Raw genomic sequence first — 72,089 nt, 5'->3', positions numbered from 1 at the left:
AGCTACCAAAGGGAAAAAAAGCACTTCACAACAAATGGATCTTCAGGATTAAAGAAGAACATGATAAAACCATGAGGTACAAGGCAAGGTTGGTTGTGAAGGATTTCAACAGAAAGAAGGTATTGACTACAATGAAATCTTCTCTCCAGTAGTTAAATTGATGACAATCAGAACTATTTTGAGTTTGGTTGTGAAAGAAGACCTTCATCTTCAACAAATGGATGTCAAAACTGCTTTTCTTCATGGTGATTTAGATGAAGAGATTTATATGCGACAACCAGAAGGATTTGAAATCAAAGGAAAAGATGAGCTTATGTGTAAGCTTCAGAAGAGTCTGTATGGTTTGAAACAGGCTCCAAGGCAATGGTACAAGAAGTTCGATAGCTTCATGAAAAGTAACAATTTTCTAAGGTGTGAAGCTGATCATTGTTGTTATATCAAGAGATTTGATAAATCATACATTATTCCGCTCCTCTACGTTGATGACATGTTGATTGCTGGAGCAAGCTTGTATGAGATTAACAAGCTCAAGAAAGAGTTGTCTGAAAAGTTTGCAATGAAGGATTTGGGTGCTGCTAAACAAATCCCTGGGATAAGAATTTTCAGGGATGAATAAGTTCTCAACCTTTCACAAGAAGAATATGTGAAGAAAGTTCTTAGCAGGTTTAACTTGTATGATGCAAAACCAGTTACTACCCCCTTAGCTAGTCACTTCAGACTATCTAAAGATCAGTTGCCTTCAACAGAGGAAGAGAAAAATTACATGGCCACTGTTTCGTATGCCTCTACCATTGGTTCTATTATGTATGCGATGGTTTGCACAAGACCAGACATAACACATGCAATGGGAGTTGTTAGCAGATTCATGAGCAACCCGGGTAGACAACATTGGGAAGAAGTAAAGTGGATACTATGATACTTAAGAGGAAGTACGGGTCTCACTTTGTGTTTTCGAAAGTCTAATATGGGTTTGGAAGGATATGTTGATGCTGACAATGGTGGTGATGTTGATAGTAGGAAGAGCACAACAAGGTACATTTATACTCTGGGAGGTACTGCAATCAGTTGGGTTTCAAAATTACAAGAGATTGTTTCTCTTTCTAGTTATGAGGCAGAGTATGTTGTTGTGACAGAAGCTGCTAAGGAAATGATGTGGTTACAACCCTTTTTGCGAGAATTGGGTCATGACTGCGAGGGAAGTGTGTTGCGATGCGACAGTTAGAGTGCCATTCATTTGGCAAAGAATCTTGTTTATCATGGCAGGACAAAGCATATAGAGGTTCGTTATCATTTCATCCGGTCAACTTTAGAAGATGGAGTATTAGCTCTTAAGAAGATTCCTGAGAGTGAGAATCCAACTGATATGTTGACGAAATCTGTGACAAATGAGAAACTAAAGTTGTGTGCAACTTCAGTTGGTCTTCTTCGTTAAGACATTGGATGGAAAGCCGCCACCGATCGAGAGATGATGAAGTTAGTCTCCAAGTGGGAGATTGTTGCGTTATGGAGCCTACACTTATAATAAACTCTACATTGTTAATTAGAGTTTATTGGGTTTTCTTTTTGATTTTTGGGTTTGGGCCTGACCAAAGTTATTTAGGTTTATTACTTGAATGTTTACCCTATAAATATGTGATTATTAAGGGTTTACATTGTTAAGACTGAATTCTAGAGAGATAAAGTGTGAGGCAAAAAACTCTGTATTCCTTCTTCTTCTTCATAGTAAATCTGGTGGTGGCTGAAGTGGATGTAGCTCAATTTGAGTGAACCACTATAAATCTGTGTGTTCTTGTGTTCTTCTTTCTTGTGTTTTTACAGATTGTTTTTAAGCAGGTCGAATTTGGGAGATACAAATCCCAACAGCGTCTACTCGCGCTTTTTCAGACTGCTGTTGAAACAATGCGTCTGCTCGCACTTCTTCATACTGCTGTTGAAGAGAGACGTTTGATCGCGCTTTTTGAGCTATACCTGTGCATTAGACATTTGCACAATTTAGTTTTATTCACTTATTAACACATAATTAAAACATTAAAACTATATCGTACTGATTAAACTTATTTTTATTCACCTAAGTTCATTTTAATCGATTAAAACATTTTTCTTATATAACTTAATTAATTAATTTTTCTTTTAATTATTTATTTTTATTTTTTTATATTTAACTTAATCTAACCAAGATCATATTATTGCATTATTGGATATCAAATTTTGCCTTGTACAATATTTATATATTACCAATATAATATTTGTATGAAATAAGTTAAATTCTAATATCAATATATTTATTTAACAATAATTTGTGATGAATTTTTAAAACATTTTTATGATAAATTTATTTAATATAAAATATGAAAAACAAAAAAATAAGATAAAATAAAATTTTCATGGGTCATCCATCATATGAGTTGAACTTGGAATAAAGGAAGATTGATTTGACATTAATTTTTGTTTTAGTTACATTTTAATGTGAAAATCATAATCTTATTTTAACACAAATCATGGTTATATATATATATATATATATATATATATATATATATAAAATGTATGATAAATGAGCAATTATACTACTACCATATATATATAAAAGTGTCGTACTATCATTATAATGATATGTATTGATAATTTTAATAAAATTAAAGAAGATGGTGTCTATATTTTTCATATTCATATAAATAAAAAATTTGAGTTATTTGATAACAATAATTCTAAAATTTATTTGAGTAAGTATCATATTCATCTTTATTTAATTTAACTGTGTTCCTCTAACCACTTTAAATATTTTACATTGGTTCATTAAGAGTTTATTTTGACAAAAGTTGGTGCATCATCACTTTTATAACTAACTTTATTTTCTACATCACATTCGTAGTTGGGGAAGAATTGGATTTCTAGAATCTACATCTATCTAGGCTATAATTCAAATTTTCTTTAAGAGAAATTTAAGAAATATAAACAATACATCATAAAATCCGTCAAACTCCTTCAACCACTTTAGATATCTTTTTTTCCATATATTTCCTCGATTTATTAAGAATTTCTTTAAAAAAAATCATGTATGATCATCTCTTCACTACAGACTCAATATCGTAAATGACAATCACAAAATATATTTATTTATTTTCAACAAAGTTCTTGATGTTCTTTCATCAATCCAAGAATTAAATTTCCTCTACACTCTCCTCTATCATTTTCTACATCACAATCACAACTACCAAAATATCCAATTTGTATAAAAAAAACTACATCTAACTAATGTTACAATCCAAAATTTTCTTCAAGGAGAAATTTTAGGAAACAAAAACAATACTTTATAAGAACTCAAACTCCTCCAACTATTTGGATATCTTTCTCTCACTTTCATCAGTTCATAGTTCATGAATAATTTCTTAAAAAAAAAATATTGCTTCAACACCTTCACAACATATTCAATATACTACATCACAATTACATTATATTTCAGCAATTTTAACTTCCTTCTTGATTTTTTTCGAACTATCCAATAATAAGATTTATTGAAAATTTTTAGTTAAATTCGCATCTAGTTAGTGCTACAAATCTTCTTCAATACCTTAGATCCAAAAACTCCTCCAACTTTTTTACACACTCTTCCATCATTTCATCCTCCCCAATATCATCTCCACCAAAAGGTTGTGTACTAGTTGTCAATCGCTAACTCGAGCTCCTTCCCGATAACTTTTGTCTGCTCTTTTAGCTTATTACGTGCCTCAACAATATGATAATCTGTTAAAATCTTTTTGCTTAGTTAATTCATTAACTTCTCCAAAAGTCACATGTACTAAGGGCTTTCGATCTCTTTATTTCCTCTCGTGCAACAAATATTTACTTAACTCATTAATAGCAAAAACAAAATTTGGAACTAGTTTAATATATATCATAGGATAAAGACTATTTGAACGACTCATATCATTAGCAAAGACCTGAACTAACTCCGAGAAAGCGATGTGCATAGATTAGCCGAGTAGGAATGCAACTCAAGACATGATAGTTTGCAATGACCTTCCAAATTTTCAACTACTATTACATAATAATAATAATACTCCGAAGTCACGAAGATAAGCAATTTTAAAATGAGATAAATTTAATTTGTTAAACTTGTTAATTCATTTTGTTGTAATTAATTAGACTTGCATGTTTGTATTATTTTTGATTTTCCGAATATTTGCTTATTCTATATGGTAGAATAAAGCAAAGAAACTGTTAAGAATTGAGAAAAAAATTAAAATAATATTTAAAAACTTTTGAACATTGTGCTGAAAGATGTCGTTTAAACAGAAAAACGTTAAACCAACAAGATAAGCAATGATTTAAACTATGCATTCAATCTAATCACACTTTTATTTTATTTTATTTTTAATATTCATATTTTTTTTTTAAAATCAGTTTAATATAGTTTAAAAGATTGATTATAAAAATAAATTTTATTTTTAGTTAACCATTTGATATATTTGATCTAGATACTTGGCTAATAGGTAATTTTTTATTATTTATATTCTAACTAAAAAAAATTCAAATGGGTGAATTTATCATGTCGTCAGTCAAGCTCTAATGATCAATTACAAAACATGAGTATAATATATAAACATAAGAATGTTTAATTTTTAAAATTTTAAAGTGTCTGGATTGTCAGGTCGAAAGTATTGGTTAATTTAGATATATATATATATATATATATATATATATATATATATATAAAAGTAAATGAATACTTTGATCAGAATGTAGATTGACCCGCTCATAAACTTACAACAGTTATGTATATTTCGAACTTGCAAACTAACAAAAACAAGTACAACCATTTAACTAAGTGTGATTGAGATGTGATTTGCCGATAGATAATAGGCCGGTAACAATTGAAAGTGGTTAAAAAATATAAATCAAATATTTGATTGACCAAAGTATGAGGTCACGATGCTATATATTAAAAAAATATGAATAAGATATTTGATAGACTAAAATGAAAGTGTAAGATCACGAGATAAGATATTAATTAGAAAAAAAAAATATGATGAGATATGCGAGAAAAATGAGTTGTTTTACCGAAGTGAATAAAATGTTAAATGAAAGTGTTCTATTATTTATTTTAATATATTATTCGTGATTTATTAAGATTTAAACATTGAATACATATTATTAAAATTTCTTTTTAAATTTTTTTTGTTTATATTTTTATTCGTGTAGATCGTAAATTTTCCTAATAATTCGATAATATATCCCATGGTCAAGATTTTCTTGTTTTATAATGTGGATCACTGGTGTTACAAAATATTATGTTCACTCAATTATTAAGTAGGTATTTGTTTAAATAATATCAACTAGTGTTTCTCTCTAAAGACTTGTCAGATTAATAATTTATATGATTTTCCTTTATAAAAAAAAAAAAGTATTCTCATTAATGTATAGACGGTTAATTAGGCAAGATATATTAGATTATTACATATTATTATAAATATTAATCTGGTAACAAATTAATTAACATAATTTAGGTGAAAGAGGTCTTAATTAGTGGGAGTGAAAGTCATAATTTCGATGAATTATATTAACTTTTAGCCGAAGAACACTATATTAATACATTTTGTTATTCTAATTTTCTAGAAATTGTTCCAAATGTTATTACACATATAGTTAATGATATTTTGATGAAGTACCTTTTGTTTTATCATCTCACAATGTATTAATCTCAATCAATGAGAAATATCAACATATTTGACAAGTGTGAAAAATAATGTGCAAAACATGGATGAAATAGTTAACTAATTAACTCATCCATCAAATCATATAACCAATTCAATTATAAAAAATTATTAGTCGTTATCACGACGCATTCGGTGGTGGGTGAGCTAAAAAAAATTAGGGTGGGATTAAATAAATAACGAGAAAGTTTTAAATAAAACGAGTGAATCAATGTAAGTTTTATAATTTTTTTAATAATTAAATAAATAAAATAGTGAATTCTATTGAAAAACTATGAGAAATGTAAAATTTTCACCGTAAAAAAAAAATTCGGAGTGGTTTCAGCCCATCCGAACCCTTACATAGATCCATCCCTGAACGCATCTCAAAGTTTTCACAAAAGAAATGAGTCGATTCAAATTTGTTTTATCTCGCAACTAAAATAATTGCACTAAACAATTTCTTAAGATTTTTTAATTCAACCTAATTTATTTGGTCTAATATAAATATTCGAATACATACAAATATGCTAGCCGTCAACCTGAGTTTAGACTAATATAAGAATTTAAACAATATTTTGAAAGAAAATTTAGTGGCTAGGAAATTAAATGTTTAAGTTGACTATGAATTGACTAAATGACAAATATTGACTAATTGAAAGAACCTAAAATATTTTTTTTATTATTAATCTTAAAATTGCTTTAAGAAAATTTAAACATTTAAAAATATATAGACGTGTAGCGTTTGGTAAGCGATATTAGTTATATAAGTATAAGTTGTAAGGGGTATAAATTGTAAGGAGGTATTAAGATGTCTAAATTATATAGGTTATTAGTGTTTGGTTGAGAAAATAAAATATGTATAAATTAAATAGGTTTTATTATTTTGTGTTTGGTTGGTGGTATAAAAAAATAGTAAAAAATGTAAAAGACTATTTTACCCTTATTTATATAAATTATTTTTATTTATTATTTCAATATTTATCTTATAGATAGTTTTAATGATTAACTATATTAAAATTAATAAAAATAATATTTAATTATCATATAAATTCATTGTAAAAATAAATAATACTATTATACAGTATATATTATTTTATATATAATTTCATATAATTTAATTTATATAGTTATATAAATAAAATTTATATATTATTTAATATTTAATAATTATATTTAAAAATTTTGTATCATTATAGATATTTGTATATTTAAATAATATTGAAATTATAATGGTATAATTGTTTATTTATTAATATTATTATTTAAATTAGATAATTAAATATAGTTAAATATAAATTAATTTAGTTATAGTTTATTATTATTATTATATTTTAAATATAATACCACAAAAAATCTGAATAGTTTTATAAAATTAAAGAATAAAAGAGTAATATAAATTTTTATACCTTCTTGTACATGGTGATAGTAGGTATTATTTTATACCCATTTCAAAGTATAAATTATACTTAAATAATACTATTCATATAAATATTAATTCACCAAACAACTCCTATAATTTACTATAGGGTGTTATACCCCATAACAAACATAGCCGTATAGTATAATGTAAGATCTAATGTTATTTAATCTTTTAATATATTCATAATTAAATTATATTTTAAAATATTATTTCATAAAATTAACACTTTAATAAAATATTAAATAATATAATTTTAAAATAAATAAATAAAAAATTCTAAAACTTTCGAATAGGACCCATGACCCTATTTGAAAGTTTCAGGATTACTTAAAATTACTCCAAATTTTTATGTATAACTAAACAAAAAATAATAAAATAATCAATTATTTAATTTGTAACTCTTATGTCCTAATATAAATATAAATATTAATTTATTTTATAATTATATATATATATATTTAAGAGTAATGATAAATAGTAAAAATTTGGTTTCATTAAGTTGAGAGGATGTGTTAACATTATTGCTTGTGTTGACTTTGACTAAGTTCGAATCGAGCTCGAGTGGATTCGTTTAATATTCGAGTCGAGCTGCAGCTAATATAATAATTGCTCGATAACTTTTCGAGTTTTTTCAAGCCTAATAATAAATTTTTATTATTATAATATTAAAACCTAAAACTTAAAATAAATATTTTTTCTTCACAAATATTTAAAAATTTTAATTTTAGTTCAAAATTTTCGAATCAAGCCGAACTTGTAGGTAAATAGTCGAGTCGAGCTCAAATTTACAAACTTGTTCGAGATTTAGTTCGAGTCAAGTTAAAATATACTTAATCGAGTCGAGCTCAAGCTGTGACTTGAGTTCGACATTCCTGGTTAGCAATATATCTCTACTATTAGATTTCAAGTCCACTAACGTGTTTTTACGTCTTCACGACACTTCTAACATAAAATCTCGTTTTATAATTACTCTTAAATATATATAATTATAAAAAAAAACCAATTGGAAAAATGAAAAAGCACGTGCAAAAAAACAAAATTGTTAAAGAAGAAAGGTAAAAAGTAATAAATTATTTAATTACTAATAGTTAGAATATTGCATAAATATGGACGAATAGTCAAATGAGGTATAAACTCACGCCGTCGTCTTCACCTTCATTATTTCTCTCTCTTCTGAACTCAAAATCTCGAATTCAGACTTGAGAAACAATCTTCTATAATCTACTTAGATGATTGATTAATGGCGATATCAAGAGGAATTTCAGGTCCTTCTTTGAGCAGAAACGTTCCTGCCACTAGATTGAATCTTGAAGGCCAGATCTACGAAGATGCAGATGATGACGATGCTGCTGCTGCTGCTGCTAACGGTTCCTCTTTCTCAGAAGACTGCGATGCAACTCTCAGGTTTATTACTCAGATGCTTATGGATGAAGAGGATTTGGTAAACAAACCTTGTATGTTCACCGATATTCTCGCTCTTCAAGCCACCGAGAAATCTTTCTACAAAGCGCTTGTTTCATCTCATGAAGACAATACTTCCAGTGATTCTGGCTCTGCTTCCACGGTTACGAATCAATCCAAACCATCCGATTTGGTTCTGGATGAGAAGAATTTGCATGATTATGTCTTGCAAACGGTTTTTAGGAATTTCTCATCTGCTAACACTATTTCTCCCGCTCGCGACGATGATTCGCCAACTGGATCGTGGAACAGGAGGAGGAGGAGAAGAAAATCGCATGAAGTAGACGACGATGATGATGATGATGGTAATGATAGTGAAATCGCTGGCCCGAGTAACAAGCAATTGGCGATGTATCTAGATGAATCGGATGACGAATTGCAGGAGGCATACGATAAGGCTTTGTTATGTCCGATCTTAAACCCTCACCTCCATCAAAACTGTGATAAGACTGTTCAGATTTGTCGGTCTGGGATCAAATCGTTGAACAGGTCAAAGTCACGCGGGAAGAAGACTGGTGGAAAAGGAGAAACGGTAGACCTGAGTACTCTTCTTGTTAATTGTGCTCAATCAGCTGCTAGCTTCGATCTACGTAACGCGTATGAGATCCTAAAACAGATAAGAAATCATTCATCTCCTTATGGTAACGGTACACAAAGAATGGCTCATTTCTTCGCGAATGCTCTTGAAGCTCGTTTGGCCGGCACAGGAACTACTTCATACGCAGCTTTCATCAGGAAAAGGATTTCCGCCGCAGATGTATTGAGAGGTTATCAGCTTTATGTAACCGCATCCCCTTTCAACAAGGCATCGAATTCGTACGCGAATAAATCGATAATGAAGTTAGTAGGTAATGCGGATAGCCTTCACATAATCGATTTCGGTATCCTCTATGGTTTCCAATGGCCTTGTCTGATTCAAAACCTCTCTTTCAGACCCGGAGGTCCACCCAAGATACACATCACCGGAATTGACTTCCCTCAGCCGGGTCTCAGGCCAGCGGAGAGGATCGAAGAGACTGGACGTAGACTGGCAACTTACTGTAAGAGATTCAAAGTCCCATTCAAATTCACTTCTATAGCTAAGAAATGGGACGAGATTGAAGCTGGAGATCTCCTCCACGTCAAGAAGAAGCCAGGGGAGTTGTTGATAGTGAACTCGATGAATCGTCTGAGGAATCTTCTCGACGAGACTGTAATCCTTGACAGCCCTCGAGACGCGTTGCTGAAAGTGATAAGGAAGTTAAACCCTGATCTGTTTATCCATGGAGAGATGATAGGAATGTACAGTGCTCCCTTCTTTGTGACTAGATTCAGGGAGGCGATTTTCCATTTCTCGTCGTGGTTTGACATGTTCGATACAGTTGTTGTTGGAAGAGAGAACAGGGGAAGAATGTTGTTCGAAGAGGAGATTATGGGGAGAGACATCATGAATGTAGTGGCTTGTGAGGGTTTTGAGAGAATTGAGAGGCCAGAGACATATAAACAATGGCAAGTCAGGATTCATAGGGCTGGATTCAGGCAGCAGGATTTGAACTGGGATGTCGTGGAGGAGACTGCGGCTAATGTTAAACGGAATTATCATAAGGAATTCACAGTGGATACAGATGGGAAGTGGATGATTCAGGGATGGAAAGGAAGAATCATCTATTGTGTCTCTTGTTGGAAGCCAGCAGAAGAAGAAGATGCTCATCAACAACTTCGATACAACTAGTACTATCGCATCGTGGAGACTCATAATTCAGTGATAAAGGACACAAAAACGCGTATCTTGACGTCGGTCATGGGTAAAATAAATACTACCTACTTGTTATTTGTCTACTGTGTTTATATTTTATTATAAATACTTATTAGTCCAAACACTCCGTAGTGTTTGAGGGCATAATTTATGTTATTAAGATTATGAGTTCGAGTTTTCACAACCGGATCACTTAGAGAAAAAAGGTTCAAAAACCGAACCAATAACATGAGCCTGTGTTCAATTGCTTCTCCTAATAGCTGTTCAAGTTTTCATTGCTTGTGGCTTTGTTAGGGTTGGCAATTAAATAGTGTAAATAAATGTGTTTTGGTGCCAAAGTTAATTGGCTAATTGTTTAATGGAATTTCCATTATAGTATAAACCTAATTATAATTCAATGTTTATCACTTTCCACTGTAGTTCTATGTTGAAAGTCATTGATTTCATGTGCCCATTTATTGGAGCCATTATTTGTGTTTTACAAAACAGTATTAATTACTGCTGTTATTGTAAATAAAGTAAGCCCATAAATGTATGGATACGAATTAATAACTTACCAACTAATTATAAATAAAGTAAGCCCACAAATGTAGCGGTTAGGGTTTACAAATAAGAAGGATCGAGATAATACATTCCAACTAATTATGGTACCATGCTTTTATACTTTCTCTACTAATAATATTTTAATCTAACTATAACCATCATATGTCCCTCCATTTATTATTCTTGGACAGATTGTCAGCTTCTTCCACTTTGATTTATATATATATAGATATAACATTTCATATATAATTTAAATATCTCTTATCATAATTTAAAAAATCTCTTTATCTATTTTTAATATATAATAATATATTAAGTTTCTGGGTTCGAACCCGTCGGCCGACAAATTCTGCGTCTGGTTAAATGATTAAGTGTGTTTGCGGGCTACATACTTAATCCGTTGTCCCATTTTAGCGGCAAAAAGAGGTGGATATCAACCCTAAGTTCTGGGTTCGAGCCCGTCAGGCGGCAAGTTCTGCGCCTGGTTAAATGATTAAGTGTGTTTGCGGGCTACAAACTTAATCCTTTGTCCCATTTTTTATCCCCTCTTCTAGCCTAGTGGCAACAAGAGGTGGATATCCCCAGGCCTCCATGAGGTCCTGGGTTCAAGCCCGTCAGGCGCAAGTTCTGCGCCTGGTTAATTGGTTAAGTATGTTTGCGGGCTATGTACTTAACCCGCGGGGATTAGTTGCACTCCATAGGAGTAGCGGAACCCAGCGTTCTAAAAAAAAAAATAAAATTATATAATATAAATTTATTAAAAAAATAATTTATCTCCTCATTTTTTCCAATATATATTTAAAAAATATTCTAATTCCTCTTAACTATATATATATATATATATATATATGGAATTCTCTCACCAAATTCTCTCATCTAATCATTTATATATATATAAAATCTCTCACAATAATTAAAAAAGATTCTGCTCTCATTTATTTCTGAATAGGTAATATTTATATATTATAAATATATATATATATATTTATATTTAAATTTACTCTCTTCGTATTTATATACGTATAAAAAATCCATATATAATAAAATATATATTTTTATTAGTAGTTATATATAAAAAATTAATTCGATAATATATAAAATCAAAATTAAATAATATAAATATCAATTTGCATAAATAATTTAAAAAATTAAAAAATAAAAAGATTAAAAGTCAACTCATTCAATAAAGTTATATATATATATAAAAGGAATGATAAAGGGATGATGTGTCAACAAAAAAGTAAAAGTAAGGAGAGAAAAGAGAAAAAAAAGTTATTATATTTTCAACTAATTAGATTACGTCCATTTTCACATTAATTTTCTCTCTCAAATTCCTCTCCAAAATTATTTCTTTTATATATATATATATGACATCATAATGATAAAGAATATTTTTTGAATTTTTTTAATATGTAATATAAATATATATTTTTTATTTTCTCATAATTATATATATATAATAAAATTATATATATATATGACATCATAATGATAAAGAATATTTTTTGAATTTTTTTTTAATATGTAATATAAATATATATTTTTTATTTTCTCATAATTATATATATATAATAAAATTATACTATAAATATAAATATATATTTCTTCTCAATATTTTAATGAACTGGTTTGAAAACACTTAGATAAAGAGCTTATAAATTTCTTTCACCACTTGAACTAACTTCGTAAGTTATAATAATTAAAATTTTAATAAAAAATATCCAACAATCTTGTAATTTTTTGATGTTGATTCCAAAGATTCGTAACAATAGGTGATTAAATAAAAATGTCGAACAAAACAATGATCATATGGTGTCAGATTTTTTTTACCAAATACTATGAGCTGCACTAAAAATTGTTTTTCACCAGGGTTGGTAAACAACGTCGAAAAATGTTAAGCCGAGTGATACATCTGCATATATATATATATGGTAAAAAAGTGAAAATTCATATAAATAATAGGGGAATATGTAAGAGAGTTTTTAACCGAAAGATATGTTTCAATAGATCTTTATTGAAAAAAGAAAAAATAACTTGAGATTTAGTAACTTTATCTCTTTTGTTGTTAGGAATGGGATGAATATAGACTCGATAAATTATCACCAAGACAATCAGAATGTATGAGTAACAAATGACTCACCAACACTAAAAATATTATTTAGATGATAAAATTTCAGGATGAAAAATTTTATATGACTAAACAAAATATTGTATCAAACTAACACAATACCAGCTCAATTGTAAATTGTAAAAAAAAAACACATTGTAGAGGTTAATAAGAAAATGATTTTTCAACTTTCTCTTAAGAGATTTTTTTAGAAAGAGAAGAGCATGAATTAAATAAAATTACTATTTTTGGATAAATTATAGAAATTCATATTTGGATGGTTATATATCAGTCCGGATTTTCTGTGGCGAAATACCCATGTGCCCTTATTGCGTCTTTCAATAAGACACCATTTTGCTAAATTTTAATTGAGTTAGTTTTTATTTTTAAATTCGAAATAAAATTTGACCCGTTCTGTTTGTAACCTAAATGTTTTATTGCTCTATCACTTCATTTTTTATAATCGTTTCACATCAGTATCAATTATGATCTTTTTAAATTTCTGTATTTTATTACGATTACGATTCCTCTATAGACGATTCACAATTCTTTGTCGGAAACTTATTACACGAATTTTTGCTAGAAACAAGCTCTGTAGCTCGTGAAAATGGCACGTTTTGAAAATTATTTGCACGAAACGAAATGTTATATTTTGTTTGAGAACTAACAAGGTTCTATTTTATTAATATTCAGGTAACAAACAGCGATAACAAAAACGATAATGATGAGAAATAATGTATTTCATTAATATTGTGTTTCTAGTATATCAAGTTGACAATGATGACGGTTGTAAATTGGTTCTATTTCTAGTGTATTTCATGTGAAGCGCTTCACATGAGAGTGTTACATCAGTTCTCGTATGAAAACATGCTTCACCTGAGAGCGTACACCATCCATTATCCGTTCCTTCACAAAATACAAGATCCGTAATTAGCTGTTCTTTAGTTAAAACTTATCAAGTTTGGTGAAGAGGGCTTTGTCAAATACGGGGATCGAAGGACTACCAGAAGTTTGTTAATGCAAATATTCGTTTTATGAAAAACGATTTACTGTGTATTTTGCGATGTTCAAAGAAAATTTGAGACAACATAGATAACAAAGTCAATTTTGAAATTATTGTCTGCACTTTTGTTGTCTATTATTGTATGTGGCATCGCATTTATTTTAGGACCTCCCTTGTTTTGATGGAGAACTCATCTTCCCCTTCAAATCATCAAGAAATCATTATATACAGGGTCTTTTAAGTCGTTCACTATGGACTCAACTATTTCGGTTTCCCTTCTAAGGATGTTCAGCACATACTGAACAAGCTCTTCCTTTTCAACGAAAGTTGATGTACGCTATCAAGTGAAGTGCACCTCTAATGAAAAACTAGAAATATAATATATTAATGAAATACATTGCCTCCCATCATTATTGTTATTGTTGTTGTTTGTTTCATGTATATTAACAAAATAAAACATTACTAGTTCTCCAAACAAAACATGACAATTTATTTCGTGCAAATAATGTTAGCGTACCATTTTCGTGAGCTACGGAGCTCGTTTCCGACAAAGATTCGTAAAATTTCGCAAACTACAGAGCTTGTTTCCGATAGAGATTTGTGAAATAAGTTTCTGACAAAGATTCGTGAAATAAGTTTCCGACAAAGAATTGTGAATTGTCTAGAGAGAAATCATAATTGTAATAAAATAATAAATTTGGAAAGATCAGAACTAATGTGAAACAATTATGGCAGACAAAGTGATAGTGGGAAAACATTTGGGACTAAAACAGGATGGGTCGGACTTTATTTCGAATTTCTTTTTATTTTTAACCTGACTTAATTTATTTAATAAAAAATTCATAAGCATTTTTTATTGGTTGCAACAAAGATACATGAGTCTAATTTTAATAAATTTTATGTTTTTTTTAATATTATATATATATATATATATATATATATATATATATATATATATATATATATATATATATATATATATAAATGTTCTAATTTAAAACTAGGTCTATTAAATAATAATTATATTGGCATAATATTTGTTTAATTATTTTTATTATATTATTAATTTATCTTATTATTTAAACTCAATTGTAAAAATAATATATATATATATAATAAGATAAATTAATAATATAATAAAAATAATTAAACAAATATATATATATATATATATGAGATAATTGTTAATTTATATAAACGAATATAATTTTTAATATAGTTTGACATAATTTTTGTTATGAGAAATGATTTGAGCAACGAAGTTATAACGAAAGCAATACCACGAACTCGACGTGGCCTGTGCCTGCCACGTTGCCCATTTAATTTATTTTTTCTCCCGTCCATTTTTATTCTTTTTTTTTCTTGCCTCTACTTCAACTTCTTCTTTAGCTTTTTCTTCGGCTACTTCGGTGATTTCAGTGATTTTCATATTCTTCGGCAATTTCTTCCTTCTTTCGCGTCTCTTCTTCAACTTACAAGTTTGAAAATGGTAAGTTTTCAAGTTTTTTGAGCATGATTTGAGTAACCCTAACATGACACTAACCTTATGTTTCTATTGTCTTTTCGTTTTCTTTTATTTTTCAAGAGAATGAAAATTTTTCAACTGTATCCAAGTCTGTCGAAAATACTTAAAGGTAAGTTCTCGAACATGGTCTGCTTTAGTTAGATTTATCTCAAACATGGTCTGCTACTAATTTAGATTTATCCTGAACATTGTCAGCTTTTAGTTAGATTTAGTACAAAAAATAAAAATTTTCAGTTCGGTTGCATTCCATAATAAAAATGTCCAAATGGCCATGTTCGAGACATTTTGTAGTTCAAATAAAACTTGAATTCCAGTTTTGTTGCATTCGAACATTAAAAATATTCTGAATATGGTCATTTTCAGGATATTTTAATGTTTAAATAAAACTTGAATTTTCAGCACTTTTGTATTTGTTAAGCGCGGTTCATTTATCTGTTTTTTTTGTAAACTATATAAAAGGAACTACCGGCCCTCGACAACAGAATTGTCACTACTGGCCACAACATATACAACTGAAAATCAAGGGTGTGTAGCTCCCTTTCCAAAAAGACCAAAATTTTGTCACAACATATTTTTGACTAAGACTCGTCAATGAGACTTTACAATCTAGTTCAACAATTATCGTATGAACAAAAAGAGGTCGTGAAGGTCATAGGCTTCTAATGACTTTTGTCACTTGACCTTTCAAAATGTTTGGATGAACTCTCTCGACACCTTGTTAGGTCATTCAAATGTATTAGGTATGCAATCATTCTACGGAATGGCGAGAAAGTCAAAATAGATGAAGAGGATGTTCAGTGTGTACTGAACATCCTTAGAGGGGAGATTGAAATTATCGAGTCAATTGGAAACGAGACAATGTATCCTGAATATGATGATAAGTTGAGGGAGTGGAGGAGACGATGGAGAATCATACAAAATAACGGTGATCCTAAAACAAACGAAATGGCATAGAAGATTTTAAAGAAATGTGCAGCTAACAATAATTTTAAGATAGACTTTGTAGTCTATGTTGTCAACAGTTTTCTCTAGACCTCACAGAATCAACAATGCATGTATATAGTTAATCTCAAAACTTACCTTCCAAAGCATCATTAATTTTTATAGACTTCTCTTACCTAATTTTTATACATGCAGGTTTAAAATCTTAAAATCTATAATTGATGTTAACAATATCCGAAAGTTGAATTTGTACCAATTCACAATTAATGGATTTGTGATGCCTGCAAGAAGTGAAAGATAAATGAAAAAAGTCATTTCCATGGACTGCAAACATTTCTCATGATAAGTAATCTTTGTCAAATATCAGTATTTTAATTCGGTGGTTTATTCAAATGTAAATGTAAATACTCTAATATATTGAATATATATATGGTTTCAGTTGTGCTACATGGATAGGGTTGCAGATCATGAACTCCAACTATCATATGAACAACTATTTCCGATATTGTCATGTTGAAATGATAGTAAGCTGAAGAGTATGATGAAAAATAAATTGAGACGAGGAGGATTCAAATTTGGAAGGATCTTGGACGCCTTCCACTTCCAAGCACCCACCAGGATAAGCCTAAGACAGTGGTATATGAGGTGACATATTAGGTGGTTGATGAGGTGGCACCTCAGATTGCAGAGTATGAGCCTCAATTATTATAGCATGATGTGGATGGTCAAGGACAGTGGGAGCCTGAGAAAGAGTAGCCCACGCTAGTGTTAACCTCCTCTATTGTTATAGCTGTATTAATGACTATTAATATATCTACACAGAATATGACAAAAGCCACAAGAATATTGGCAGATGTAGCAACATCAACATAACAACAGAAAATGAACACATGTGTATATTTGATACCTCGATCCATGTGTTATACGAGGCAATGGACACAAATGAATTTCCCAAGGATTCCCTCCACAAAGACACCCCTTACAAAAATCACAAAGCTTCGAGTTGAAACACCAGCCGAAGTGCTGGTTGGTATACAATCTTAACCCGTAGAGGAGGTTTGAGTTGAAACACCACCTAAAGTGGTGGTTAACATACAATCTCAACCCAAAGAGGAGGTTCAAGTTGAAACGCCACCCGAAGTGTGGTTGGCATACAATCTCAACCCGTAGAGGAGGTTCGTGTTGAAACACTACCCAAAATTATGGTTGACATACAATCTCAACCCGTCGAGGAGGTTCGAGTAGAAAAACCTCTACAAATGGTATTTAGTGAAGTGGAGAATATAGATGAATTTGAAAGAGGCCCAGTCAAAATACATCCTAAGAGGAAGATTAAAAATCTTCCGATGACTCTTTGCTCTCCATACATGACAACAACTTCAAAGAAATATACATATACTTCAAAAAGACTAGAATAAGTGACAATGATAAAGTCATTGTGGAGTTAATTTTTGCACTTAATTTGGAACTAAGGTAACATCTTTAGAACTCTTCATAGTCATTATAATTTTTCTTAACTCTTATTAGGATGTGTTTTCTTTTTTTTTTGTAGGAAAGTTTTATTTTGGAGCGAGCAAACCACGCTGACTAGAGACTATATGGTTTCAATGAAAACTGAATGTTATCTGGACTGTGGAATAATCGATGTATGCGCCCATATTATGAATTGGAAGAATAATAGACAACCTAAACACGACATCCGTAGATTTTGCTTCTCTATAGTGTCATATGTAAGCTGTTTTTTTTTTATCTAATGGCCTTATGAGGCACTATTTATTATCTTTATTTTTTTAATGTGATGTTCATTTGCAGATGGCACATTATTTTGAAGATATTTTTCCGACACACTTTAAAGATAAATGAAATTATTTAATATATCATCTGAAGACTTAAAGACGACTGACAATGTAAGTAACCTCTCAAATATTTTATTTCTGGCTATCTAACCATATGACATCTTAAAATGAGACTTTTCAGATCTTCTTCCCTATTATAGAGAGTAACTATTTATATATTTTTTGCATCAATATGCCAAAAAAAGAAATCCAAATGATTGACAACCTTCCATTTCCAGAAGGTACAAATTGGGAGTGGAAAGGTACAAATTGGGAGGACAAATATTTCACATCTTAGGCATTGGTAATAAGCTGAACTTCTCTAAAAGTGTTTATATTTCACATCTATATTTATATTTTTTGCCTTGGTAAAACATAAACTTGTCTTTGTGGATTTCATGAAAAGTGTTGACTCAGCGATCGCCGCTTCAATAGCTCAATTCACGTTCAGGATTTTGACATTTTCTTGGTAAGAACTAGATAATAAAACCGATTGTGGAATCTACTATATGAGGCATCTGAAGACTTATATAGGAAATGAAGTAAAATGGGCTTGTAAATTGTCAAAAAAAATTGTAAATTATATAGTTTTAACATTTTGATTATTTAAGAATTCTCTGTACTAACCTTCTGAGATTTGTTTTTTGAAGGTCAAGGAAATAATTGAGGCGTTAAAAATAAAATACAGTGTGGTGGTCTTGATTTCAGATCTAAACATGATTAGAAAGGAATTCCCTCAAATATTTGGTCCTATATTGAAAGTGCTCAAAAAATAAGAGAAAAATGTATAAATGAACATTTGATAAAATTGTAACATTATACACAAACAAATGGTAACATTATACACAATTGTAACATTATACACAACTATAACATTATACAAAATTTTATAGATGAACATTTAACTCAATTTGGATTTTTTTTATGAAATGTAGATTGAAAAATAAGTTTATTTGAATATAAAAATGTTCGAGAATTTTTAATGGAATGTAGACTGAAAAATAAGTTTATTTGAATATTTTTGTCCCGAACACAACCGTGTTCAGGACATTTTAATGGAATATAGACTAAAAAATAAGTTTATTTGAATATTTTTGTCTTGAACATGGCCATGTTCGAGACATTTTAATAGAATGTAGACTGAAAAATAAGTTTGTTTGAACATTTTTATCCAGAATATGGCAATGTTCGGGACATTTAATAGAATGTAGACTGAAATATAAGTTTATTTGAACATTTTATCCTGAACATTGTTCAGGACATTTTTAATAGAATCCTATTTGTAAGGTTTTTTTTATTAATAATCAACACGAACATAAAAAAATCAAGTTTTTTAAATAAGTTTATTTGAACATAAAAAGTCTCGAACATACTAAAATCAAGTTTTATTTAATAATTCTATTATCTTATGAAAGTTTGAGTTATAACATGTTTACAAAATCAGCATCCTTAATCTTTTGTGTTGTCAATGAGGTAGTGGGCATTCACGTCTGTTTGTGCATTCGTTGTTGACCCTACATACGAAAGTTGCGATGATAGTAGAAACGTGAATGAAGTGTTAGGCATACTCAAACTTTCATTTCAGGGTTGTGGAGTTGATGTCGGAATTAAAGTTGTAGGCTGAAACAAAAAACAATTACAAAACTTTTATTAAACATAAAATGGTAAATAATTAAGATAAAGAATAATGTAGTCAAACTTTCTTTCAAGATCTCGACTTGGTGGTCAACTTCCTTACAATTTTCTCAATGAAAGATTGTTTCCTCTTAGTTGGTGGTTGACCTCGAGCTCTTACTTTCACAGAAGAGTGTATCAAAACTCATGTTGATGGAGATACTTATGCGCCTTTGTCTGAAAATACTTATGTATCTTTGTTTCCATGACATAGACATAAATTGTTCTTTGATGATTTTAAGTCGTTGAGAAAAACAAGAACAATTTTCTTCAGATTTTGCTCTAAGGTGTTGAACCTCTTGCATTAATGGGGGTAGATTGTTGCAATTTTCCCCCTTCTACATACATATTTGAATCGTAAATGTTGGTGATAGTTTGATACTCATGCTTAATATTTTTACGGCACCGGTCCATGAAAAAGACATTAATATCTCATTCACCTTCATTTTTCTCAACACAGTCATGATATGCCTACACAAAATACCTCTAAACTCACATTCGACATTGATATTTAACATTGTAGCCCAATTCGGTATAGTGCTATTGGTAAGAAATATCTCTTAAATATTTTCCATTACCTCTCCCCCCCCCAAAAAAAAAAAAATGGTCTCTTCAACTTCAAATATAAAAGTTGTCATTTTCTCTTTCAATACAAAGATATTGTAGAACATCAGCACTCTAACTTCTTGTTGGAACAAATTAAATATATCTTGAGTGTAGAAGCTTTGAAATTGTCTTTCAATAACATAAACACTAACAAGTGGTATGAGAGTACTAACGATTGAAAATCCAGTTTCTTTTCTTTCTCAATATTCTTCAACAAAATTTTATCATATTGCCCACGAATTATTTAGAAGATGTTTTGGAGTGAAAAAAAAAATGCGTTCATACTTTCACTCCGTTGAGATGTGAACATCCCTACCCAAAAATTGTCTTTCACATAAATATGCATCCATTTAGATCTTTCCAAAAATAAAGAATTTAACTAGTCATTATCTTCCAACTAAAAATCTTTTATTAGTCTCATCCAATCGTCTTCGCATTGTTGAATAATAATGGAGTTGTATACAATATTTTTCAGCCTTTCCTTTATTAGTTTGTATTCAGCATGACTTCCAAATTTTGTAGAAAGTTTCTTCATGATATGTCATAAACAAAACGATGATGAACTTTAGGAAATACCTTCTCAATTGCAATTTCCATAGATTGACATTGATCCGTGATTATGACATTTGAATCTCAATCGAGAATACATGTCAACCAAGCTGTGAACAACCAAGTGAAAGTCTCTAAATATTCACTTGACAATAAGCAACATCCAAGTAAAATGGATTGATCATGATGATTGACCTCAACAAATGGAGCAAAGAGTATGTCAAAGCGATTAATCAAATAGGTTGTATCAAAAGTGATAACATTAGAGAAATACTCATAGGCACTACACATTTTATCTGCCCAAAACACGTTTCTAATTCGAGATTCTCGTTCAAACAACCAAGTAGAAAAAGTTAGAGTTCTTAATTTGCATTCTTAAAAATAATTACTAAGTGCATCAACATCCTCACTCCCTAACCTCAATTTTTTAGCTTCTATAATATAATTTTTACATGTTCTCTTATAAAAGACATGTCATCATACCCTCCAACTTTCATTACAAACGATTGAAAAGTTTTAGACAAAGTTTTTTCAGCTTCATCATTTAATTTCAATCTCCTCCTTTTATTTCCGTCTATTACTTTGTAGGATCTAATATGTCATATATTCTCATTGCTTAATGTATGGTTATACTCATGACATACACTTGTTATCACAAACTTATTTTTCAATCTAAATTCCATTAAAATTAAGAACGGATCCAAGATTTAGACTTGGGGGTGGACTTGAAAAAAATTGGGTGATCTTAAAAAATAACGATAAAATTTTGAGTAAAACGAGTTAATAAATGTAAGTTTTCCATTTTTTTAATAACTATATAAATAAACAGTGAATTATATTTAAAATTTTATGAAATTGGGGAGTAATGTCAATTTTTACCGTAATAAAAGTTTTTATTTTTTTAGGGTGGGCTAACCCTTACATAGATCCATTCCTAATTAAAATGTCCCGAACATTGGAGATTTTCATGTGGAATGCAGAACTGGAACATGCCCTTGTTCAGGACTATTTTATAGACCTATTTCAATATAATAAGGCCATGTTCGACGTCAAAACAACCAAAATAATATAAGCTTTAACAAAACAGTAACACAACTACAACAAAAGTAATAATACATTTCGGGTTCAACGGACAATTTATACATTGCTTCATTTTCTACGACGTTGTCTTTACTGGGTTCCTGAACATAAAAAAATGTTTAGGGTTTGTTAAACCTGAAGAACTTCGTTATCTATACAAATTAAAAATAATGTTTTGTATAACTTAAGCTGAAAAACATACAATTTTGGCGAAAAAATTTGTGTTTTGTATAAGTGCAATGAATAAATCTAGGGTTTTGGATTTGGAAACGATTTTTATTAGACAGAATTGAAAAAGAGAGAAATGATTTGAAGATAATGAGCGAGAATTGAATTAATTTTTTTTTCTTTCTCTTGCTCATATGGGAAGCCACGTTGTATTTGTGACTTTATTTTTGTTATAACAAATTAATACATAAATTTATTTTTAATGTGAAAGATAGTATGAGACTTTGATTTTAACTTACAAAAATTTAAATAATTAATTATTATATACTTTGATAATATATCTATTAATTAAATTTTGAGAGTTATCTATAATTTGTGCAATTCGGAGGAACCCTCAATTATGTCGGAGTAAAACATCTTCCCGACTAAAAGATAAAAAGAAATGCATCTAAACGCGGATTGACCTTACTAATCATATACCTTAAAAAGGCAAATGAGAAGACTCTTACCTCTTTTTTTTCTGACATCTCTTTACTTTTTAGGCTTAGACTTTACTTTTCTATTGCGGAATACAAAACCAAACAAAGAGGAATAAATTAAAAGTAACGGCAGACTTAACTCTTCCTTTCCTATGGCTAGGCGAAGGAAAAAAGACTTAAAATGTTTAATTCATTACGATTAGGAATAGGTCAATACGGTATACATAATTTTTTTCTATATAGTATGTCGTACCAAAATTTTGGTATACAAAAAGTCATGGCGTTATCTTACCGATACTTTGGTATACCGAAATCTCGGTTTTATACCATTAACACACTAGTCATACCGAATATTGATGATAAATTTATTTGAAAATATTGTCACTATTTTGGATAGAATCAATTCCTATAAGTGATGAGTATCAAAGACCAGTTACATTTGAGAATTGAGAGAGACAGTTTCTAATTATAGTCCAACTGTGAGTCACCTCACCCTTTCTCCACCATTCCGGATCACAAAGAGAGAAAGAGAGAGAAAGAAACAGGACAGTTGCGACAGTGTGTGTTGTGTGTGTGAAGGTTTCTCGTTGGCGTTGGCGGCAATGATTCACTGAAAGCGAAACAACGTAGATAGGTCAATCAATCAATCAATCAATCGTTGGAGCAATCTTCAATTAATCATTGCTCCACTTTTTAGCTTTATGTCTCGACCGCCGAATCATGAATTCCAGGAATGGTGGAACAAGCAAAGAGAGAGAGATAACGACACCACCGATCTCCTTCCCGATAAGAATTCCGAAAAGCCTAATTGGTTAACAGTCGAGATCCTCAGCCCTACCACCGATCGTCCTGTCGATAAAGAACGCTCTCGCAGCGCCCGTCAATTATCTTGGGTCTGCCTCCTCCGTTTCCAGCAGCTAGCCAATTCCTTACTCTTCCTAACCCATGGCCTCCTTTCCCTCCTTCGTACCGCCAATCGCCGCATCACCACCGCTGATTCTGTCGACGATCTCGCGTCTCCGGGCAAGGATTCGCGATTGTACCGCGCTATTAAGGTCTTTTTGGTTATTCTCCTCGTGCTCCTTGTTTTCGAGCTAGTTGCTTACTTCAGAGGATGGCATTTCAGTCCGCCGTCTCTGGATTCGACCAGGGTGTTGGATTTTCTGGAGCTTATGTACGCCAATTGGATCCTGATCAGGGCGAACTATCTTGCACCCTTATTGCAGAGTTTGACAAATGTCTGCGTCGTTCTCTTCTTGGTTCAGTCATTAGATCGACTAGTTTTGGTTCTTGGATGCTTTTGGATAAAGCTTAGAGGAATAAAGCCCGTAGCACTGATGGAATATCCAGCTGAATCAACCAACGTGAATGTGGAAGATTATCCCATGGTGTTGGTGCAGATCCCGATGTGCAATGAGAAGGAGGTAAGATGTAGGTTCCTCATCCCTTCTTGCTCTCAGACTTAGCCCAATTGAATACTATTCTCCAAACTTGTCCCTGTTCTACAATTGAGTAGCTAGTTTCGTGCAAATCGGGTTCTTTGTATAATACTTGTCCCTGTTCTACTAGAAAAAAACCTTGCATTTGAAAAGATAGCCCCCCCTAGGAAAGGCGTAGTTAAGTTGGACTGAGAACTGGCCGAGTCTATTTATTCTCAGTGTATTATTAATATGTTGTTGGATGTTCGTCCAGGTTTACCAACAATCTATTGCAGCTGTATGTGTACAAGATTGGCCCAGGGATAGAATGCTAATACAGGTACTAGATGATTCTGATGATTTAAATGCTCAAGTCCTTATAAAGGCTGAAGTACAGAAGTGGCAACAAAGGGGCATTCATATACTGTACAGACATCGGCTTATTCGAACAGGCTATAAGGCAGGGAATCTTAAATCTGCAATGGGATGTGAGTACGTTAAGAATTATGAGTATGTTGCCATTTTTGATGCAGATTTTCAGCCAACTCCTGATTTCTTGAAGAAAACGATTCCATACTTCAAGGTAAGCATATATTTATTGGCCTGAATTGGAAACCATTCTCTTAGTAACGCATTTGAACAATCTTATTTTCTTAATCAATCTTTTGATTTTTTTTGCACAATATTTTAGTTTGGTTTATAATGAACATTATGCATGAAAAACATATCAGATTTAAGTACTATTATAAGAACCCTTACGAGAACTACTCCTTAGAAGCTAGTTGTTAAAGTTGGAGAGCCTAAAGATTATTGAACTTCCAATAAGGGAAGCAAGTCCTATAACTTAACCAATTGGATCATAACAATGCATCACACTCCCCCGCCAGGCATCTATGCAGGTTGGTTGTTTGCTAGTTGTCCTACTTCAGGCGGACACTGCAATTTCGGTGTCACCATCCGATACGAATGCATGATCTTATTCTAGGGTTAGATAGGGTTTTTAGAGAGCCTTATGGTGAGAAGAGAGGCCAGGATGTAATTTCATTCTTCATTGAATGCTTGATTCTTTAGCTAGCCACCTCCATTTATCGAAATGAAATACCACCTATACTTATTAAATAATACATTGCCATTGCTAGTTTTGCTAACAACTCTGTGTAACAATTTGGGTAAAAGTACACAATATAATAAAGTGCAGAGTCTATTTTTTCTAATTTGTGCATCACTAGCCGCATGCTGAATTGACACTCCCTGATCATCTAAAGTGTACTTCTATCAAGAGAATAACTTGATTATGTTTTCTGTTTCACAATATAAGAAAGCTATTTACTTTTACTACAAACAAGTGGAGTATTTATAGAACCTTTTATTCTAAATTTTCAGAGCAACTTAATGTACCCTAACATAAGAAGTCTAATGGTGTTTTTCCCAAAAAAGAGAAGTCTAATGGTGTTTCTCTTACATATTGGGATTATGGTTTATATCAATGGAGATTAGAAGGCACCAAGGGTTGGGATTGAACAACAAAGGATGAATGCGATTTAGGGAGGGTGTTGATATGAGGTGACATTATAGGGTTAGGTATTATAGTTAAGTAGTAAGATATTAGGGCAAGAAAATAGATTGCACTAAAATGAGAAACTGAATGTGCCCTAGGGCTAGGAGAGAGACAAACACATTGAGTCAATTTAATCAAATTGACTGTTAAGGCCCACTACTAAGGCCCAAATACCCTATTTTAAACCCTAACCCTAACACTTATTGCTGAGGGGAATGTTGACTTCACCCTACAACTAGGTAACACAACAGAGAGTCAATGTATGTTGAAACCAACAAACAACTTGAATCAAAATATAACCATGCAATTTTGCCCATACAACTTTCACCTGAGAAGCAAGAAGAGGTAAAGCAAGCAAAGAAATAACACCAATGCTTATAGGTTCAGTCAAACTGTGTACATTCACTTTTCAAGACAGAGTCTAGGCTTTTCCACTATATCAAGGTAGGATTACAAAGAAAGACTACAAGAATAAACAAGGTGTCCTCAGAAACACTCTTTCTTGGGACCGATAGACCCATGTTACTGTAGAAACTTCTCTCTCTCTACACTCAACCAAAACAAGATTTGTGACTATGGGACTGCACTAGAACGTATGCCTGGATGTCTCTCCTAAAAAATTCAGCCAATTTCAGCTGGTCAATCACAAGTGGTGTACAAATTCCTGCATATTGAATTTCTCAGATCATGGGACAACTGGCAGAAATCTTAACAAACTAGGGAAATCTATTTTTGTCCAGCCAAAAATATTTAGTTTGTTTGTCCACTTATCCAAGACACGTGACAATGTGCTCAATTAATCCCACAATTTTATTCCTATATTTTCCCTTGCAACATGCCTACCGGGATGAGCTCAAACTTCCTCTCGGTAGTCTTGTGCTAGTTACAAAAAGTCTCCAATCTTTATAACTCCTTTTAATCCATAATTGCTCGGAAAATGGTATTAATGTGTGTATCAACAATCTAACACATATCAAACCTTCCCCCAATCCCCATAAGATCTTCATTGTCTTCAAGAAGGTGATATCACTATTCATCTTTAATCCCAATTTCACTGTGCATAACACTGTCTCTTGTTGACAATTAACCAAATTCTTTAGTCCCATAGATGCCAAACATGAATGAAGACTTTCTGGTTCTATCTCTTTGAATGTCCATGCCAAGTAGCTTTTTGGCACTTCCCAAATTTTCATCTCGAACTCAATTCCTAGAAGCTTTTTAATGTCATTGATGACATTCATTTCAGTGCATATCATAAACATGTCATGAACATAGAGAAGTAAGTAAATGATAGACTTGTTTCTTAGCAACATCATGTACACACATGCGTCATATCTACTTCTCTTGAAGGAATTGCCTGCCATGACGTTGTCAATCTTCTTACCACAGCCTTGGACTTTGTTAGGATCCATATAAATGTTTTTTTAAGAAGAACTAGCTTATTCTCTTCACCAACCTTGATGGAGATCTTGGGTTGTCTCATGTAGATGACTTCTTTTTAGGTCACTATGAAGGAATTTTGTCGTTACATCCATTTTCTCAAGGTCCAAATGACAACCTAGAGCTAGCATCACCCTTATGGAGGTGTACTTAATCACGGGGGAGAAAATATCATAGTAATCAATCCCATCTTTAGGGAAACCCTTGGCCATAACATTTCGCTTGTCCTCGAGTGAAAACATGCCACCCTAACAACCATTGAATGAATCTGAAACTAAAGGTCCGCAGATGAACAATGCGGCCTCTTGTTCTCGTTCGATTTTTGTCTTCCTCTGACTTCATCATGCGACGATATTTTACTCGGAAAAAATCCAGAACAACAATAACAGTGTCACTATCACCCTCAATCAAATTGACCTTATCATCAGATTCTACCTCTGGTGATTTTTCGGGGATTCTCGACTCATTGATTTCTTCATCCTTGCAACTTATTAGAAGGCCGTGAAGGGTGCCACTCAAGCCTCAATAACTCCATGGTATTACTTGCTTCTTTCACATCATACTCGTCTGCAACATTTTTGGTTCTTGGCTCTCTTCCTTGGTTGAGACATATATCTTCAATTGCAACTTTTTTCTCCATTAATTATTGAAGATCTCCTTTACTAGTATGTATAGGAGGAGAATTTACATTGTGCAAGTATGATAATGCATTTTATTGGAATAAAATTGTCTATCTTATTTCCTCATATGTAAATATATGCAGTTTAGCATTTACTTCCACAGTTCCCTTCAAATGCTTTATGGGGAACTTTCATATATTTCATCTGTTTTGAATTCGGTGGATTAAAGTAATTTTGAATAGTTCAGTACAATTCTGGCCAAATCAGAGCATTGTTTGGATTTCTTGTAAATAAGAGCTAAACAACTCAAGTATATCTCTTTTGAATTTATCCCTCTTCCTATTTGAGCCTTTTTCTCTTTCGTAGTTTTCATTGATCAAAATGTTCTTTCACCTTAATGATCCATTCTTTAACATCTTCACCATCAAACCAAAGAAAAAGATTTGGGTGCTTGCTCGTGAAACACTTACCTTGCATCATCATTTTTTTTCACATTTTCAGCATGTCTTCCATCACAGCTTCCATTCGTGACAACCATATCATCATGTTCTTGCAGTCTTGATCGAACCTCTTCCATATCACTTGAGATCTCCATTGTTTACACTTTGACAAGATCTTACATCTGATACCAGTGATACGAGGTGAAATTCTAGGGCTAGGTATAATAGGTAAGTAGTAAGATATTAGGGTAAGAAAAAAGGAGATGAGAAATAGACTGCATTAAGATGAGAAGTTAAATTCCCTAAGGCTAGAAGGGAGACAAAGAAGTTACATCAATATTCAAGCATACCCTATTACCTCACTAATAATCTAACAATATTAATCAAACTCATTACCAAGGCCTCCAAATGCCTTATTTTAAACCCTAACACATATCAAATGTCTGGGTGTGATCTATGTCCATAAAATGTGTGGATGTGACCATGAGTTTCACTTATTAGCCCCCGTGAGTTATCACCATGAATGTCATGTTACTATCCAAATACATTTATGAGCATAGGTTTTTTGGCGTTGACGTATTGATGGAAATGTTGTCGTTTGTTTGATTCTTGCTGTCAAACGGTTTTTCAAGTGGAAGAGACATCGCCGGCCACCAACAAAGAATGCACATAGTGGTTTAGTTCCTTCATTCATTACCCAAAATTTTCAAGGAACTCAAAGTTGTTGCTAAAAATCATTTTAGTCGAACTGTAATTGAGAAGCCTAACAAAAAATGTTAGATCTAACTTAACAATAGTCGGCCTTTTAAGCCCTTCTTTGCTCTCTTTCACAAGTGTTATTATTCCCTCATGTTCTTTAGCTATTTATGTCTCTCTAATTTTCAGGGGCATAATGATTTGGCATTGGTCCAAACAAGATGGACCTTTGTTAACAAAGATGAGAATTTGCTCACAAGATTGCAGAATATAAATCTATCCTTCCACTTTGAGGTGGAACAACAGGTTAATGGAGTGTTCATCAATTTTTTTGGTTTTAATGGAACTGCTGGTGTATGGAGAATCAAGGCACTTGAAGAATGTGGTGGATGGTTGGAAAGGACAACTGTTGAAGACATGGATATTGCGGTTCGAGCTCATCTTCATGGATGGAAATTTATATATCTAGATGATGTTAAGGTTTGTTATTATTTCACTAATTGAAAATTTCATAAGCATGTGATGTAGTAGCATCATCACCTAGGCTAAACATTTTTGCTTATTTTGCTGTTGCAGTGCCTTTGTGAACTTCCAGAGTCCTATGAAGCATACAAGAAGCAGCAGTATCGCTGGCATTCTGGCCCAATGCAGTTATTCCGCTTGTGTTTCATGGATATACTCCGATCAAAGGTTTTACAAGTTCTATTTTTCTCTTAACCTATATTCTTTCTGATATGAAGATTTTCTTACTATATATATGGTGGGATGAATAATTGTGATCTAAATGTTAGAAGAAGCTTGTGATCTGTAATAATAGAGTATTTATTTGACATGGTCAGGTGAGTTGGGCGAAGAAAGCCAACATGATATTTCTCTTCTTTCTCCTGCGGAAGCTTATATTGCCATTCTATTCATTCACTCTTTTCTGCATCATCCTGCCTCTGAGTATGTTTCTTCCAGAAGCCCAGTTGCCAGCTTGGGTGGTTTGTTACGTCCCAGGAGTGATGTCGGTTTTGAATATTCTTCCAGCACCGCGATCATTCCCGTTTGTTGTTCCCTACCTCCTCTTTGAGAACACCATGTCAGTAACCAAGTTCAATGCCATGATATCGGGATTATTCAAATTGGGAAGCTCTTACGAGTGGATTGTTACTAAGAAATCGGGGAGATCGTCGGAAGCAGACCTAGCATCAATGGTGGAAGATGATTCAGACCAACACCACCCTCTTATAGTCCAAGGTAGCAGTGTCCACAGGTCGTCATCAGAATCAGGTCTTTCTGAGCTGAACAAGATAGAACAGATGTCGAAGAAAACTAGGAATGTGAAAAAGAACAGGCTGTACAGATCTGAGCTAGCTCTTGCAATGATATTGTTAAGTGCATCAGTTAGAAGCTTGTTGTCTGCCCAAGGGATCCACTTTTACTTTCTATTGTTTCAGGGCATTACCTTCCTAATTGTGGGTCTGGATCTCATCGGGGAGCAGGTCAGTTAAACAAATCCCTCATCGTGAATTTATTTTGTGCAAGAGTAATTAATTCTCTAAGTGCTTGTTGTAGTAGAATTAGTAAGTAGTAGTACACTCCAAATGTGATATCCACTGTGAAGAAAGAAACAAAGAAAGAAGATATACCACAAAATCCAAATATGTTCTGTCTAGTATTATTTGATACAGATGGGTGGTGAGTGTGTTTGCTTATAGAACAGGTGGTGGGTTTTGTTTAGATTATTATTATGCATTTTGGCATTCACTAGTAGTTTGGTGATCAGCAAGAAGGTTTTGTATTCTTGCTGCTGATCATTACTTCTTTTTCCTTATGGTGTTTTGAATGTTGCTCCTGCTGTTGTTTTGGAAACCCAATTTATAAACAACAGAATGCATATTATATTGTTGCAAATTTCACTTCATGGGATTTATTGATTGTATTCTACTACATCTTAACCCAACTCATGTTTCTTATTATTTTTAAACATTATATAACACTTCTCTTTGTTATGGACTTGGGATCAACCTTCATTCAGTTCTCTATTTTTGCTTTTGGTGATCTCTAAAAGTTCCTTGTGTTTAGTTAATGTTTGATTGGTTGAACGATTATTGTCAATTAGACAATTACACAAGATTTGTCATCTTACCTACTATTCTTGATCCCAGCACTAACATGTAGCAAGTCTTCTTTAACATATGATGACTTTCCACCTTACAATATTTTCTCATTTCCTACTTTTGTACGATACGAATTACGGAGATGGAGATGAAGACGTTTATTATAACTTGGAATTAATGAATGACCAATATGAAAGATATCGTCGCCCATCATAATAGTCTCCTTACCATGACAACTTGTCTTTGGATGTTGAGATTGTCAAGATTTGCAAGTCAGGTGGACTGTGGCTCCAGAATCAAGATACCATGTTGGGTAAACGGAGGATGGTGAGGCCATCATAGAAACTGAGGATATATAGAGATGTTGATTTTGACAACATCAGTATGTTGCCGTTAAATGACCCGAGAGATTATAAATCTGACAATGTTGTCGAGTACGACAAATATTAGTTGTGTGACCAACACGGTCACACAACTTGCATCTGGGCTTGGACCGGTTTGATCGGCGAGGCCCACAACCCAAAATAGAAGACCCGTTTAGATTGTTGAAATTATAATTTCTATTAGAGGAGGTAAGATTGTGGTTAAGAAGTGAGACGTTTTTTTTTTATATATATATATAGTTAATGAGAACTAGTATAACACCTTATAGTCATACCACGCTTAAATTAAAAGCGCTTTCAAATAGAATCGAACCCGAAGAAATGAGAAGGTTGGTCATAAATAGGATCGGCGATGGATATTAATCATTAAGTTGTTCAAATAAATAATATAATAGAAAGAGTATATATCAATAGATGGATGAAGGATTGAGGAGAATAAATATATGAGATAATGTATTTGTCTATTACTTGATGATTTACAATAACATTGAAATGAATTTATACATGTTTTGTCAAGTTTGATTTTTACTTAAATATAACATTACAAAATTATAAATAAAATTAAATAATCAAAAGTGGTTTGATTATTAATCGTCCGCACTCCACTGTGAATTTGAAGGAATTTGAATATCAGGTAATGCAAATTTAAGAAAGTTATTTGAAAAATTACAAAAATTGAAATAAGGTAGTGATTTAAAGTGGATGAATATATATATATTTTTTTAAAAGAAGTTCTAACAAATATGTTTAAAATAAATATGTAGGTCTAAACTCAAAATAAATAAACAAGATTTTTATTTTATATTTTAAAGAAATCATATGCTTAGGAGTCCTATTTAAGAAAATAACAAAAGATGATTGAATTTTTTATTTTAAAAATTGTATAGGAGTTTTTTTTAACTATTTGTGACCCATGTTATATTGTTAGATAATAAACTTACTATTATATCTATAAAAATTATGTTGTGTTTGAAAAATGTAATTAAAAATGTCATGTAATTAAGAATATGACATTGACCCAATATTTTTTTTAAAGATTGTAAACTATTTTTGACGACTATTTAGGTTCAATTGATAATTTTTCTTAATGTTAACTTTTTATAGTCATATTATTAACTCATATCATTATAATATGTTGCTAACTCTTATTAGTCAGCAACTTGTTTAATTGCGATAATTTTTGTAGCGTTAATTCTGTATTATTGTGTTATTCAAAATGAGTTTAATATTAACGTTTTTTAATTTTGCAACCTAACCTAATACATCATACTAGTTATGAGAAATGACTATATTTTCATTAATCACAATAACCAACACATAACAGATATCACAAACAGATAATTGTGAGTAAACAACAACTTGTATTGCTACAGTTATTCCATGAATTTGTAAATTTCACCACCCTTTTTCTTCTCTGTGGAATATTATTAACAATTCACAGAACTATAAACCTTAACTGCTCAATGCTCATCCTATCTTATTTTTGATGAAGCTGGCTGATCAATTATATAGTCTTCCCCGAAAGCCATCGTCTGTAAAAATCAAGTGCCTGGCGTGGTTTATATTCTGGGACAGTATGCCCAGATCCCTGCAACAACCAAAGTTTTAAAATTTTGAATAACTAATTAGAAGAAACACAAAAAGACATGTTTTAAAGAAATACAAACCTTCACCGTGAGGAAAGTGAGATTCTTGTCATATCCTTGTAAATAACTACATGGATTAAGAAAAATGAAACTGTTAGATGTAAGTCTTCTTTTCAAACGAGTAACCCATCTTCTTCTTATTATTATGCCTTACCCTGCAACTTGTCCATTTGAACTCCAAGGTCTCCATTCATCCACAATCTTGTAGCCCATTGACCTTGTCCATGCTTCAGTCCCAGTGTAAGGTACACACATATCATGGTCTCCACTGTTAAAAAACATTACATTTACAAAGAATGTGGAGATTACATTTAGCTTAACCTCGAGGGAATTTTATTTTTCATTTTTGCTGCAAAACCTTTAGGGATTTGAGCATAGGCAATCTGTATAGGAAAGAAATTCCATATGGTTGAATTTGAATGCACTAGCAGAATGATACAGACAAGTTTGGGCCATGATAGTCTATCTAATAGAAAAATGAATCATGGTTTCATTATGTAGCTAGCAGCTTTATATAAGGTCTGTCATGTCTGCAATGAAAGAACTTTTGTTTGGATTACCTAAAGATAAGGGCTCGATATCCCTTTGAAGTAAGGTTCTTGTGATACTTGATCATGCTTCCAGAATCATGACTGAACTGAATTCTGTCTGTGCATAAATCCCAATAACCAGCCACACTCCTCTAATAAATGTATCAGAAAAGATCATAAATAACCCACTTTCAGAATCTGTTGAGTTTCTAATAATAAATCACATCTTACTGGAGCAGCATGTATTGCTTTCCGAACTGCATCATCATTGAGCCACGCTGATGCAACTTCATCATTCTGAAATCTCAGAAGGGAAAAATATAAGCATCAAGTCGTAATAAGCCCTAAGGAGACCTTGAACAAAATTGAAAGGAAACAATCTATTATAATACTAAAGGAAGAATGGGTTTCTTGTGCAAGAGATTCTTTCTAAAAGAAGGGCATCAGAAAGTCTTTTATGCAGACTTAGCCAAGATTTTTTCTCATAGAGATTTTTTCCTTTTCTTACAGGGATCAAAGTTTAAACATTGACCAAATGAATAACTTGTGAGAAACAATTATCACCATAGAACATGTTTGTATGCAAATAATTATCATGAGTGAGAGACAATTGACTATATTTGAAAGATGTAGGTTTTGATGACTTACCATACAAGGCACATTTTCACCATTAAGTATCTGTGGCCAAAGTGGAACTATTCCATCTTTTACTGGAGCTCTAAAAGGCCAAGCACGACCAAACATCCTTTTTCTCACGGGAAGTGGTCTTTCTGTCTCGCCTAACTTCCTAAAACTATTGGGATGATCATTTTCACTTCTTATGGTATCTAAAGTTTCCCCACCATGATAACACGGTTCTAGAATGTTGTAAATGTTCAAATCCGCAACAGTCTGTTCAAACATACAAAAAAGATAAGCGTTTTTGACACAAGAAATTGTGCACAATAAAGAACAGAAATCATTCTCACTTGGTCAACTTTGTCAAGTGATTGTGCACAATTTGTAGTTGAATAGTTGTAGAAGTTTCCTACGCATGTCGAAGTAACTTCCTGCATCATGGTAGTTTATCGAAAGCATAAAGTAGACAGCATTCTCAAGGTACTTATCTAAAAGTGGCAACTCTATTATTACCTGAAACAAGTCATCTGATATTAAGCCCATTCCATGTGCAAATGGAACAAGAGCATTCCCATCAAACATATCATCAGTTACTCCATTACCCACCATATAACCCTGCATAAGATATAATTTCTTTCATTCAAGATCCAACTATAACTTCATCAAAATATTCATATATATGCTTGCTAGTTGCTACCTTGAAGTTTATAGCAGGTTTTACTCCAGCATCGATTCCTATAATAAATCAAGAAGTCTCAAACAGTTACATACTCAACAAACAGAAAAAAGAAAGAAAAATAAGTACCTTTCACTACTTCAGAAGCTAATGTTGGCACGTAAATGCCAGCATACGACTCTCCAGCAATATAAAAGGGGTTTGTGAGGAATTCTTTGTACAGCTCAAACCACTGAACAAAGCAAAAGAAAACATGAAAATGAATACTCGCAAATGGAGTTTTCTTCTACTTTTTTGACAAACCTTGAGGAGAAATATGTGTGTATCAGAAGCAGTCTTTAAATCTCCTGTAATATAATCAGACATGTTTTGGGAGTAAGACAAGCCGACACCAGCAGGAGAATCCAAGTATATGATGTTAGAAACCTGACAGAGAACAAGTAAACATCTAACAACTATTAAGGAGTTCACTTAAAGAAATATTTATTTTTCAATCATAACCTTGGACCAGGAAAGTGGGTTAAGATGTAACTTAGGCAGACTCCCTTTGGGACTTCCCATCTCAAAGTTGAATGGCCCTGCATAAGATGTGTAAGAAACTCAAAACAAGACTATTTCAATCCGGATATGATCAAAATCATGATAAAAGCAAAGGTAGAAAAGATATGATCCAAGCACATTTCCAATTATATCTAGATATTTCGACAAATCATATCATATGTTCAATTTCAATTGTGTTTCCCATTTACCATCTCATAGATGTCAAGTTTTTGTAGTGCAATTAATCCCCCAGGTTAAACATATAACTCGGACACTCAATCAATTTAATCAGACAGACTCAAACCCAAAACCTCATTTTTTTCTAGAACGCTGGTTCTGCAACTCTTTCCGAGTGCAAATAATTCCTACAAGTTAAGACTATAACCCGCAAACACACTCAACCAATTTCACAAGACGTGTTAAACATGCCGTCTGAGGGGCTTGAACCCAGTAATTCGGGGATGCTTGAGACTAATCCCCACGGGTTAAACGTATCACCCTCAAACACACTCAACTAATTTAATTCGACGCCTAATAGGTTTGAACTCAGGAGTCATGACCTCAAGAACGCTATGCATATCCACCCTTCTTTTCGTTAGTCTAAAAAATGAAATTGATGATTGTTCTACTACGATTACCATGCTCATAAACGAAGCCATCAAAGCTCGAACATCCAGGACCCCCATTAAGCCAAAGAACAAGAGGATCGTTAGCCGGATTGCTCTCCGATTCCACAAAATAATAGAACAGTTTCTTCCCATTAACTTTATCCAATGTAACATACCTGATGACAACCAGAAACAATGAAGAGTTATAGATTAGATGGCTTAATAACGTAGAAGAACTCCAACTAATTACAAATTAAAACTGAAACATGAAAAAAACCCACACCCAGAATAGTGATTGGATTGAAATTTGCCATCGAAACCTGGAAGTTGAGTAACCAAAGCATCATCAAGAACTGCTTCGGTCAAAATGGAGCTCAAAAGAATCAGAATTGCAAATATGTTGACAATTTGAGGAATCTTGAGCTTCGCAGCCATTGCAACAATTGAATTACAGGAATTTAGAGACTGAAATTTTTTATTTTTCTTTATAGTTTTGATTGGTTTTGATGAATACGAGAGCTTAGTTGGCTTACAAGGCAAGATAGTGGATCAAATTTGTATAGACGACACGAATTCCCCACTATCCTTAAATAAATGACCATTCTAGCTCAAAGTATACTACTTTTTATTATTTATTTTAAAATATGAATATTTTTATTAATAAAAACACAAAAGTTATATTTTATAAGGAAATAACTTAGGAATTAAAACTATTTTTTTGTTAAATAAACTAGTAAATGATATTTTTAAAAATGTTTTTTTTTTTATCTGCTTTGCTTTTAGATGACATAAATAATAAGTTTAAAGGAACAATTTTTATAGAGTTGATCTTTTTATTACTAATCACCATTTTTTTTAAAGTATTTATCCAATTATTTTCAGCATCCTCTTTTATTATATTTTAATTAAGCTGATCAATTTATAATAACCAAATATTTTTTTAATACATTTGGAAAAAATAAATCTACCAACTCCTTCCATCATTTATTTAAATTAATAAATTAATTATTAAAAAAATACATTGTAAATGATTGGAACTAGAATTTTGTTAAAACCTTGAAGAAGAAGAGTAAAACTGAAATTGTATTATTTAAAGTTTTTATTCAAACAATTACATATTTCCTTTATATAGGAGTTTAATACTAACTAATTAACCAAACTAACTAATCGCCTTTACAACTAATTATATCGTTAATTATTATTTTTACATCCTTCCCTCAAGGAGAAATGTAGTAAAAACAAAGTTTTCACCTTGACAAAACAAGTCGATGAAACATCAAGCTACGATCATGCAACCATTGTCTTCCGCAAGCCCAATTCAGCGAGCTTCATTTTTTAAGATATCCAATTTAGACAGCCCAGCAAACCCAATTCAGCAAGCTCCATTTTTTTTCAGCTACCCAATATAGACAGTCGAGCAAGCCCACTTCAGCAAACTCTATTTTTTTCAGCTACCCAACATAGACAGCCGAGCAAGCCCAATTCACCAAGCTCCATTTTTTTCGAACTACTCGATATAGATAGCTCAATCTTCGTTAGTTCAATCCACAACAATCATCATGAATGATCTTTTAGCCGCCAACTTTCAACATTTGCAGCTTTAGTTTTTTTTCTCCTCTGCTTTCTTTTAATTAATTCTTGAAGAGATAGGAATTAGGATTATGGCTTAATTAGCCTTTTTCTTGGTGAAAGCAGCGCCATCAACACCTTTCTCCTTACCTTCGAGAATAGTTTCAATATCAACACCGTTCGCTATACAGGAAAACATGGATCTTCTTCCAACTTTTCTTCAATAGTAATAATAGAATAAAGCCCTCCATCAATGACTGCTCCGACCAGACGGAGGCAGCAGAAAAACCTCCAAGAATCTTAACTTTGAAGTTCTAATACCATGTTAAAATCTTGAAAAAGAAGTGTAAAACTGAAATTGTATTATTGAAAGTTTTTATTCAAACAATTACATATTTCCTTAATATAAGAATTTAATAGTAACTAATTAACCAAACTAACTAATCACTCTTATAACTAATTATATCGTTAATTATTATTTTTATAAATTTCAATTTTAATATTTTTATAATTTCATTTCATAATGTTGAAAATCAGCCTGAAAGAATGGAATAATGGGTTGATTCGGGAAATTTGATCAAATAACCTCAAAGATGAGGTTATTTGATCTGATGGTAAAGTGATAATTTTATTGCGCTCGTGGTGATTTTATTTTTTTTGGACGATTTTGCCCTTGTCGCGAAACGCTAAGTCACTTAGCGTTTCGCGAAGTGACGACATGTGAAAAGTCCAAATTGCCCTTACTATTTAATATAACCTCCGTACTTTTTTTTCATTTTTTTCTTCTCCTTCTCTCTCTTCCCGCTCTTCTCCTCCTTCTCTCTAAACTCCGGCGGCGGCGGCGGCGATCTCGTCGGAGATCTCGGCGGAGAAGTTCGTTCGAAATCCACTATGAGCTCGACGACGTGCACGAGCACTGTTCCAATAGGTACGTCTATTTGAAGCATGTTTTATTGATGTTCGTTTTCTGAGATTGATTAGGGTTTACTTCCCGTTTCGCTAAGTGCCCAGCGATTCGCGAAGGTCACTTCTCGTTTCGCTAAGTGCCTTACGATTCGCGAAGACCTTCCCGTTTCGCTAAGTTCATAGCGATTCGCGAAGTATTAATTATCCGTCTCTAAATCAAATCATGTTTTTATATTGCAGCTGAAGTTTTCGTTTTCTATAATGGAGAGTGGAAACTTGATGCTGATGGAACACTGTATTTTGATGCATCTTCAATCAAAACATTTGATCTACCCCAAAATACTCGTTATGCTGAATTACTTGATATACTCTACGATAGACTTAATCTCCAGATATCAGCATACGATTTAGTGCTCCAAGTGAAGTATGATATTCCGAATATCAGAAATCCGAAACCTGTTTTTATTGATAATGATGGGGATTTGAACACATATCTATCACGCTTGATTTTGGGTCGAACAGTGTCACCATTGTGTGTATCTGTAGTGGAGAAGTCATCGTTTACTAAAGAAAAGATACCACTACTTACATACCCAACTCAAGAAAGTATACTACCACCACAACTTACTCAGAAATTTGTTCCACCTGTTGTACCCTTGGAATTCTTTGTTGAAAGTCAAAATGAAGCCGGAGAAACCTCTTTGCCCCACATCCCACTTACTCAGGACTTGCATGTTAATAGTGGTGAAAAAGCATCAATACCTATACAACCAAGTGCAAGAAGATCATCATTGGGTACACCAACTAGTGCAAGAAAGGCATCAAATGGTACACCAACAAGTGCAAGAAGATCATCAATGGGTACACCATCTAGTGCAAGACGATCTTCAATGGGTACACCATCGACAGACCCGACAGACACATCACCGCCAGACCCCACATTTGCGATGGCATTAACTAGTGAAACCGTATTGGAAGTTGGTTCGTTCTTTGAAAATAAAAAAGAACTTCAACTTGCTCTATATAAATATGCGATGGCCAATCATTTTGAATTCAAAGTGGAGAAGTCAAGAAAAAATCTTTGGGAACTCATATGTTTGGATGAGACATGCAAGTGGAGTTTGCGGGTTGTGAAAGGTAAGTTTTCTGAGATGTTTGAGATCCGGACATTTGAGCATCAACACTCATGCTCAACTTTGTCGAGGCCCAAGAAAAAAATGCAAACACCAGCATGGGTTATTGGGCAGTGCGTGAAGAGCAAGTACATGGACCATCATCATAACCACTTGCCTAAGAAAATAATTGAAGACATGCAGACAACTTATGGGATATTTTTGACTTATAATAAGGCATGGAGGGCAAGGGAAAATGCTTTAATAGCGGTGCGAGGGACGGTAGAGGATTCTTATGGAATACTGCCATCATACCTTTACATGTTGGAGAAGTGTAATCCTGGTACCATAACCGACATACAGACAGACGAGCTCGGTCACTTCAAGTATATGTTCATGTCCCTAGGCCTCTCAATTAGGGGTTTCAAATCCTTTTGCCGTCCTGTATTATGTGTTGATGCTAGTTTTCTTAAGCACAAGGTGGGTGGTCAATTATTGGTGGCTATTGCATTGGATGCGAATGAGCAACTATATCCTGTCGCATTCGGCGTTGTTGATTCAGAGAATAATAACTCCTGGACTTATTTCATGCAAAAACTGAGAGACGCAATTGGATTAGTTGATGATCTCGTCTTCGTATCTGACAGACACCCAAGCATCGCTAATGCCTTGTGTGCTGTTTTCCCAGAAGCAGACCACGGTGCGTGCACATATCACATAAAGATGAATATTGTGGCCAAATTCAAAAGTGATAAGTGTCATGCGGAGTTTGATTCGGCTTCAAGGGCATACACTGTCCACGAATTTAATCGTTGGTTTGAGAAAATCAAGGTTAAAGATCACCGGATTGCTGCCTATTTGGAAGAAATTGGGTTCCCAAGATGGAGTAGAGCATTTTTTCCCGGTAAGCGATACAATCAACTGACAAGCAATTATGCTGAGAGTTTCAATAGTCAGAGCAGGGAAGCCAGAAAGTATCCCATTTCAGAAATGGCTGAGTATTTAAGATTCACAATACAACAATGGTTTAACGATAGAAGAGAAAGAGCGTCTAATCACGAAGAAGTTTTATCTCCAAATTATGAGAAGGTGTTACGTGAGGGATTCGAGAAGGCCAGATTCTATACAGTCCAATCCCTTAACCGATTCGAGTTTTATGTGCATGACAATCAGTCCCATTTCAAAGTCAATTTGAAAGACATGAACTGCACTTGTAGAGTATTCGAAGTTTCGGGACTTCCTTGTACGCATGCAATGGCTGCTGCCCGTAGTCGGAATTTGGTTTCTTACAACTCTAACCAACACTTCCTTCTTTGCTTGAACCGTATGTAAATCCGTTGTCGAATTATCGGTTTTTGGATCATCCAACCACGCCTTAACTTTATGAAGTAGCTCATCATCAAATTTTTGAAGGTGATTCACTTTCATAGGATCCTTTGTCTTGGGCATTTTTGACAAGGAAGGGTTGGTGTACGAGTCATCTTTTTTCGGCTTCCTCACTCTCCTCCCATAATTTCCTTTAGGAGGAGTATTGTATAACTGGAAATCGTCATTGTCATCATTGTCATCATTTGCCTTCACATCCCCCACAGTCTTCTCATCCTTCACCTTCACTTTCAAATCCTTCAGTTTCAGATCAACCTCCACATCATCCACCCTAGCCACACCATCCAGCTTCTCACCGTCCTCCAATTTAGCCTCAACCTCTATCTTTACGTCCTCCACCTTCGCATCGTTGTCTTTTCGTTCATCCTCCACCTTCTCATCATCATCTACCTTCTCATCGTTGTCTTTTCTTTCATCCTCCACCTTCTCTTCATCATCGACCTTCTCATCGTTCTCCACCTTATCCTCATCCATCTTTTCATCATCATCCACCTTCTCATCGGTCTCCACCTTCTGTGCGTCCTCCACCTTCTCAACGTCCTCTTTTTGTTCATCCTCCACCTTCTCATTGTCCTCCATTACATCGTCTTTCCCATCAGTCCCATCATTCACCTTCTCATCATCCCCCACAGTCTCCTGCATCGCTATCATCTCCTACAAAATAGACAAAATTCACACTTAGCGAATCGACAACAAATAATTTGCGAAACGGAAACTACTTTGCGAAACGAAAAATACTAACTTAGCGAAACGGAAACTACTTTGCGAAACGAAAAATACTAACTTAGCGAAACAGAAACTACTTTGCGAAACGAAAAATACTAACTTAGCGAAACGGAAACTACTTTGCGAAACGAAAAATACTAACTTAGCGAAACGGAAACTACTTTGCGAAACGAAAAATACTAACTTAGCGAAACGGAAACTACTTTGCGAAACGAAAAGTTCGCAGAATACCTCTTTCTTCTCCTCCTTCTGTTCAACCTTGCTCTTCTCAACTTCGACATCCTTCTTACAATCCTTAACCTGCAAAATAGGTACTGGTCAGATCAGATATGTACTTAACGAAATGAAATGTAAAATATCTCCATACCTCAGTATTCTTTTCCTCTTCGACCTTCACAGCCTTCTTAGAATCCTTCTTCTTACTCTTCTTCTTCTTTATATTATCCTCCATATCATCTAATCTGGTTAATAATATGGACATCCTTTTGTTGGATTTTTCTAACAACTGTGTGGACATATTAAAAACCATCTTCTTGAACGACTCAACGTGAGTTTGTTGAGTTTCTTGGATTGTGATTTTTAGCTCTTTGATGAGCTCTGTTTTCATCTTTTTCATCTCCTCTTTCAACTCTATTTTCAGCTCCTCCTTCATCTCATTAAAATCACATCCAACAGTAGGTGTTGGAGCCCGAGGAGAAGGTGTGTCAGCCTGAGGAGAAGGTGTGTCAGCCCGAGGACTTGGGGTCGCGGATGGGGGAGTAAGAATGCGGGCCGGAATCGATTCATAAGCAAGCTTCTTCTTCAAGTTGGCTGCTTCTTTAAGAGTAGCATCAGCCTTTCTCTTCCTCGTGGCAGGTTTGGGGGGAATCAGAGTAACTTCTTCATCTTCACTTTCATCATCTTCATCAAAATCATCTTTTATTACCTTCCCATCAGTAAATCCCTCAAAAAAATCATCAGCTGTCTCGTCGATTTGCTCAAATACATCACCACTGTATAACCTCTTCTCCATGGAGGACTCTTCCATCTCAGTCACATCCGTGGTCTCTAGGGCAGTCTTTACCTCCATCGATGTGTTTTTCCTGTTGGAATGATAGAGTAACAACCTTGGGCGTAGAGGGTCATTAATCTGATTCCTTCTGGCGAATTTAGGGATAAAGTTTTCGATGACCTCATACGTCCACACTTGAAGTGCCAATGCGAACCCATAGATGTTATATGCAAAAGGAGCATAAGGTTGTTCAGCCTTCTCCTTCTTGTCAAAAAATGAGGTACAGAGATGTTTCATGTTCTTGTTTAAACCCTTGAGGGTGGCTCTAAAGGTGACCTTCCCCCATGGATATTGGAGGAAAGTGTCCTTGTCTTCCACCATGTTGAGTATTTTTGGAAATATAACTCTTTTTAGGTCAAATGTGAATAGGTACTGGCAAATCAGGCATACCAGCCCCATCTTGAATGCATCTTCCTTGTCTTTGCATTTGAAAAAAGCCTTCTCGAAGTCGCACATTTTCACACTCATGCTCCCTTTAAAGTATTTAACCGAGAGAGGTGGACAACAGCGCAATTTTTCTTGGTCCAACTCAGGATAAACGCCGAAACATAGGCCGGTAACTAACGCATACTCCTTCATACCAAATACAAGCTTTTGCCCATTCACCATGAAAGTTATCTCCTTGGAGTTTGAGCTTAACCTCCTCATCAACATTTGATGTACAATACTTCCTGAGAACTGCAAGAGGGGGGCTGTGAATAATGATCTGAACTGGGTATTGTACACACTCTCCAGAAGATCCATTTCCTCGAACTTATTCACAATCTTCTTCAGGTGAGGGCACTTTTCCACGAAATCCGACCGGGAAACTCAGTAACAGTTGTTTCTGCCATCTACAAAAGGAAACAACATCATCAAAAATGTTAGAACAAACACATACAAACGTAAGAACTTAGCGAATCGGGAGGAACCTAGCGATTCGCTAAGTGCCTCCCGATTCGCTAAGTACTTAGCGAATCGGGAGGCACTTAGCGAATCGCTAGGCACTTAGCGAATCGGGAGGCACTTAGCGAATCGAGAGGTACCGAGCGAAACCGTTAACTGAACATAAGACAGCATTACCGAATCGGAAACAATACGAAACTAATCAGAAACAAACAATAAACTTAACATGCAAAAACCCTAAACAAAAAATCTGAAACAAACACTTAAACTTAACATGCAAAGACCAAAAGCAAAAAACCAGAAAATGATCGACCACAACTAGGTATTTAGCGAATCGCTAGGTCCTTACCGAATCGGAAGGTACTTACCGAATCGGAAGGTACCTAGCGAAACCCTGATGAAACCCTAATGGCAACAAAAATATACTGAACAGAAACCCTACTGGCAAAAAAATATATACTGAACAGAAACACTTAACATTACACTAACATGCAAAAACCACCAATGAACAAAAAAGCAGAAAATGATAATGAACTAACCTTAATGACGAACGAGAAGAAAACAGAAATGATCGGGCTTGACAAGATTCAGTGAAGAGAAAATGGGTTAGAGAGAGAGAGTCGGGCGGTTGAAATGAAATGTTCTGAATTTTTTGAATATATAAGGTCTAGCGCGTGTGAGTACGCGCGTCTCTTCAACTTCCGTAGCGAGTCGGGAGGCACTTAGCGAATCGGGAGGCACTTAGCGAAACGGAAGGGACTTAGCGAAACGGGAGGCACTTAGCGAATCGGGAGGCACTTAGCGAATCGGGAGGGACTTAGCGAATCGGGAGGGACTTAGCGAATCGGGAGGGACTTAGCGAATCGAGAGGTCAACAAGCTCCAGCTAAGAGAAGATGGTTTGAATACGTTTTCGCTACTATATTTTAATAACGAAATCGAATTCAAACCATTCTCCTAGCTGGAGCTCGTAGTACTTAGCGAATCGTCAAGTACAAAATTTTTTATTGGTTTCATAGGTAATCTATCTCGTTTGACAAGGTATCAACAACAAAGTCATGGTTTTGAAAAGAACATGTGTTAGCAAAACAAACCCTATAATTTTACATGGAAACATTTAGATTCTTCAGAAAAAGTCTTTGAAGAAGCGATCGTTGAACTCCAGATAAGAGAAAATTGTTTGAAATTTATTTCTTTAGCTTAACGACTAACGAAATCAAAGTCAGCCAATCTTTGCTTATCTGGAGGTCAATGATAGATTCTTCAAAGGCATTTTCTGAAGAATCTAAATGTTTCCAATGTAAAATTAGAAGGTTTGTTTTGTTAACACATGTTCTCTTCATAACCATGAAGTGATGTAAATACCTTGTCAAATGAAGTTCATGATTAACTATAAATAACAAAAAATCTTGATACTTAGCGAATCGCGAGGTATACTTAGCGAAACGGTAAGTCCGTAGCGAAACGGTAAGTCCGTAGCGAAACGGTAAGTCCGTAGCGAAACGGTAAGCAGATCTGAAACGGAAACACATACGCTCTTATCAGACAGAGATTTTCTGCAAATATGAACAGATAACAAATAATAACCTAACGAAATGCTCAAACATGAACCAATATGAACCATTTAAGAAATAAGAATCAACCAAAACGGAGAAAATGATGGAAATAAAGGAAATATGAAAAAGTTTTTGAAATGAAGAAAATGTAAACAAGAACATAACTGTTAGAATGAAGATCTACCTCGACGCCGTTCAAATAGTATAAGAAACCTGCATGCAAAATAGATCTAGGGTTAGAAATCGGCAATAGATAAACATAAATGAATTAGTTAGGTTAGAAGAGCTCTGATCGGGTTTGATTTGTATGGATATTGGAGGAAACAGAGATGTCGTCGCCGCCGGCCGCCGTCGTCGCCGGCCACCGTGAGTGAAGGAGAGAATTGGAGGAAGAGAGAGAAAAAAATTTAGGGAAATTAAATTATTTGGGTATTTATACAAACCTCTAATCCACTTCGCGAAACGCTAAGTGACTTAGCGTTTCGCGACAAGGGCAAAATCGTATAAAAAAAAATAGAACACCACGAGCGCAAAAAAAATTATAAAATTCCACCCGGTCAAATAAGTAAGTTTGCAAGGTCATTTTGTGAAAGTTGATTCAGATGTAACATCATGTTTATATTTATGTATTTATTTCTTCTCATAATTATTATTTTAAAAGAGACAAAAATGAAGAAAAAAAGGTGGGAAACCAAGAATAGAAAATAGATTTTTCAATTTTCTTTGGGTAAATTTATATTTAATTATACTACATTTATTATGTGATTATATAAAAACTCAAATTCCACATATTTATCAAATAAATTTACAACATGAAACAAAAATTACAAACATTTAAATGAAATAAACTTTTTGAATAACTTATATGAAAAAAAAAATATTTATCTTCTCTCTCGTTATATTTTTTCTTTTTTTCAACATTAAATAATACCAAATCATTACTTCTTTTATTTTCTCCTCAATTTTACTGATTCTATTCTTTTTCATTCAAAAAAGGGTTTTATAATTTAAAAAAGGGTTTCAAAAGATATCAAATTTAATAACTTTGTTAGAGATGTTAAATGTAGTAATAACTTTTTTTTTGATGATGTTAATTTTTGCCAACTGTAGCAATTATTATTAATTTTTTAATTCACGTCAATATTAGCTTATCACATAAAAAACAAGGAGTAGCAGCTGCAAGGAAAGCAGACAGTCCAACCAATGTTACTAGAGTATTTCACAAATTAAATAATATGTATTTAATAATTTAACTAAATGATTTTATTTTCAAATAATAAAATATTTCAAAAGTTTAAATTTATTTAGTAAGTTTAATAATTCTAATATATACTATAAGTTTATAATTTTTTTAAAATTGTTATAAATTAGTTTTAAGGAAAAGTTTTATTTTATTTTTTATAATATATTTAATTTAAAATAACTATTAAAATAGTTATATAATCTTATTATTTAAAATAATATTTTTTATATAAATTAAAATTATTAATCTTTTAAAGATTTTAACATAAAATTATTATATCAAAATATTATATTCTATATTATCACTAATTATATGATTTATTTTCATATTTATTTTATTTTAAATTTTGTTTAATGATAGTAATAATTTTAATTTATATATAAATAAAATATTATTTTAAATAAGAAGATTATATAAATATTTCAGTTAGTCTAAATTAAATAGATTATAAATAATATTATATATTAATAAAAAAAAAATATTAATAAATGTGAATTCAGGCATAGGCTTGTCAATTAAATATATGTAATCATTTTCCATTCTGTACTTATAAAACAAAGATTAGTCATTGATAGAAAATCTGAGATGGAGCGAAGCCATTACGACGAACGAGACCAATTATGTAATTGAGTCACAGTTAGGGTTCGGATCTGAAAATATGGGGTCTAAATTTTTTGTCCTTCAAATAGAAACTATATTTTTTAAAATTTTTAATTTTAATAATATAAAATGAGATATAAATGATTAATATATTATAATATAAAAATAAGAAATTAAAAATAAGATAAAAAATTATATATATTGTATAATATATATTTAATATTAAAAAAAATAATAATATAATATATAATTAATAATACTATTAAATATTAAAAAATATGACCTATACAATTGCAATTCCGTTGTCTTACTCAAAATCGGCTGTCCTTACACAAGGGCCAGGCCGAGCCGAGCTGAGCCGGGATCACACCCCAACCTCATAAAAATCTATAAGCTTTCAAAAATTAAAGGCTAAATCTTTAATTTCAAACAAAGTGGAAGAAACCCGGATTGAATCAAGCAGAAAGATAGAATAAATTAGAAAATTGGCCTCATAGAGAAGATTAACTTATCAACAAATGAAAATTCAGACATATGTTTGTCAATTAAATGAATTTAATCATTGGCCATACTGTATACAATGATTAGAAATCAATTAAAGGAATGAGAACATAACAATGAAAATCAACAAGAAATGAGAGAATATGTGAGAAAAGACTCTTAGAACTTGTTTGATCTACTGGTTTTTTTGGTGGTTTAAAAAAAAAAAAAAAAACTTTGTTTGACTGAATTAGATAAAAACTAGGTTTTTTAATTTTTTTCCCAATATACCCCTTCTCTCTTTATATATATATATATATTATATAATACTTTTTAAAATTAAATAATTTAATTTATATTAAAATAAATTTTAAAATATAATAAAATAAATTTTAAAAACTATATATATTAATATTAACTTTTATTAACAGAGAAATAAAAAAATTAAATGAATACTAATTTTATAAATCACTTATATTAGATAATATAGGTTTATTTATATTTACTATAATTAATATAATTTTTTTAAATGAAATAATTTATTTATTATTATATTTATTTAGAAAAATGATATAAAGTTAGTTTATATCAAAAATTTTGAATAAATTTCCTTATAAATATTTAATTTAGATGAGATATATTTATAAATTAATTAATATTTTTATTTAAATATATTTAATTTTATTTTCTAGTATAATTATTTATTTATTTGAATTATTTAAATGATATATTATATAATATAGTAGGTTATAGTTTTATTTATATTGTGAATTTATTTTTATTTAATATAAATAATATAATTTTTTTATTATTGTCATATTAGGATAATATTATTGTCATATTTAATTTATATGAGGTATATTTATAAATTAATAATTATTTATTATTCAAATATATTTTTTAGTATAATTATTATTTTATTTGAATTATTTAAATTTATAACATGGTATGTTATAGTTGGATTTATATTGTGTTTTAATTTTATTGAAAGTAATTAATAAAATATTTAAAATAAAATAATTTCAGAATTTAATTTATATTAAAAAAATAAAATGTAAATAAATATTATATATATATATATATTAAAATGAATTTTTATTAATATAAAATAAAATATTTAAGTAGAGGATAATTTGGGTATTTATATAGATAAAATTATTGATTAGATATGTGATGAGATATTTGAGTTTTGGGATAAAAACCGAATAAAATCCTAATAACCTTTAGGTCAAACAAGCCCTAAATATTAGGATTTCGTCAAGAAAAATTAACCATTACCACGAACGAAGACCTATTGTAAGTAATCATCACAAGCATAAATAATGCTTACAAATTAGACAAATAAAGAACTCATCTTACCCGTAGGCGAGAACAAAGAATTATAGGGAGCTCAAGATTTTTCACTAGGGCTAGCCGTAATCTAGCATTATCGGATGACATCTTTCAGTTCCCATACCGGTTCCAAATGTTACCGACCTGTGTGTTCTATTAGTAAAAAATATAAAATAAAATAAAAATATTTAAATGCTCCTAAATAAAACCTCGATAAATGTGTTCGACATATTTTTTGGAATTATTTCATGTTATTGCTTATTTTAGTCCTCATCAGTATTTTTCAACTATAGATGTCTAAACTTATTTTATTGCTTACAAATAAGTTGGGTATAAGAATCGATCGAGAGTAATCTGATAGATCTAAGATAGGACATATGTAGAAGACTTAGACGTATTTGGTTATGTTGGAATCATTTTAGATTAAAAATGTACGAAAGTCGTGTTTTAATACATTATCAAGAGTTTCATAGTAGATACCGCTTATTTTAGTTAGCATTGTGGGGTATAGCGACGAGGTCAATCCCCATATATACCCAAACACCGAACCTATAAAGAATCTGAAAACCTTCCTTCCTAATTTCTTACGTAGGAAAGTTAGATGACGACTCTCAAAAGAGCCACGTATGTATTCGATTTGATAGTTTCTATTTTTGGTTCTTCGTCTCACACTTAGGTGAGACGATTTCAAAACAATTTATCGTCTTATTTACAAGACTTGAGAGGAATATAAGCCACGAGAATTAGAAAAACGATTAAAATAAACTTTTTTCGAAACTAAAGAAATAAGCTCGGTAACAAAACTTTATAAATTTGATCATTAAAACGAAAAACAATTGTATAATTGTTTTCCTTGGTGAATATTGTGAGTATCATACATGGTTAAGTGCATATAACAGAATGATTAATAAATATACATTACATAAATCAATGTTATCTTTTTAATTGATAAAACTAGTTCATAAGAGACCAAATGTCACGGGTTCGATTCTCACTTAGAACATTTTAAGTTGAATTGAAAGTCATGATTTTGGGGTAATATAGACTGTGAGCTTGTCACAAAAAATGCAAACCATTTAGATGAAAAACTTTTAGTGAAGATATTTATAATTTGAAAACGAGTTAAGATGTATTGAATGACAAATGTCTTACCAACAACATGTTCATGAACAAAGTGTATAATCTTTATATTTATCTATATATAAACACAATTTTCTAAAATAGTCGGTCTTTACACCACAACGCAAGACCCGTGTTAAGGTAAACGAGTTAGATTGTTAATTTGCGGGCGCTCATAAATTCTATAAATTAAATTATATATCATAACATTATAAATAAAATACTTTAACACAATTTTCTAAAATCATCTAGTACTCACACATAACACATGACCCGTTTTGTTTGCATAACACATGACCCGTTTTGTTTGAGTAACGAGTCGAGCTATTATTTTACAAGTTGACCCGCCATAAAATTTGAAGGAATTAAATTTAAAAATGACATATATATAAGTTTTGAACTTGCAATTTAACAATATAAGAATCACACTTTACCTAATTAAACTAATACGACTTCATATTTTAAAATCAACATAAAGTTTGATAAATGTGTGACTAAGGATGACAATTATAATCCGACATGCGATTTTTGATCTGAATTGTCCCGTTAGGGCGTTTTTTCCGGTTTAACCGATAGTTGATCGGGGATGGAACTTGGATGATATTTATATCAACACTCTAATCTCACTTTGATTCTACTCCGAACACTTATAAATACAATTAAATATATACCATTATAAATATATTTATTTATTTTTTATATTTTATAAGAGTTTTAAGTTATTTCTTTATTATAATATAAATTTATAATATATTATATTATATAATATTAAAAAAATTATTTATATAATTTTAACAAAGATATTTTTTAAAGAAAATGTTATAACAATGCCCTGGGAAATTCTTCGAACCCAAACGGGAATGAAGGATAATAAAGCAAAATCATTATATAATTTGTGATTAAGATTATTTATATTTAAAAATCAACATAAAATTAATAAATTTGTGATATTATATTTATAAAATTTTAAATTTTTTATTATTTTTTTATAATATAGATATAAACACAATTTTTTAAAATTATTCAATTCTTGCACTTATGTTACAGTAAACTAACCGAATTGTTAATTTATAAGTTGACACGTAAATAAAACTCTAAATAGTTAAATTTAAAAAATAAAAATAATATATATATATATATATATATCTTGAATTTACACAAAAACATTATAATAACCTTACTTTAACATATTTAAAAATCAATATAAAATTTCATAAACTTATGATATTACATTTATATAATTTTATTTTTTTATAATATATATATATATATATATATATATATATATAAACACAATTTTCTAAAATCATTTTGGTTCTCCATCACAAAGCACGACCCGTTTTTTTAGAGTAAACGGGTCGGTTGTTAATTGCAAGTTGATACACCCATACCATTTTAAACAATTAAATTTTAAAAAATAAAAATAAAAATGACATAAATCTTGAACTTACTCCATAACAAATTAAGTTTACAACTTTATATTTAAAATTTAATATAAAATTTGATAAACTTGTGACATTATATTTTATTAATTTTTTATAATATATATATATATATATATATATATATAAATTTTTTTTAAAGCATTTCGTACTCGCACTGTAACACACAACTCGTTTTTATTAAAATAACCGAGTCAAATTTTCAATTTGTAAGTTAACTCACCCTTAAAACTCTATATCAATAAATTAAAAAAATAAAATAAAAATTTATATATAAGTCTTGAACTTAAACCATAATATTATGAGTTCAAGTAACAAATTAATCTGTATGGAATTTTATATTTAAAATTTACATGAATTTTTTTTAATATATATATATATATATATAATTTTCTAAAATCAGTCGATTGATTATCATCGTACCACAAACGCACATACTATTTTTTTTATTTGTAGAGGAAATAGTCAAATTGTTCATCCGCGAATTGACACGCCCACAAAATTTTAAATAGTTAAATTTAAAAAATAATATAATAATATATATATATATATATATATATATATATATATATATATATATATATATATATAAATAAGTCTTTAGCTTACAGTGACATAAAATTTGATAAACTTGTATCATTACATTTATATCACACTGCAACAAAACATACTTTCAGCGACCCTTATATGCCAACCCATATTAAGCGTGAGTAAAAATTAAAAGAAAAAAACTTTTGTCAACCTTTATATCTATACCACCACCTTTATTGTTTTTATATACCAACTTTGTAACTTTGTTAAAACCTTATAATTTAAATATTCTAAATTTTAATAATTTTTATGTTTTATTTTTAAACTTTGTAAATATTTTATTTTAATTTTTTAATTTTTTTAAAATTAAATTTGACTTAAAATTTTGTTAACATTAAAATTTAATTAATATTTTTTATTTAACATAATTTTTAAACTTTTTATAATATTATTAATATATGTCTTTTATTTAATTATTATTTAAATTTAATTAAAAGTAAAATATGAGAGAGTTGTTAATATGACATTTATCCCACATTGGAGAAAAAGAAGAAGTTTTTGGTATATAAAATATGAGAGAATTCATTAGTTTCTGGAAGTGTTTTAAGGTTATAATGTGTTGGACTATGGATTCACCCTGAGGGTTTAGGGTTATGTTCATCAGGTCTTTACTTGAGAGATGAAGGGCAAATGTGATAATTGTATAGATAAAAAATAACATCTAAAATGAAAATAGAAAATAACAAATTTTTAAAAAATAGTTAAAAAATAAAATAGACTTTTAGCGACGTTTTTTAATTTTGCCAACGCTTAAATAAGCGTTGTTAAAACTTTCGCCTTTCGGCAACGCTTGTACCGACGCTTAAATAAGCGTGGTAAAAACTTGCGCCCACCCTGCTTTTGGCGACGCAAGAATAAGTGTCAGTAATGTTTTTAGCGACGCTTTTAAAGGTTGGCAGAAGTCTTTTTAAGCGTCGCCGAAACTCATTTTTGTTGTAGTGTCACTTCATTTTTTTTAAATAATATTTTATAATATATATAAATAAACATAATTTTTTTTATTCATTCGTTCATCCTATCATATCGCAAATCCGTTTTTGTTGTAGTAACGTGTCGTAGTGGCGGACCTACAAGGGGGCCTTGGGGGCCCGGGCCTCCCCAACCTTAAAATAATTTGTTTTTATATATATATTTAACAAGTAACTCTTAGTCCAGTTGGCTTTGTAACTACAAGGTGAACATGAGGTCAAGTGATCAAATCTTGCCCCTCACCTTTAATTTTATCTATAAACTAATTCATAATTATATAAATAAGTTAAAATAGTTACATTGGTTTTGTTCGGTATTTAAATAAAGAATTTGATATATTATTTTTATATGCATTAATATTCTATAATCGTAATCTCGAGTGTCTATTCACTTGATAATATATGTTTATCACGTTTTTGTATTTTAATTTTTATTTATATTTTTTATTTTTTTTTTATATTCTCATAAAACTAGGCTGAAATCTATTAAATTAGATTTTCATATTTTTTTTATATAGTTAGTTTTTTATGAATTTGTTTTTGTGTTGCATTTGATGAAAAATTTATTGGGAATTACAATTGAGTTATCACTTTGCCTACAAAGAGGAGATCAAAATATAGTTCAAGCAATGTCATTGATTGCTAGTTCGAAAAATCAATTACAAAAATTTAAAGAAGATGGATGGCATGATATTTTGGACCAAGTTAACAGTTTTTGTCAATTACACTCGATCTCAATACTTGATATGAATAAGCATATGATAATTGATAGCAATGGTAGGTATAATAAATATTATTTCTTATCTATTAATAGTTATTATTTCTTATCTATTATCTATTAATAGTTATTATTTATTATTTAATGCTAGGTTGTTGACTTGATTATGCAAGAAATGAATAATCATTTTTCAGAAGTTAATACATAATTACTTGGTTACATATCATGTCTTCATCCCAGAAATTCATTCTCCAAATTTGATATTTGTAAACTCATTCGTCTTGCCAAACTTTATTCCGAAGATTTCACATGCAGAGATTATTTATTTTTGAAACAACAACTTCGGGCTTACTTATTTAATTTGCGGGATGATCCTCAATTTTCTTCAATTGAAGACTTGAGAATTTTTGCTCAGAAATTGGTTGCAACAGAAAAAAACATATAGTCTTTCCATTGGTTTATCGATTGATAGAGTTGACTTTAGTTTTACCAGTTGCAACTGCATCCGTTGAAAGAGTATTTTCTGCAATGAAAACCGTGAAGACTGATTTGCGTAATCGAATTGGAGATGAATGGATGAATGATAGTTTAGTTGTATATGTTGAGAAAAATATTTTCTCAACAATTGAAAATGAGTCAATATTGCAATATTTTCAACAAATGGAATCTCGTAGAATAAATTTGTCTTCTTTTGTACCGACTCATGGACAAGAATAATTTAGTAATTGTGCTTATTAGTATTTTGTAATTGTGTTTGTTAGTATTTTTATGTAATTACCAAGTAAAATTTTAATTAGAAAATGCATTTATTTGGTTGCAAAAAAAAGCTACGTTACTATGTATTTGGCCCCCCGAGAAAAAATTTCTGGGTCCGCCACTGACGTGTCCGTATTGTTAATTTACGAGTTAACCCGTTATAATATTTGAAATAGTTAAATTTAAAAATAAAATATATAAGTTATAAACTTGCAATATAACCATATAAGTATAACACTTTAACTAAAAAAACTATGACATATTTTTTTAAATCAATATAAAATTTGATGGATGACAATTATAATATGCCATACGGCTTCTTATCCAAATTGTCTTGTTAGAGACGATTTTTTTTCAATTTGACCGGTAGTTGACAGTGGATGAGACGTGAATAATATTTGAGTCTCCCGCCCAATTTCAACTCAATTCTACCAAAAAAAAACTAATAAACACAATTAAATATATAACATTACTAATATATTTATTTATTTTTTATATTTTATAAAAGTTCTAAGTTTATTTCTTTTTAATGTTATATAATTTTAATATATTATAATATATATAATATTAAAAAGTCGTTTATATTAATTTTATCAAAAAGAATTTAGATTATAGGTATAACGGTGTTCCGTGAGAATTTTCTGAAACCGAATGGTAGTAAAACAAAATTCCTAAAATAGAATGAGGTGAGAATGATAAACGCATTCCTATCCTGATCCGCTCAATTTCGATCCTTACCTGTGACATTGTATTTATAAAAAAATTTATAGTACACAACTTAATTAACTAAGTTAATATAGTTTTATATTAAAAAATTAATATAAAATTTGATAAACAATTCAATATTATATGTATATAATTTTAATTTTTTTATTAATTTTTATATTATATATATATATATATATATATATATAAACAATTTTTTTTATCACTTGAGTCAGATTTTTAATTTACAGGTAGCCTCCCTTAAAACTTTAAACAGGTAAATTTAAAAATGATATATATACATATAAATTAATATAAAATTTGATTAATGTGAACAATTTTTATTTTTTTAAAATATATATACATAATTTTCTAAAATCAGTCAATTATTGCACCACAACGCACCACCTATTTTTTATTAGAGTAAATAGACAGATTGTTTATCTGGTTGTCCCGCCCATAAAACTCTAAATAATTAGATTTAAATATATATTTATAAATAAATAAAGTCATTAACTTATATAGACATACAATTTGATAAACTTCACATTATATTTATATCATTTTAGTTTTTTTAAATAATTTTTTATATTATATATATAAACACAATTTTCTAAAATTATTCATTCATCGCATCATAACGCACGACCCGCTTTGTTATAATAATGAATTGGATTGTTAATTTGCGAGTCGACCCGCCATAATATTTGAAATAGTTAAATTTGAAAATAAAATATATAAATTTTAAATTTGCAATTCAACAATATAAATCCAACAATATAAGTATAACACTTTAATTAACTAAACTAATATAATTTATATTTTAAAATAACATAAAATTTGATATACGTGTGAGTGTGACTAGGGAGGTCAATTATAATCTGCAAAGGTGGTTTCTAATCCAAATTGTCTCATTAGTGGGAATTATTAGTGGGAAGCATTTTCACAGTTTAACCTAGTTGACCGTGGATGGGACGTGAATGATAATTGTGTCCCCTGTCCGATCTTACCCTAATTATGTCCGAACACTAATAAACAAAATTAAATATATAACATTACTAATATATTTATTTATTTTTCATTTTTATAAGAGTTTTAAGTTTATTTCTGTGTAATAATATAATTTTTCAGATATAGAATGAGGTGAGAATGATAAACACATCTCCGCACATTGCGATCTCTTACATGTGACATTGTGTTTATAAAATTAAACTTTTTTTTTATTAATTTTTTATAATATATATATATATATATATATATATATATAAACAAAGTTTTTTCAAATCATTGGGTTATTGCACTACAACACACGACCTATTTTGTTATAATAAATGGATCAGTTGGTTAATTTACGGATTGACCTGCCCTTAAAACTTGAAACAATTAAATTTTAAAAATAAAATTAAAAATAACATTTATAAATTTTGAATTCGCAACATAATTAGTACAACACTTTAATTAACTAAGGTAATATAGTTTTATAATAAAAAATCATCATAAAATTTAATAAACGTGTAATATTACATTTATATAATTTTATTTTTTTTTATATTAAATTTTGTAATTTATATATATATATATATATATATATATATATATATATATATAAACAAAATTTTCTATGACTGAGTTCTCGCGCCATAATACCGACTCGTTTTGGTTAGAGTAACGAGTCGGGTTTGTTTATTTGTAGGTTGACCTATCTATCAAATTTGAGTATTCAAAACTGACAATGTAAGTTTTGAATTTGCATCTAACAATGTAAGTATATCATTTTTGACAAATAAAACTTTATATTTTAAAATAAAAATAAAATTTGATAAAAGTGTGACATTTATATAATTTAATTTTTTTTATTAATTTTCTTAAAATACATATATCGAAAGAATACTATATTTATGGATGATGTGTATCCTGTTCTTAATCCAAACGAAATAAAAAATTTAAGGATGTAAATATTTTTCACTTAAAAGAGGCGGAGAACATTTGTTTTTTTAATCCCGTGTTGTCCACTTTTATTTTAATAAAAAAATGGTGGTTGATGAAGCTGAATTCCCACCTAAATATTCATTGGAAAAAAAAATTGGGAAAAAAAACCTGAAAAAATCGATAATCTAATTGATAGCTTACCGGTTTGTTGGTTAACAAGCTCTAACAGTTCCGGTTAACCGGTAGCTTACCGGTTTATTGGTTAACCAGTTCTAACAGTTCCGGTTAACCGGTTTTTTATCGAAATGATTCAGTTTTCAGTTGAACTATTTTTCTAGCGATTTAATTAGTAAACCGTAATAATTTAATCATATATCTTTATATTAGATATTTTATAAATATTAAATATATTATAAATAATATTTAATAATATATATTAGTTATTTTTATTTTTAAAAAAAATTAATTTACATGGTTATTAGTTTTAAAATGGAGACTTTTGAAATATATTAGAGTGTTACAATAATATAATATATTATAATATATTTCTAAAGGCAACCGTGAATTTCTCATGGACATTGTGTGTTGATTGTGTGTTGACTTTGAGCAAATTATTGTAAGTTCATTCTTTTCGATCTTTTTAATTAATGTCAGAATAACATGAAAGTAAGGCACAAATAAGAATTTTGAAAACAAAAAATAATTTAATAAATTTAATACTTAATTTAAAATTTTGAATTATCAGTTCACGGTTAAACCGGTTAACCAACCGGTACTAATCGGAACTAGTAAAACCAAAACCGGTAAAACCGATACCAATATTGGTCGGTTAACCGATTTATAAAATAAGAGATAAAATCAGATTTACCAGAACCGTTTAACCGGTTAATCGACTGGTTGAACACCTTCTGTCTTTGAAAGACCGATTTTGGAACCGCAAGTTTAACCTCAAACGCCATACTCCTTCCTCTATACGGTTTCCAAAGGGTAATTTGTTAGGATTTGTATCTCCCAAATTCGACCTGTTTGAAAACAATCTGTAAAAACACAAGAAAGAAGAACACAAGAACACACAGATTCATAGTGGTTCACTCAAATTGAGCTACATCCACTTGAGCCACCACCAGATTTACTATGAAGAAGAAGAAGGAATACAGAGTTTTTGCCTCACACTTTATCTCTCTAGAATTCTGTTTAACCATGTAAACCCTTAATAATCACATATTTATAGGGTAAACATTCAGGTAATAAACCTAAATAACTTTGGTCAGGCCCAAGCCCAAAACCAAAAAAAGAAAACCCAATAAACTCTAATTAACAATGTAGAATTTATTATAAATGTAGGCTCCATAACTCAACAATCTCCCACTTGGAGACTAACTTCATCATCTCTCGATCGGTAGTGGCTTTCCATTCGGTGTCTTAACGAAGAAGACCAACTGAAGTTGCACACAACTTTAGTTTCTCATTTGTCACAGCTTTCGTCAACATATCAACTGGATTCTCACTCCCGGGAATCTTCTCAAGAGCTAATACTCCATCTTCTAAAGCTGACCGGATGAAATGATAACGAACCTGTATATGCTTCGTCCTGCCATGATAAACAAGATTCTTTGCCAAATGAATGGCACTCTGACTGTCGCATCGCAACACACTTCCCTCGTAGTCTTGACCCAATTCTCGCAAAAAGGGTTGTAACCACATCATCTTCTTAGCAGCTTCTGTCATAGCAACATACTCTGCTTCATAACTAGAAAGAGCAACAATCTTCTGCACTTTTGATACCCAACTGATTGTAGTACCTCCCATAGTATAAATGTACCCTGTTGTGCTCTTTCTACTATCAACATCACCACCATTGTCAGCATCAACATATCCTTCTAAACCCATATTAGACTTTCGAAAACACAAAGTGAGACTCGTACTTCCTCTTAAGTATCGTAGTATCCACTTTACTGCTTCCAATGTTGTCTACCCGGGTTGCTCATAAATCTGCTAACAACTCCCACTACATGTGTTATGTCTGGTCTTGTGCAAACCATCGCATACATAATACAACCAATGGGAGAGGCATACGGAACAGTGGCCATGTAATTTTTCTCCTCCTCTGTTGAAGGCGACTGATCTTTAGATAGTCTGAAGTGACTAGCTAAGGGGGTAGTAACTAGTTTTGCATCATACAAGTTGAACCTGCTAAGAATTTTATTCACATATTCTTCTTGTGAAAGCTTGAGAACTTCTTCATCCCTGAAAATTCTCATCCCAAGGATTTGTTTAGCAGCACCCAAATCCTTCATTACAAACTTTTCAAACAACTCTTTTTTGAGCTTGTTAATCTCATACAAACTTGCTCCAGCAATCAACATGTCATCAACGTAGAGAAGAAGAATAATGTACGATTTATCAAACCTCTTGATATATCAGCAATGATCAGCTTCACACCTCAAGAAATTTTTACTTTTCATGAAGCTATCGAACTTCTTGTACCATTGCCTTGGAGCCTGTTTCAAACCATACAGACTCTTCTGAAGCTTACACACAAGCTCATCTTTTCCTTTGATTTCAAATCCTTCTGGTTGTCGCATATAAATATCTTCATCTAAATCACCATGAAGAAAAGCAGTTTTGACATCCATTTGTTGAAGATGAAGGTCTTCTTTCACAACCAAACTCAAAATAGTTCTAATTGTCATCAATTTAACTACCGGAGAGAAGATCTCATTGTAGTCAATACCTTCTTTCTGTTGAAATCCTTTCACAACCAACCTTGCCTTGTACCTCATAGTTTTATCATGTTCTTCTTTAATCCTGAAGATCCATTTGTTGTGAAGAGCTTTTTTCCCTTTGGTAGCTCAGTGAGCTCCCAAGTCTGATTCAACATCAAAGAGTCCATCTCATCTTTCATAGCAGACTCCCACTTAATCGATTCATCAGATTGTATTGCTTCCTCATAACATTCAAGTTCACCTCTATCTGTCAACAAGATATAGTTCAGAGATGGAGACCACCTCTCAACTGGTTTTCGATTCCTTGATGATCTTCTCAACTGTATAACCGGTGTTTGCTGATTTACCTCTGGGCCACGTTCTCAACGATTTCATCTTCAACAATACATTGTTCTTCTTCGACAACCGGTATATATCCAGCTGAAAATTGTCTCAAATCGACTGTACTGGTCTCTTCCAACTTAGGATCACCATCTGATGTCTTCCCAACACAATCTTTGTAGAGAACCTGTTCATTAAAGATAACATTTCTGCTACGAATGATCTTCCGATTTTGATTATCCCAGAAACGATAACCAAACTCGATATCACCATAACCAATGAAAAAACATTTATTAGACTTTGGATCAAGCTTGCTCCTATCACATTCATTAATATGAACATATGATAAACATTCAAACACTTTCAAATAAGAAAGGTTTACCTTTTTATTGCTCCAAGCTTCTTCAGGAACTCTGAATTCAAGAGGAACAAAGGGTCCCCTGTTTATCAAATAGGCAGCAATATTTATAGCTTCTGCCCAGAAGGTTTTAGGCAGCCCTGCATGCAATCTCATGCTTCTAGCACGCTCGTTCAATGTTCGATTCATTCTTTCAGCTACTCCATTCTCTTGAGGCGTTCAGGGAACAGTCTTCACCATACTGATCCCATTCTCAGCACAATACTCTTTGAAATCTGAATTGATATATTCACCTCCGTTGTCGGATCTCAAGCACTTAACTTTCTGATTTGTTTCATTTTCAACCAAAGCCTTCCACTTCTTGAAAATAGCAAATACTTCAGACTTGTGCTTCATAAAGTAAACTCATACTTTTCTTGTTGAATCATCTATAAAAGTCACATAGTAGTATGATCCGCCAATAGAAGAAACAGGTGTAGGTCCCCACACATCAGTGTGTACCAACTCTAGTCTTTCTTTCTTGAGCTCCTTCCCAGTTTTTAAGAAACTCACCCGTTTTTGTTTTCCAAGAATGCAGTTTTCGCATAACTAATGTTCAACAGACTTCAGTTCTGGAACCTGTTCATTCTTCAAAAGAATTTTCACCCCTTTTTCACTCATATGGCCCAACTTGCAATGCCACAACTCACTGTTCTTCGAGTCATCAACTACAGCAACAATTGTTTCTCTGCAAGTTGAAGTCGTGTATAACGTTCCAGTTTTGTGACCTCGAGCAACAACAATTGCTCCTTTAGTCACCTTCCACGCACCATTTCCACAACTGAAATTGTGACCTTCTTCATCAAGTTGTGTAACAGAAATCAGATTGCGCATTAAACCTGGAATGTGTCTCATCTTAGTAATCTTCCAAACAGAACCATTTGCCATCTTCAATTTGATGTCACCAATGCCAACAATATCCAGTGGCTCACCATCTGCGAGATAAACTTTCCCACAGTTTCCAGCCACATAGTTCTCCATTAATTCTTTGTGAGCAGTGGTGTGGAAAGACGCTCCTGAGTCCAAAACCCATGAATCTATCGGCCTATCAACAGACAGAAGTAATGCATCAGTGACAGATTCTGTAACAACGTTGGCTGTATAATTTTTATCATCACTATTTTTCTTCGGTGCTTTGCAGTTCCTCTTTAAATGACCATGTTTACCACAATTCCAGCACTCAAATGTCCGCCCAGACTTGGACTGACTCCTCCTGCTCCTTGACATAGATCTGCTCTTACTTCGGTTGAAATTTCTATCATTACCTCTTCCCCTGTTTTCCACATTCAGAGCAGAACCTTTGAATGTTTCACCATAATCAATTTTACGAACCTCTTCAGCAATATTACGATCTCTAACTTCAACAAATTTCAGTTTAGCATTTCCAACTGAATTACTAATTGCTTCCCTCATAGGTTCCCAACTATTTGGTAGAGATGCCAACAAAATCAGGGCACTAACTTCATCCCAAAATCAATCTCAACAGATAGCAATTGATTCACAATTGTACTGAATTCATTCAAATGAGTAGTGATAGAAGTACCATCAACCATTCTTAAGTAAAAGAGTCTTTTCATTAAGTGTACCTTGTTGTTAGCAGATGGTTTCTCATACATATCAGAAAGAGCTTTCATCAGACCCATGGTGGTCTTCTCCTTTGCTACATTGTAAGCAACTGTCTTGGCTAGCGTCAATCGGACAACTCCCAAAACCTGTCTATCAAGGAGTTTCCATTAAGCTTCATCTATCTTCTCTGGTTTCTCACTCAAAGTAACATGAAGCTTCTTTCCATAGAGATAATCTTCAATCTGCATTCTCTAGAAGGCATAATCTGTCCCATCAAATCTTCCAATCCCATGTCCTATACTGTTCTCACTTGCCATTGTTTCCAATGCTCAGATCTAGCCTAGCTGCTCTGATACCAGTTGTTAGGATTTGTATCTCCCAAATCCGACCTGTTTGAAAACAATCTGTAAAAACACAAGAAAGAAGAACATAAGAACACACAGATTTATAGTGGTTCACTCAAATCGAGCTACATCCACTTCAGCCACCACCAAATTTACTATGAAGAAGAAGAAGGAATACAGAGTTTTTGCCTCACACTTTATCTCTCTAGAATTTTGTCTAACCATGTAAACCCTTAATAATCACATATTTATAGGGTAAACATTCAGGTAATAAACCTAAATAACTTTGGTCAGGCCCAAGCCCAAAACCAAAAAAAGAAAACCCAATAAACTCTAATTAATAATGTAGAATTTATTATAAGTGTAGTAGACTCCATAACTCAACATAATTTCCAACCACTCATTAGGCGGATATTTCAAAATCGAGTATTTAGACTCGTCATGTTACGTCATGTTCAAAGACCATCTCATTTATTACGAGAAATACTAGAGGGACTCGATTATGACTCGTTCAATGGTATCTCCGATAGTCTGACGAAGAAATTGTTCTTTGGGGTTCTCATGTATACAAGGTTAGTAGATTCGAGGCATATGTTGAGCTGATGCATTTCTAAAATGAGTGTGCTACCAATTAAATTCATCGCCGGTAAAAATTCTAAATATCAATCACATGAATATTGATCATAAAACATGTAGTGTAAGTACTTACATACGACAATGTCGTGAAGTAAAATATTCATTTTTCATGTCTTAGCTTCTTTCTAAAATTCAGGTTCAAAACATGGGACTAAACATCCATTATTTCTCTGTCAAGTTCTGTATTTTTTTCAACGTGGAAATAACTCGACGTGTTAAACTAGTGTTTGGGCTGACAACCAGCTTTTCCCTATAAAGCACATAATTAAGATCATATACTATTTAGTATTATAATAAATTGTACAAAATTTTTAATAATAGATGTTTTGAAAAAAACCTTACATTGGATCCAGTCCTTTACAAAATATCAGATCCACCAATAGTTGTTCTTTAGGTGAAACTTTACCAAGCTCATTGAAGAGCTTTGTCAAAAAAGGGATTGTAAAACCACCGGAAGTTTGTTAATCTTCCTCTTTGGATGGTCTTTAATATTTATACAATCAAGCTCTTCATCACTCTCGACAAAAATGTCATGGCTAGATTATCGACTCATTGATGGACTCCTGTTTGTAATCCTCATGTACATTATCCACATCTTCAAAGTGAGCCTTTGCAAAGATATTGACACAATCAGGCTCTTCATCACTCTCGGCAAAAATGCCATAGGTTAGATTTTTGACCCATTAATGGACTCCTGCTTGTAATGTCCTCATTTACATTATCCCCATCTTCATAATTAGCCTTTGCAAAAATATTGAAATATATTTTTGTAAAAATTGACTCGATAAAATTGTTGATATTGGCCTCAAAAATATGGTTGACATAAATGTTGTGTTTCTCCAACTCACTTGATAGATCAAATAATTGTTGTGAATCATCTTTCATATGCTTGAATGCTTCAGCGACTTTGGATGTCAATATTTGTGTTTTGAAATTAGTATAATTTAGAGTGTAAAGACCATAACAATATAAATCAAGAATATAAGTAAATATATGCTTGTATTTATAAATAAATAAGTAAAAGAAAAGAAGATTAAATCATAAAGTAGTGCCATGTGAAACCCTTCACATGGCTATATGAAGAGCGCGCTTCACATTGCAATGTATAGTAGAGCAATGTGAAGTAAAAGTCGTGTGAAGTGAATGTCATGTGAAAAGCTTCACATAATAGTTTACAACAATCATGTGAAGTATTTCACATGGTAGTTTATAGTAGCCATGTGAAATGAAGGTTGTGTGAAGAGCCATGTGAAGGGCGTCATATGGCAACAAAATATCCAGACTTTGAAATAGAAGATACAACATAATAGTATAATTGCACATAAAGTATCTTTTCATTATTGTCTAGAGAGTCTAAATCCTTCATCTAACGTTGAACATCTCCCATATCCAGATCTAGAATCTCAAGATGATCCTCTTCAAGAAGTGGAAGGTGTGCAATAGCTCTTCACATGGAAGCGTATAGTAGAGCCATGTGAAGTAAATGTCATGTGAAGTGAATGTCATGTGAAGAGGCATGTGAAAAGTTTCACATGATAGTTTACAACAATCATGTGAAGTCCTTCACATGCCACTTTATAGTAACCATGTTAAATGAAGGTTGTGTGAAGAGCCATGTGAAGGGATTCACGTGGCAACAAAATATTCAGACTTTGAAATAGAAGATACAACATAATAGTATAATTGCACATAAAGTATATTTTCATTATTGTCTAGAGAGTATAAATCCTTCATCTAATGTTGAGCATCTCCCAAATCCTGATCTAGAATCTCAAGATGATCCTATGATGATCCTCTTCAAGAAGTGGAAGGTGTGCAATATCTCTTCCATGTCCAAAGCCACCTCTTTGAGATTCTATCGAGATTCTCTCTAACACCTTAGCGTCATCCCAGCATTATATGATTGAAAAAAACCTATAATATGGTTGATGTATCATGTTTTCAACAACCCTATCGATGTAGCATAACTATAAAATATATTAAACATGTTAGTGAAAATTTAATATTTATTAAACATAAACAAAATAGTACTTATATGTTAATATAAAATTTACCAATATATTAGATGTTAATGAAAATAGGATTAATTATTTTTTGGCCATTTTTCGGTGCTTTCAACCAATCCTCTCATTGTGAAATTACACTAGTTCAAGTTCTTTATGTTATCAACATCCATTATGGATTTCAGAATTTTGAACATTCATTATATACTATATATAAGTATTTACAAATACAAATATAAAGTGTTAGAATAAAGAGATAAATTGTATTAGAATGTTATATTGAATTATATAAGTTGTGTCTATTATATAAACATTAAATTGAGCTTATAAGGAAACTAATATAATATAGTATAATAATGATATAATATAATATATTAAATGATATTATCACAATTTATATATTATTGTGGTAATATCTTACATATATATTATCTTATATTCTAACATCCCTCCTCAAACTCAAGACGGAAAACGCTTGAACAACTTGAGGTTAAAGACGAGATGTTGAAATGTTGATGGTATATTCTTCAAACTTCATAAACTCTTGAGCTCCATCCAGTTACAGTATGGCAGTGTGTTGAGTGATAAACCAACGAAAAGGTAAAATCCCATTATCATTGAATGTTGGGGTGAAGCAACAACCGAATGAACTCCGAAATTATTTGCGAGTTTCGAAATCCATCCAACGATAGGATGATAGGTGTTACATTAAAGAAAACCAGCAAAAAAGGTAGAATCTCATGGGAATAAAATGTTGGGGTGAAGCAACACCTGTAAAACTCATTCTAATGAGAGAATGACAGTGTGTTGACTAAATAACTATTAAATGAGCACATATGATTGAATTAACACCAAAAAATATGATATTAACTACTGGATAAAGCAACATCTGAAAACAAACTCAGAGAGTATGATTGTCGAAAAAAATAAGAACATCAACATAATTATTTGAAAGAAGAAAATATTATTAAGAGATAGTAATAATAATTAATAAAGAATTATTAGAGCCCTCCATCAATGACTAAAGTAACCATTGATGGAGGCAGCGGAAGACTATCACTTGATTGACTCAAGAACGATAATAAGGCTCTAATACCATATTAGAATAAAGAGATAAATTGTATTAGAATGTTATATTGAATTATATAAGTTATGTCTATTATATGGACATTAAATTGAGTTTATAAGGAAACTAATATAATATAATATAATAATGATATAATATAATATAATATACTAATGATATTATCACAATTTATATATTATTGTGATAATATTTTACATATATATAGTATCTTATATTCTAACATAAAGAAAGAAGAGAACATATGAATGAAAACATTCGTTTTAGGAAAGACTGTTTATTTGGATTGTGTATTTTGTGTTGTCTAAAAAAACTTGAGACAACATAGACAACGAAGTCAATTTTGAAATTGTTTATTGCGCTTATATTGTATATTATTGTACTTGGCATCACATTTGATTCAATAACTCCCTTGTTTTTATGGAGGATCCATCTTCCCCTCTAATTCATCAAAAAAGTCATTATATAAAGGTTCTTTTGAGTCGTTCGCAATGAACTCAAATATTTCCATTTTTCTCTAGGGATGTTCAACACGCACTAGAGATCTTTTTCATCAATTTGAATCTCCTGTCGTTATTTAATATAAGAGATCTCATTGTGATGTCGAAAGTGCTCACGAGGTGTCTAGAAAATTAAACTAGGCATTTTGAGATGTCAAGTGAAAGAAGGGAACCAAAACCAATGGCCTTGACAGTTTTCTTTTGTTGGTTGGAGAGATTTTGAATAGGGGTGGCAATTTAGGTTAGTTTTAGGTTGGTAGGTTCGGGTTGGCAGGTTAACGGATTGAACGATACTAACTTGAACTATTTAGTAATCTAGATCAAAATCTCTAACTTGGACATGACTTGTTTATTTGTGATTGACCTGAACTTGACCCAATTTACCTAACTCAACTAAAACCAAACCCGATGCAATTAATTCACATCTCTTTATTTCAAATTAAAATAATATCAGCACAAAAAAAAGTGAAGCTAAATCATAAATCCGCTTATAAAAATTTTTACAAAAGAAAATGATTGAGTGAATAAGAAAGAATAACACAAACTTCAACAAAAAAAACTTGTAAATGAGTTATCGAGTTTAATTTGAGTCATTTTAGGTCAACCCGATTTTGACCTGTTTATTATTTAGGTTAAACAAATCGACCTGAACAAAAAAATGCATTACCCTAACTTCATTTTTTGGTGTTCGGTTCAGGTCGTGTTTTTGTATCGGGTCTAAAATTGTTGACCCTAGTTTTGAATAAGGTTAAAAATGTCGTTTAGGGAGGTTATAGTTTTTTAATAAAAGGAATAAAAGTCTTCATTCTTTTGGGGAATTTGGAATTTTAGAATCGACAATTAAATAAGCGAGGAGAGATAAGGCTTTAAGATCTGTTAATGATACAATATTGATAAGAGTACTTATTTTTCCTCCTTTGATATTGCTTTTTAAAACTATATAAAATATTAATAAAAGAAGAAGATTCAAACATAAAGTAGTGTCATATGAAGCCATTCACAATTCACATGGCTCTATGAAGAGCGCGCTTCACAATTCACATGGCTATATGAAGAGCGCGCTTCATATGGCAGTGTACAGTATAGCCATGTGAAGGGTTTCACATGGCAATTTATAATAGCTTGTAGAATTATCTCTCTATCTTCATTGGAAGGAAACAATTCCAAGAATGAAATGTTATCAGTAGCAAATCAATAAGAATAATTTATTTGGTACTTGATTGAAAATTTGTTGCTGATTGTCAAATCATTTATAATTGATTTTTATTTTATTTTATTGATATATTTTTATTTTATTCATTGTTTAAATAATTTCCCTTCCTGTAAATCATTTCATTTCCTACAAATGTAATTTTCGTTATTTAAACACTATCTCCTTACGTATTGAATACAAGAAATAAAAATATTATTTTCCCTCTCTAAAAAATCTACATGGTATCAGAGTTGGATAAACACAGAATCGGGGAAGACGATTGACAATTCTAAGTTAGTCTATCCAAAAAAAAATCCAGAGAAACTCCGACGTTTCAAGCCAACTCACTATCATCAAATTCTAGTGAAACTTTGGCGAATCAATGTCAACTCACTATCATCCAGCGAAACTTCGGCATTTCAAGCCAACTCGCTATCAACAAATTCTAGTGAAACTCCGGCGAATCAAAGCCAACTCACTGTCATCTAGCGAAACTCCGAAATTTCAAGCCAACTCATTGTCATCAAATTCTAGTGAAACTTCGGCAATTCAAAGTCAATTCACTGTCATCTAGCAAAACTCCGGCAGTTTAAAGTCAACTCGTTGTCATCAACATCCAGCAATACTCTGGCAATTCAAAGTCAACTCGTTGTCATCCACATTTCATCACATCGGCAACATCCTCTTCAATCTCTACCCAAGGCTCTATTGCACCCCTCTACGTTACATCCCACAATCAGGTGGCTGACATATTCATCAAGCCGATTCGAGGAAGTATGTGGCAAGTTAGGCTGTTTCAACATCTACTATCCAACTTGAGGGGAAGTGTATAATTATCTCTCTATCTTCCTTGGAAGGAAACAATTCCAAGAATGTAATGTTATCAATAGAAAATAAATGAGAATAATTGATTTGCTACTTGATTGAAGATTTGCTGCTGATTGTCAAATCAATTATAATTGATTTGATTTTTATTTTATTGATATGTTTTTATTTTATTCATTGTTTAAATCATTTCCTTTCCTACAAATGTAATTTTCGCTATTTAAACACTAGACTTCTTATGTATTGAATACATTGAATAAAAATATTATTTTTCCTCTTTAAAAATTCTACATAACTAATAAATATAATTAATCTAATATATTGGAGATATAATATATTGTAGGTATCAAATTCAAAAAATTTTGTCCTTGAACACAAAATATAGTATTTCGTTGCCTCCATCGGTTACTTTAAGCCATTGATGGAGGGCTCAAATAAAATTCTACTACCTTTCTCCATTTCTTTTTCTTCCTCCTCTTCACCATTATCCTTTGTGTCGTCCACTACCTCATCTTCTTCTCCGTTCGGTTCATCATTCCATATGTCTTCTTCAAACCCTAACCCCAACGTCATCCGCTTTTGTTAGTTCCTTTGGTTTTAGAGCAAGTGATGCCCTGCCTTCGGATTCAGAACAACTAGTGTCTCAGCTTTAGTCGCTTCCACACCTTCCTATGGAACAACGAGTGTCTCAGCTTCAGCCGCTTCCACACCTTCCTTTGGAGTTGGCGCAATTGGAGCAATTGGAGCCTCTACTCCTTTCAGATCTGGATTAACCAACACAACGATTTCCACAACCTTCACTCCTACATTAGGATTTGGATTAATCGTCGCTAGGTCTTCACCATCTCCTCCTTTTGGGATGACAACTAGTGCATCGTTTTCACCTTTTGGTGCATCTACTTTCGTATCATTTGCGACCTCAGTAGCGCCTGTATCTTCATCTACTACTACTCTGACTGGGAAACCTTCTTTGGATTCGGATGCTACACCATCGTTGTTTAGGGTTTATTCAGATTATTTGTGAAGATTTTCGATTCAATCTCAACATGCATCGCTCACCTACTTCGATTACGGTGGTGTAATAAATATAATCAATCTAATATATTGGAGATATAATATAAAGATAATATATTTGTAAGATATTATCATAATATGATAAATTGTGATAATATCAATATTATATTATATTCTATAAGTTTCCTTATAAGTCTAATTTAATGTCTATATAAGAGACATGACATATGTAATTAAGAGATCATTCAATACAATATCCTTCTATATTCTTATAGTAGCAATGTGAAGTGAATGTCGTGTGAAGAGCCATGTGAAGCCCTTCACATGACAATTTACAACAAACATGTGAAGTGAAAGTCGTGTAAAGTGCAATGTGATTACAATAGCTATGCGAAGTGAAGGTCGTGTGAAGAGTCATGTGAAGGGTTTCACATGACAGTTTACAATGTAAAGTGAATGTCGCGTGAAGAGTCATGTGAAGAGATTCACATGGTATTTTACAACAACCATCTGAAGTGAAAGTCGTGTGAAATAAGAATGTGAAGATCTTCACAAGACATTTTACAGAAACCACGTGAAGTGAAGGTCGTGTGAAAAGCCATGTGAAGGGTTTACAAGGCAGTTTACATCAGTCATGTGAAGTGAAGGTCATGAGAAAAGTAATGTGAAGGGCTTCACATGCCAGTTTAAGCATATTTCACAATGAATATAATGATATAAATAATGACAATTTTAAGCATAACTTCTCAAATTATTTTATGAATAGTGGGCTTCACATGATAGCGTACCAGATTATTTGGTTATGACTAAAAATATTAAGGTTGATTGTTTGCAACTAGCTTATAACTATTAGCTTTGAAACAAAGTAGACAAGTTGAAATCCTATTACTATAATATAAAACCTCATAGAACTTTATCATTATGAACTTATATTGTTAATGTTAGGATCTAGATCGTCGCTGGTGGACCGGGGGTTGGACCGGTTAGCGGTTCTCACTCGTAGGGTGGTGGTTAATCCGATTAGAGATTAACACCGGGGTTTCAATACTACACAACCTGTCACAAATCCTTGAACTAGGTTCAAGCGCGGAAGAGATTTGCTTTCAGGTTGAAGCGGCACACTTGTATGATAGGCGGAATCGGTTTCGGATGATGGAGATTTGAAGAATGGTGAGTCGGTTTCGGTAATCTGGAAATTCGGTATGGTTAGTATAGAGTTGGTTTGGAGCGGTGTAGTTAAGTTAGTCGGTTAGATGATGAAGCCGGCAGAAAGTAAATAACAAGACAGATTTTATGGATGTTCGGAGATAAAACTCCTACGTCACCCCTTCCTCTCGAAACCGCGAGAAGGATATTCACTAAGGAATACAAGTACAATCCGATCGAGACTTATTTCCTGCTCGATAATACTCTTACAATTTACACCGAAATTGTAGAACACACTTTAACTTTCAACACTTAGGCTTTCTAAAACAGCACACTCTTATCACTTGTAGTAAATGCTCTTAGCGCTATCTCAATATCACACTGTTGTCTCTTAATGTCCCGCTTAAGTCACTGCATTTACTCTTCTTCAGCTACCTCCTTTTATAGGTGAAATATGCCAACGGTCATATTTCACTTCCTTGAATCTGATTGGCTGAGCAGCGGTGCAGTGATTCAGTGTTTCAGAGGTTCAGACCTGCGGTCGTTTCCTCAGACCTGGTGGTCAAGCTCAGACCTGGCATTATGTCTCAGACCTGCCGGTCTGTTCTTCCGGTCTGTAAGACAGACCTGCCGGGTTTGTCTTTTACTTGATATAGGCACTGTCTGTTGGACAATTGTCTGTACTTGGAAGATTTCCTTTCTGGCTTATCCCGAAGTAGAAGGATCCGGTAGTACTGTTTTCTGCAGCCTACAGTCTTTCCTCAGACTTGCATGGATATGGAAGTATTCAGTCTATTCCTTTGGTATCATTCTCAACAGATACCCGAATTGTCTTCTTGTACTGGTCGGTCATTTGACTTGGCCGAATGTCTTTTGGTAGTGATGTAACCGGACTTCTTTCGGTTATTCTTGTCTTGTGGATGATCGGCTGTTTGATGATTCCGGTTTTGAGCTTTGGCCGATCCTTTCTTTGTGCGGTCACGTTCCGAATATTCTTGATCGGTTTAGTAGCTTGACCGATTGGTTTTCTTTAGTCGGTTCTCTTGTTCATCCGGTCCGGTTCCTTGTTCCTGCATGGGAAGTTTATTTAAGTTAGGTTTATTTGAACCGGTCTGAATTTATCTAACAATTTCTCCTTTTTTGATTATTTTATTTAAAATTATC

At 32.0% G+C, this 72,089-nt stretch overlaps 4 protein-coding genes across 4 annotated transcripts; 2 read left to right on the top strand and 2 right to left on the bottom strand.

The window, feature by feature from the left end:
- The first annotated feature begins 8,262 nt into the window (after positions 1 to 8,262).
- Positions 8,263 to 10,699, top strand: LOC124919116 (scarecrow-like protein 11). Its single transcript, XM_047459276.1, has one exon. It carries the CDS (start codon positions 8,357 to 8,359, stop codon positions 10,286 to 10,288), a length of 1,932 nt encoding a protein of 643 aa, XP_047315232.1. The 5' UTR covers positions 8,263 to 8,356; the 3' UTR covers positions 10,289 to 10,699.
- A 12,597-nt stretch (positions 10,700 to 23,296) lies between these two features.
- LOC124919115 (probable xyloglucan glycosyltransferase 6) lies at positions 23,297 to 30,993 on the top strand. The gene is made up of 5 exons (XM_047459275.1): positions 23,297 to 24,247; positions 24,516 to 24,824; positions 29,185 to 29,475; positions 29,572 to 29,685; positions 29,835 to 30,993. Exons 1-5 carry the CDS (start codon positions 23,525 to 23,527, stop codon positions 30,486 to 30,488), a joined length of 2,091 nt encoding a protein of 696 aa, XP_047315231.1. The 5' UTR covers positions 23,297 to 23,524; the 3' UTR covers positions 30,489 to 30,993.
- Positions 30,994 to 32,966: 1,973 nt separating this feature from the next.
- On the bottom strand, positions 32,967 to 36,628 carry LOC124919114 (serine carboxypeptidase-like 20). Its single transcript, XM_047459274.1, has 14 exons — positions 36,382 to 36,628; positions 36,129 to 36,274; positions 35,452 to 35,528; positions 35,254 to 35,376; positions 35,080 to 35,182; positions 34,972 to 35,009; positions 34,788 to 34,889; positions 34,625 to 34,705; positions 34,305 to 34,547; positions 33,888 to 33,953; positions 33,687 to 33,808; positions 33,281 to 33,394; positions 33,148 to 33,193; positions 32,967 to 33,068 (listed from the first exon to the last, which is right to left on the bottom strand). Exons 1-14 carry the CDS (start codon positions 36,531 to 36,533, stop codon positions 32,985 to 32,987), a joined length of 1,497 nt encoding a protein of 498 aa, XP_047315230.1. The 5' UTR covers positions 36,534 to 36,628; the 3' UTR covers positions 32,967 to 32,984.
- Positions 36,629 to 37,764: 1,136 nt separating this feature from the next.
- LOC124934469 (serine/threonine-protein phosphatase 4 regulatory subunit 2-like) lies at positions 37,765 to 69,338 on the bottom strand. Its single transcript, XM_047475010.1, has 5 exons — positions 69,175 to 69,338; positions 45,267 to 45,288; positions 41,633 to 41,725; positions 40,989 to 41,494; positions 37,765 to 37,885 (listed from the first exon to the last, which is right to left on the bottom strand). Exons 1-5 carry the CDS (start codon positions 69,336 to 69,338, stop codon positions 37,765 to 37,767), a joined length of 906 nt encoding a protein of 301 aa, XP_047330966.1.
- Between the last annotated feature and the right edge of the window lie 2,751 nt (positions 69,339 to 72,089).

The sequence above is a fragment of the Impatiens glandulifera genome, chromosome 1, assembly GCF_907164915.1.
Source record: "Impatiens glandulifera chromosome 1, dImpGla2.1, whole genome shotgun sequence".
Lineage (NCBI taxonomy): Eukaryota > Viridiplantae > Streptophyta > Magnoliopsida > Ericales > Balsaminaceae > Impatiens > Impatiens glandulifera.
The sequence above is the reverse complement of the archived record's forward strand: the minus strand, read 5'-3'. Positions and strand labels throughout refer to the sequence as shown.

What these genes read in the sequence shown, in the direction of transcription:
- LOC124934469 (XM_047475010.1), bottom strand. Translation starts at nt 69,338, where the DNA reads ATGACGTTGGGGTTAGGGTTTGAAGAAGACATATGGAATGATGAACCG. An exon ending in CCCTCCATCAATGGCTTAAA is followed by an intron (nt 45,289 to 69,174) that starts GTAACCGATGGA and finishes TCATATTTGCAG; the next exon opens with AAAATCTCTGTCTGATAAGA. An exon ending in AATCTCTGTCTGATAAGAGC is followed by an intron (nt 41,726 to 45,266) that starts GTATGTGTTTCC and finishes TCTATTTTGTAG; the next exon opens with GAGATGATAGCGATGCAGGA.
- LOC124919115 (XM_047459275.1), top strand. Translation starts at nt 23,525, where the DNA reads ATGTCTCGACCGCCGAATCATGAATTCCAGGAATGGTGGAACAAGCAA. An exon ending in CGATGTGCAATGAGAAGGAG is followed by an intron (nt 24,248 to 24,515) that starts GTAAGATGTAGG and finishes ATGTTCGTCCAG; the next exon opens with GTTTACCAACAATCTATTGC. An exon ending in TGGATATACTCCGATCAAAG is followed by an intron (nt 29,686 to 29,834) that starts GTTTTACAAGTT and finishes TGACATGGTCAG; the next exon opens with GTGAGTTGGGCGAAGAAAGC.
- LOC124919116 (XM_047459276.1), top strand. Translation starts at nt 8,357, where the DNA reads ATGGCGATATCAAGAGGAATTTCAGGTCCTTCTTTGAGCAGAAACGTT.
- LOC124919114 (XM_047459274.1), bottom strand. Translation starts at nt 36,533, where the DNA reads ATGGCTGCGAAGCTCAAGATTCCTCAAATTGTCAACATATTTGCAATT. An exon ending in CACTTGACAAAGTTGACCAA is followed by an intron (nt 34,548 to 34,624) that starts GTGAGAATGATT and finishes ATGTTTGAACAG; the next exon opens with ACTGTTGCGGATTTGAACAT. An exon ending in GTGAAAATGTGCCTTGTATG is followed by an intron (nt 33,954 to 34,304) that starts GTAAGTCATCAA and finishes CTGAGATTTCAG; the next exon opens with AATGATGAAGTTGCATCAGC.